The sequence below is a fragment of the Chelonia mydas genome, chromosome 2 (genome assembly GCF_015237465.2).
Source record: "Chelonia mydas isolate rCheMyd1 chromosome 2, rCheMyd1.pri.v2, whole genome shotgun sequence".
Lineage (NCBI taxonomy): Eukaryota > Metazoa > Chordata > Testudines > Cheloniidae > Chelonia > Chelonia mydas.
Window position 1 is genome coordinate 97,724,623 of NC_057850.1, and position 72,089 is coordinate 97,796,711.

At 41.3% G+C, this 72,089-nt stretch overlaps 2 protein-coding genes across 3 annotated transcripts; both read left to right on the top strand.

Annotated features, from left to right (window-relative positions):
* The first annotated feature begins 13,223 nt into the window (after positions 1-13,223).
* On the top strand, positions 13,224-49,297 carry CNDP1 (carnosine dipeptidase 1). Of its 2 annotated transcripts, none has more exons than XM_043539972.1 (12): positions 13,224-13,326; positions 26,771-26,893; positions 28,249-28,392; positions 34,589-34,751; positions 36,565-36,653; positions 38,268-38,468; positions 39,685-39,769; positions 40,442-40,602; positions 42,428-42,592; positions 42,834-42,975; positions 44,634-44,781; positions 46,448-49,297. In XM_043539972.1, exons 2-12 carry the CDS (start codon positions 26,792-26,794, stop codon positions 46,521-46,523), a joined length of 1,476 nt encoding a protein of 491 aa, XP_043395907.1. In that variant the 5' UTR covers positions 13,224-13,326; positions 26,771-26,791; the 3' UTR covers positions 46,524-49,297. The 2 variants fall into 2 exon arrangements, with proteins under 2 accessions (XP_043395907.1, XP_027690645.1); XM_027834844.3 differs by lacking the exon at positions 13,224-13,326 and adding an exon at positions 26,044-26,179.
* Positions 49,298-53,856: 4,559 nt separating this feature from the next.
* LOC102939415 (beta-Ala-His dipeptidase-like) lies at positions 53,857-69,797 on the top strand. The gene is given in 9 exon segments (XM_043538824.1): positions 53,857-53,895; positions 57,806-57,913; positions 61,023-61,166; positions 62,061-62,223; positions 63,670-63,752; positions 63,845-64,042; positions 65,377-65,401; positions 65,404-65,460; positions 69,670-69,797. Coding segments are annotated over 9 exon segments (945 nt in total).
* The last annotated feature ends 2,292 nt before the right edge of the window (positions 69,798-72,089 follow it).

Below are 72,089 nucleotides of genomic sequence, written 5' to 3' on the forward strand. Positions count from 1 at the left end.
TTCTGGCTCAATGAACTCTTGCTAAGACTTGAGTCTGATTTTGGAAGTTTTAACCACATACAGAGTGGTGTTTTTAGTACAGTAAGAGACCAACCCTCAAGTAAAATTCCTACTGAAGTTTTTTTTGGTAACTTCAGAAAAGGGTGTTGAATAAGCACTACACAAAGACAGAAGTGTTTCAAGTGCAGTCTGGAGGAAAGGGGGGAAGTAAATTGGCTATTTAATAAAAAATAAAAAATAAAAAATTAAAAAAAACAACCATAACTCAGGCCAATAATTTCCTTGACTGGAATCATGGGAAGTGGTAGCCCCAAGTCCTATAGAATGTGCTGTGTTTAGCTCTTTGAAAGCTCTGCCTAAATGGGAAGGTAAGTAGTAAAGTCATTAACATAAAGCATTAATATTGAAGATATATTCTACCTTTCTAACGCAGGCTATCATTCCACATCTTTCTATGCACAAATATGACATAGATTTAGTGGGACACAGTCACCCTGAAGCTGTACTCTGTAACAGTTGATTATTATCCATTCCAAATGTAAAACAGGTTCAGCCTCTCTGACTTCATTAGAGGGAGACAAGAGGCTCAGTAATACATCTGCTCCTCTAGCTCCTTCCAGTAATTGAATTCATAAGGGGAAAGTTTTATGGCCAGAATCCCTGCCACAAACAAAGCAAAATTATTTAAGGAAGTAAAAGCAGCATTCTGAAAATACAGCCCAAAAATTAAAGTCCCTAGCTGTCCATTATATGCACCCTCCACCCCGCAAAAGTCACTAGTCAAAACGCTGCCACAGCAAATCGCAGATCTTGATAATAACACGGTGTGTCAGCACAGGGCTAGTTATGAAACTGCCCTTCCATTAATTCCTTATAAGGCTTTATTAATAATGCTTGCTCGGTAAGGAAATGTATCATTTGGCTTGAATTTGTACCTATATAAGTCTGGTATTCTAGAGGCAGGGCAGAGAGAGACCAGGGTGGCACCTGTGAATGACCATCTCCGTCTCCTTCTCCCTGCATGCTTGTATTCAATAAAGGACCTCAGACTGTTTGAACCAAACAGATGGTGTGACTTGTTTTCCACAACAATTTATTTGAATATTTAGTCATATCAATAACTAAAGGTGTGAATATTTGGAGCATTGCATGGTCAAATGAATCCATATGTTTGTTTAAATAGGGATATACATATATCTCCCATTCATGGGAGTGAACTTCTACAGACAGGGCCCAGAGGTGGTTCCGAAGGCCGACTATAAGTACCCGACTGGCTTTTCCAGAAACTGGAGGAGCTGGACCCCGAGATGCCCCAGTACTGGAGGCTCTTGCGGAAGCACAATACCTGGCGCCGCAACAACCTGAGCAAGAAGTTTTAGGGTGGGACCTGTATGGCAAAACCCCTGCAGTTGCTGTGCCCCTGGGCCGGGGAAGGATGCTGCACAGGGCTCGAGGTGGGATTTGGACATGTCCTGTGAGACAGGAAACAGATGCAGCTGGGCGGGTCCCCTGAGCTGGGATCAGCTGGCACCTCCACCCGGCCAGGGTCTCTTTTATTTTTACTTTGAATAGTGACAATGACAAATCATGGCTGTAATTGGGGGGGGGGGGGGACATTGATGTACCACCTAATCCTGTAGTTAAGACAGATGTTGAAGACAAAATGTGATTTTACAGCATTTTTTATAATTTAAAATTAATCTTCCGGCTAGATTTTTGCAATATTATCACTTTATCTCTTTTCCTATAATCTTAGGGCATCAGGTTATTCCTCGGTCATTTGTGTCAGCATTTCTTGTCTCCAAGGCCTTGCGTTTCTTGCATTGTCTTACTTGTATCTAATACATGATTCCTCTACTGATCTATCTTCTATAATCTTACAAATTAACTCTATTTAACATACAATTAATATATACGATATAACGTATTGATTAATCATATCACACCATAAATGGATAATAAAGTAGAATCATTGGCTACACACTTAAGAAAAATCACAACAGTAAGTGATTTACAAGTGATCTAATACTTTTCATAATATTTAAATTTGGTATTTTATGGTTTGGAAAACAGCCGTTTATCTTTCTATTTAAAAAAAACCCTGTTAATTTTCACATCACTCTAAAATTGAGAATCTGACCTCACTAAATCGGTTGGCCAGTTTAAGGCTGAATTACCAACCACAAGGATGAATGAAATCTCTAGGTAGAATTATAACCTACTGAGATAAACTTTGCATACACTGAACTATGAAATCAAGGGGTATCACTCATGCATTATGGCTAATGTTACACCATTTACCAAAAGTGTGATTCTACTATAAAAAGTGACTATGTATATAAGAAAAAGTACTTTCTTTCTCAATAGACCTGCTCCCAGTTGGATCCAATCAAATCTGCTGATTTTAGTGATAAGATAAGTTTACTGCTTTTTATTCCAGTCAGCCTTGTCGAACCAACATACATAACCTAGAGCAGGGGTGGCTAACCTGTGGCTCTGGAGCTGCATGCGGCGCTTCAGAGGTTAATATGCGGCTCCTTAGCTAGGCCCTGATTCCAGGGCTGGAGATCTAGATGCCAACTTTCCAATGTACCGGGGGGTGCTCACTGCTCAACTGCCTGCTCTGCCCCAAGCCCTGTCCCCATTCCACCTCTTCCCCCAAGGCCCCTGCCCCTTCCCCTGAGCCTGCTATGCCCTCGCTCCTCCCCTCTTCCCCCCAATAGCCTCCTGCGCATGTGAAACAGCTGATTGCGGGGGGAGGGGGGAATAGGCCCTGATTGTTGGGGGCTGCCAGGAGGCAGGAGGCACTGGGGAGTGGCTGCGGGGCTCCTGACGTATTACTGTGGCTCTTTGGCAATGTGCACTGGTAAATTCTGTCTCCTTCTCAGGCTCAGGTTGGCCACCCCTGGCCTAGAGAGAGATGTATTCTGAGTTCAGTTATGTTATCTAATCTTTCTTGTGCACATAAGCTTTTGTTGACATGTTCTAAGTCCTTTTCTGTAACCCTGGATATTAACCTGTGGTATGAGAAATGTTAACACTGATGAGCAAAACATACATATTGTTATAAAAAGGGATAACAAAGAAAAAGACCAACCAGGTGTGGCTTTCCATGTAGGAGGAGAAGAAGTGGGAAAGAATTGCAAAATTTTTTAGCTTCAATATTATATCATGGTAAGTCCTTTTAATTAACGGTGTGCCTTGGATTTAGATAAAGAACTGCAACTGCAAAATTTGAATGTCCATTTTGAAATGTGAGAGAACCACAAAAAAGTCAGATCCATGTTGTGAAAGTTAAAAATGGCATCACCAAAGGGGTTGTGTTTAGTTACAATATTAAATAGCAATCCATGCACAGCCCTATTAAAGAGGGGGCTAATTCTCGTATCCTATCCATTTCCCTTAACTGGGGATATTTTTTTTCTAAAAAAAAAAAAAATTGCATAATAACTTTGACCACATTAGCAACTATGGTCTGTCTCCTCGAGCCGTGTTTTAGTTGAATTTACCTTTTATATAACCAAGATGTAACTGTTCCAGTTTTTACCACTAAAAAGGTATGTACATCATAAATTCCTTTATTCCTTGTTTGTTTTGCCAGTGGGAGTAGCCGTGGTTTTCCTTATCTCTCTTTTCTGCATGTCTCCTGTCTCCTCTTCTCTAATAAAAACACACACATGTACATATATTGATATATAATTTTTTTGTTCTGTTTCTCGCCATTTCTAAAATCTGGAGTGCATTTGTTGCTCTTGGAAGAAAGAGACTAAAGTCTGGGTGCAGCAAAGCAGCCCTTAACTTTAAGCACATGAACAGTTCCATTAACTACAATAAAACTACTCAGGTACTTAATTTAAGGGTGTTCTTAGGTAATTTAGTGGATTGGGACCTAATGCTACTGGTCAGAGCCAAACATGGTGTTCTAGTCATCATGCCTGCTTCTCAAAAACAGCCCTGCCACAGCGCTTTAGCCCTAACCCACACAACCTCTACTTCTCTAATGATGGGCTTTTCTTGCTAGAAGTTGCTATTTATATGATGGCACAGTGAGATGGATATCTAATAGAAATTAGGATTAGACCAGTAAACTCCTTCTAGGTTATGCTGGGGTTTCCTCTGGAATACTTTCCCCTCAGTGTGGTCTTGAGTCCATAACTCTAGATAAAAGTCTAGCATTTTAACTTACTCTGAAACCTAATCCCTTTTGAAATACAGTAAGTAAAGGGATAGGAACTTTTGCTCACCTCCCAGGATTCTCCTGAACAGTCTGGCTGAAATTTCAAACTTTTGTGCCTAAAGTTAGACCCTTAAATCCGTATTTAAGGGCCTGGTCCAGAACCATTGAAGTCAATAGGACTTTTTGCCATTCACTTCAGTAGCAGCAGGATCCGAGCTTAAATACAGGCACTTTTTATAAGGTGTCTAAATATGGATTAAACCACGGGTCAGCAACCTATGGCACACGTGCCAAAGTTGGCACATGAGCTGATTTTCAGTGGCACTCACACTGCCCGGGTCCTGGCCACCAGTCTGGGGGACTCTGCATTTTAATTTAATTTTAAATGAAGCTCTTAAACATTTTAAAAACCTTATTTACTTTACATACAACCATAGTTTAGTTATAGATTATAGACTTATAGAAAGAGACCTTCTAAAAACGTTAAAATGCATTACCGGCACGCAAAATCTTAAATTAGAGTGGATAAAGGAAGACTCGGCCCACCACTTCTGAAAGGTTGCTGACCCCTGGATTAAACTTTAGGTGCCCAAATTCAAATGTTTGCCTCTTTGCTTTTGGTGTGGCAGTATCACATTTCATGCGCTGTCAATTGTCAATTTTGTTAGAGATTGCACAACACTTTAACTTTGAAGGTGCTCCACTTAGGGCTTGTCTAGACGAACACTCAGTTTGTGGCAGGCTGGAGTGTAAATCCACCTCGCACTTGTCTGCCAAGCACTAACTGTCCGTGTTTGACCCTGCTGCCATCCACTAAAAGTTCCTAGTGTACTTTAATCTACTCTGGTTTCAATGTAGGGCAGATCAAAGTGCACTGGGGAACTTCTTCTAGTATACGGCAGCAGGGTCCACATGGAGAGCTACTGCACGGCAAGCTAGCGGGAGGTAGATTTACACCTTAGCCTGCTGAAAGCTAAGTGTTCATATAGACAAAGCCATAAGTATGAGTCTGGTCAGGCTTCTGGCAAGACTTAGATGCGGGAGCGGTCTAAGGTATGAGCTTTGTCTGTTTTTAAGTTGTAGAAGTGATAACTGTATGTATTTACTACAGCCTGGTCTACACTACAGAGTTAGGTCGAAGTCGACCTGTTATTGTATGTGTCTACACTACCAGGTCCATTACGTTGATCTAAGTCGCCTCTGATGTCAACTTCTGTAATCTACCTCTGCGAGAGGCGTAGTGCTTAGTTCGATTTTCGTGGGCCGACTGCGAGGTAGTGCAGATGCACTGTTGTGTAATTTGACTTAATTGGCCTCCAGGTGTCCCACAATGCTCATCTGTGACTGCTCTGGAGATCATTCTCAACTCTGCTGCACTGCAGCCAGGTACACAGGAAAAAGTCCCTCCCCTGCTAAAGCCCCAGGAACTTCTGAATTCCCATTTCCTGTTTGATCAGCATTGGCAGTGTGCTAGCTTGAGCACAGCTGATAATGGAGACTACATGCCCCAAATGCACTCCAGCCTGGTCTGCACAGGAAATGGTGGATCTCATCGCTGTATGGGGAGAAGAGTCTGTGCTGGCAGAGCTCTGATCCAGCAGAAGAAATGCTGACATCTATGCAAAGATCGCTTGTGGAATGGGGGAGAAGGGCTCACAAGGGACACACAGCAGTGCCGTGTGAAAATAAAGAACTTTGCCAGGCATACCAGAAGGCAAGAGAGGCAAACAGTCGTTCAGGTTCTGAACCCCACACATGCTGGTTCTACAAGAAGCTGCATGTGACTCTCAGGGGTGACCCTACCAGCACCCCCACAAGCAACATGGACACCTCACAGGTGTGTAAGTCTAGGGACAACAAGGAGGATTATATGGTGGATGAGGAAGAGGAGGATAATGGGAAACAGGCAAGCAGTGGATCCATTCTCCCCGAGAGCCAGGAAATATTTTTAACCCTGGAGCCCTGTGGGTTGCAGAACAGCACGGTATCCAACTGTGATGCCAGGGAAGGCACTTCTGGTGAGTTTACATTTAAAATGAAAGTCCAGTTAAACTTCAGTGGGCACACACATTCAGTGGTATTGCATGTTTACTGTGAAGAAAAGCGAGGTGCTGTGCCTCTCTGCTTACAAGAGGCCACTCCAGCTACGCATGGGGTGGCCTTCGGAAAAGACTGTTTATGAGGATTGGGATAGCCAGGGAATCCTCCATGGATATCTCTAGGAAACTTTCATGGAGGTACTCTGCAATCCTTTGCAGGAGGTTTCTGGGCAGGGCAATCTTATTTCTTCTACCACAGTAGGACACTTTCCCACTCAGCTCCTGAATTAATTCTGCAGGCATCATTGCGATACACAGCATAGCAGCATAAGGACTGGCTCTATTCCCAGATGCTTGCAGCATCTCCTTCCTTTCCGTCTCCGTTACCCTCAGGAGACTGATATCACATAGGGTTGCCGAGGGGAAACAGGGGAAGTTCTCATTAAAAGTGCTCTTACATGGGGGGGAAAAAAGGGCATGTAGACACCCCCCCACACACACATACTCATTCCAGATTGCCAAACCATGTGGCCGATAATGTGCTTTTACTGTGCTTGTCATAGGTCAGCAAGTAGTTTCAAGTGGCTGATACGGACTGGGGCCCCATATGAGAGATTCTGCAATTTGGGAGTGAAAACGTTCCCTCCCCGCCCCCCCGCCTTGTTTGTAAACAGCTTCCCGTGCTGCTATGGGAAAGGGCCATTGTTCAACTAGCTACCTCTGCTCCTGACAGGAGCCTGCCATAAACTTTATTAAAAGTGCGGTCAGCCGGGACCCAGGGGGGCCTAGTTACCGTGGCTGGAGCGGCAAAATGGCACAGTGAACGGTTACAGATTCTGATTACACAAGGTGCAAGCCATAACACAATAAGGTTTTTGTTTCGTTTTTTATGAAAATGGCCTTGCTATGGAAACATTTTTCTCATGTGCAATGGCTCCTTTATTTTTTCCCCTGACTGACAGCTGGAAATGTGTCCTTCAGAGTGTCATCAAAACCTGAAAGCAGACTTTCACTGAGTGGGAGGAGAAAGAGAACGCAGGAGGACATGCTCACCGAGATAATGAAAGCCTCCAGGACAACTGACACAGAGCTGAGAGTGTAGAGGATTTCACTGTTCAAGAAGTTAGACATGGTGTCAAGGTTCCTTCCCCACTCTGAACTCTAGGGTACAGATGTGGGAACCTGCATAAAAGACCCCCTAAGCTTATTCTTACCAGCTTAGGTTAAAAACTTCCCCAAGGTACAAACTTTGCCTTGTCCTTGAACAGTATGCTGCCACCACCAAGCGATTTAAACAAAGAACAGGGAAAGAGACCACCTGTGGAGACATCTTCCCCCAAAATATCCCCCTAAGCCCTATACCCCCTTTCCTGGGGAAGGCTTGATAATAATCCTCACCAATTGGTACAGGTGAACACAGACCCAAACCCTTGGATCTTAAGAACAATGAAAAATCAATCAGGTTCTTAAAAGAAGAATTTTATTTAAAGAAAAGGTAAAAGAATCACCTCTGTAAAATCAGGATGATAAATACTTTACAGTGTAATCAGATTCAAAACATAGGGACTCCCTCTAGGCAAAACCTTAAGTTACAAAAAGACACACAAACAGGAATACACATTCCCTCCAACACAGCGAATTTTACAAGCCATTAAACAAAAGAAAATCTAACGCATTTTCTAGCTAGATTACTTACTAACTTTCCAGGAGTTGGAAGGCTTGCATCCTTAATGTGTTCCTGGCAAAGGTCTCACACAGACAGACAAAACCCTTTGTCCCCCCCCCCCTCCAGATTTGAAAGTATCTTGTCCCCTCATTGGTCATTTTGGGTCAGGTGCCAGCGAGGTTACCTTAGCTTCTTAACCCTTTACAGGTGAAAGGGTTTTGCCTCTGGCCAAGAGGGATTCTGTATACTGTACACAGAAAGGTGGTTACCCTTCCCTTTATATTTATGACACATGGACCTGGAGAGCAGGAAAGCTTCCAATGACCGAAAGCATGCAGTGAAGGATGAGATGCTTCGGATTATGAGGGACCAAGCAGACATGTTGAGGCATCTGGTTGAACTGCAGGAACAGAAGCAGGAGGGTAAAGTCCCTCTGCAGACCCTGGTGGACAGCCAGCCAGAATCGCCTGGTGCAGAATTACCCTCCCACAAGCGATCCCTGAGGCGTGGGTGAAAAGTGAAAGCTCTGTACAAAGTTCATGGAAGGTGGCTTTCCGCATCTGAAAGTTCTGCAGCCACTGCTCGTCATCCCATACCTGCAAAACAACGCAGTCCCACCAGTCAGTGCTTGTTTCACAGGACCAGAAATGGTGCTCAACAGAGTGCAGCTGCTCTGTGACTGTCATCAGTAACTGTCAATTGTTTTTTTCCACGGCTTGGAGGATGGCGGCTTGCAGGACATCACTATGTTCCGCATGGCAGACCCTACTTCAGCTCTGGAAATACTTCAAGAGAATGCATGAGGTGTTTGAGATGCTCACAGCAAGAGTGCACAGCTGAGCAGGCTCCATGCTTCTGGGGTTATGGTGTATGCACAGCGGTTTTAAGGTGCAAAAACCACTGGGCTGTTTGCGTTGGCATCCCATGATGCACTGTGCTCCCTCCCTCCCATCAACAGCAATGTTCCCATTCTCCCCTGCTGCAATGTTTTGGTCCCATGAGGCATTGCACAAACTTCCAAAAGCACACTGCGGCAGGCTGCACTTTGGGATAGCTACCCACCATGCACTGTTTTATGCATCGATGCAGGTGCTGCTAGTGAGGACGCACTCCATCAAGACAATGAACATGGTGTGGCAACGCACAATCAACTTCATTGATTTGGGAGCTTGAGGTTGAATTAGGTAAAGTCGACTTAATTTTGTAGTGTAGACAAGCCCTAAGAATAGCCTCTCTCCTGGCTTTTACTGCCTGCCTCCCCTTCAATCCATAACAGCACATCTCCAATGGAGATGTGCTTCCAGACCTTTCCCCAGGGACGGCTGCTGTTGGAACCTCCCCTCTAAAGGGAGGTTTCCAGCAGAGAGACGGCATTATGCAGCAGTTGGTCAGGGCAGCGGCAAGTTGTATCAACTTCTCAGCCAGTTAACCATGGATCTGAAGGAGAAAAAGGTGGTGGTGGTGGGAATAAAACACACTTCCACTGCCTCATCTGTACTCTCCCAGACAGTGGAGGAGTGCTGCATAAGCATTAAAACTGCTACCTCAAGCATACGGAGCTAATAAACATAATCCCAGATCCTAGCCATTCACTTGCTGCTGAATGAGGGTTCATTTCAATTGCACGTACAGCATTAATCACCCTGAGTCTAACATGGATGTTGCTTTGCTCAGCAAAGCAGTCTGGAGGGTCTTAAGATTAGAACAACTTCTCACCATCACTTACATGAGACTAATATCTGAAAATACTTTTTGAATTTAAAAACAATGAATTTCCAAGCTTGCTGTTAGGATGCCCTTCTTTTGTTTTTCTATCCCGGGACACAGCAGAGCCCAGAGGAGAAGGACATTAGAAAAATAAGTGTCTTTTCTGTTCTCTGGGGCCTGATCGTTTAAGCTCTGTGTGTGGCAGTCCTATTGGCTTCAGAGGGAGTTCTGTGTATGGAGGACTTTCAAGGTAAGCCACGAGGTAGGAAGCAGAGGTTTGGTAATAAGGGTGTACTCCTTGTGACAGCTGATGTGGAGCCTTGTAGGTGTTTGTGGGCCTGATCCTAAAAGGTTCTGAGCGCTCCCTCCCACCCCCAGTTCCCATTGAAGAGCTTGGCAGCTATAGATTATCATTTTGAGTGACTTTCTTTTGACAGTGTGACCAAGCCTTTTCTGACTTGGCCTTTGCCCCATAATGATACACTAATATTAATTAATGAATCAGCACTTATATAACACCTGTCAACTCAGACCCACAAAGGGCTTTTCCCTACCGGTGTAGATATAATTGTATTGTCTGTCAAGTTTTTGCAGCATAATAATGTTAGCTCACTGAACAAAATATTTTTCCTAGAATCCAGCACAGGTAATGGGGCTAGTTCTGAGGGAACTCCAGAGGGGACTGGAGGAGAAATTCTCTCTGGAATGCAGAGCAATAAGGATCCAGTCAGCTGCTGCAACTCTCTCAGCAAGAGAATAGGGCTGTGAGCCCTAGCAGGTGAGAGGTGACTGCTAATTTTGGGAAGGGGCCTTCCAGTCAGCATTTGTGGCTCTGAGAGAGAATTTTTTAAACTACTTTTTTCTAAAAGCGGCATTTAGATTTAGTGGAATAAAGACCAGCATGGCTGGTAACTTGGGATCACTTGTGGCTACATAGGTACTGTGTAAACACATTGCCCTCTCAGCTGAAATATAGTGCAAGGTATTGACAAGTGGTTGTTATGAGGTGAAGGGTAACTCATCACAAAATGATAGGTAGAGATGAAAATCGTTATTCCATTATCCAGACTGTTTCCTTGCCAGTGAGGGATTGCTCCCTGCAGTGTATTTTCCAGTCTTTTATTCAGTCAAATGTTAATTCGCTCAAGAAATGGGGCTTCCCCCAACACCCTCCATAGTCTCACTATAGTAAGATTTTTTTTTTCTTATTTATGTCTTTTTACTGCATTAGCATCTAGTGACCTCAACTGAGATTAAGGCCCTAATGTACTAGGCACTGTACAAACACATAATTGGAGACAATCTCTGCCTGGAAAAGCTCAAATTCAAAACAAAGATATTAAGACAGCTTCCTTTTCTTTATCTTACCCCTTTGTTACTAATTCCACTCTCTTCTACTCCTGTAAATAATTTTTCTCCCTTCTGAGTGTTTAAACACTTAAAGTCAGCTGTTCTCCAGAACACTGTCAGCATTTAACCAAACTATTCATATTGAGTTCCTTAGGCTTTCCTCATAAGCCAACCTTTCCAGTAGTTAATAAGCTACCACCAGAGAGACTTTTTTATTTAAGGAGATAAAGCTGCTTGCATTTAAACAGACCTTGAGACAATGTTTGTAATGTTTATGATGACCAATAAATGGAATAATGACTGCAAAATCATAAATCTGATACATCATGAACTCTAAACTATGTTCCAAGTTATACATTATTAGATGAGGACTTATTTACAGTGAAATATTAAGCAATAAAAGAATCCCTTTTTTCTTAGCACAATATTGCATTTTCCAGTAGTATACTACGACTCATTAGCAAGCTGTTGAGCTACAATAATCTAATAGACCTGCTTCTGATCTCACTGACACCATTGTACTTCAGGATTACCTCAGTTGAAGATAGTGGAGTTTGACTGATTTTAAAATCAGGGCAGCTGAGATCCGAATTAGGTAGTTTTAGAACTGTGCCTAGGGGTCAGGATAGGCACATTTAAATATAAATAAACAAATTTCACCTTCCTTCCATTTGCATTTCATCTGTATAAATCCCAGTTAGTTTTTATGTGAATTTAACCCAATGTGAATGCTTAGGAGAGGGGGATGTCTTTATAAGGCTACTACAAAGGATCTTGGCCTTTCTGCTAAAACTGGGGGGGCAGGGTCATTATTACCGTGGCGGGGGGGAGTGGATTTGGTCATGTGGATGGCCATTCTCTGTGAACTGAACTAAGACCATCTTATTTCACATAAGTCACCTAAGAGCCATCAGATGGGGCTATCTCTTGGTGACTACCAACTTGTCTGCATCTAGAAGATGTGACAGGTGACCTAGGCAATGGTAGTTTTGCCTGAGAAAGGACTGCAGCGTTGGGCTCATAAATACAAAATGCTATTTCCAATTTCATAACCCTTGCGCCACTCAGTCCTCTATAAGGAGGGAAACTCATATTAAACCCAAATATCTGAAACAATAGCAAGTTCCTCTTTCAAACTTGTACCAATATGAAAGTCCCTTGGTAAGGGGGAAAAAAAGAGCAACAAAATGAGACCGAGGGCCTGATTCTCCATTGCCTTGCACCTTGTGCACTCACTTACACCAGACTTAAGTGAGGGCAAAGTGGATGTAAAATACTGCTGTAGTTGTGGTGTATTGAGGGCTGTGTTGGAATTGCAAGCTATCACTTGAACAGTGGTGCGGGTTCCTGTTCCTGGTTATAAGCCAGGAGGCTTTGTAGCAAAGTGTATGATCAGTGTCCGTCTGGAAAGAGCCATCTTAAATCAAGGTGGGGTGAGTTTTGCCTCGCTGCTTTAGGGGGCAGCCTGTTTTCTCTCTCTCTGTTTTTTGGTTTTTGTGTGTTATCACTCTGAATGATAAGTAATAAAGTAGTTTTATATTGCAACTTGCCAGCAAGAGTATTTATATTGTTATCTAATTTCTCTGTGCATATGCTGTGAACATAACAGTAATGTTCTAGGAATAGGGTAGTAGCCCTTTAAATAGCTTGAGTCCTCTATTGGCACTCAGTGTTTTTAAGTCTCCAGAAACCAGCCAGAACAGCAGTATGTGGATAGATAGACCTTGAATTTTCAAGTATATTTAGTAAATATGGTTATTTGGGCCACCGCTGTGACCATGTGGTTTCTTTGTGTTGTGTAAAGAGCAAAAGACACCATAACTACCATTGTAGTCTGGTATCATTTTTACACTCACTGGTATACGTGCCTGCACACAGTGCAGAACAATGGAGTATCAGGCCTGGAATATTTATTCAGATAAAGCAATTAAATGAACCATTTTTAATCCTGGGCAAAAAATGCTTTCTGGTGTGACTTTAATAATATTTTAAAAAACCAAACTTCCCTACATGCTCTAAAACAACATTGTAGTCCTGAACACCTGGTACTTATCAGCCAAGGTCAAGTATATTCTGATGCTTAGCTCACTGTCAGAGTCCACTCTCCAGAAAGAAACAGTGGGAGACATTTCACATGTATTGGTGTGTATATGACTTGGCTTTTTTAGACTACATTATTAATTGACAGTTTAACTAAAAAGCTGTCATAAAACTCTGAACTAAAAGTTAATTTTTAGCCACTCAGTAACCTTTGTTAGTTAGTTACAAATCTTTTAATCAACCTAGATAAATTGTCTTTGTCCAAAATAAAAAGCATGGCTTGTAGTTCAGTGTCTCTAGTTCCTCACCCGCTATCAAGAAAGCGGCAAAAAGAAGAACATAAATAGGTAAGGGTTTTCTTTTAATATGCAATATAGAAAATAGTGTTAATAAATATCCTGACTTTTCCTGAATAGAAGACTTGCATGAGTTAGGAATGTAGGCCCAAGCCTTCAGTAGTAGAGCTGGTTGGGGAATTTTAACCTGGCTCTTCTGCATCCCAGAGGAGTGCTCTAACCAGCAAGCACTTTTCTCTTCTTGTGTGGATGTCTCTCCATCTCTCCTGTTGGAGCTGTTCCGTTTTGTATAAATTAAATATTCATTGGGCCAGAGAGAATCAGGCAGAGCAGAGACATGAATCTGGGTTTCCCACACCCTAACTGGGCTATAGAATCAGTCTCTCTGTATAAGTAATTACATATTTACTAGGTCAAAACAGCTCCAACAGGTGAGATTGAGAGAGTAGTCAAGTGAGTGCCCTCACCACTGGGCTATTGGCTGTTCTGGGCTGGATGTCTCTCACTTTTTAATTTTTTTTTCAAAAAATTTTTGAAAGGTTTTCACTTCATTCTATGGAACCAAAAAAAATATCACAACCTCACATTTTTTTTCACAAAACAGAATTCTTGGTTTCCCACCTGCTCTAGTCGTAGCACTATTATCTGTCTTGGAAACGGCTTTACAAAGAATTGCAAAAACAGCATTTCAAACAGTAGCGATCAGTGTGTGGATGTGCTTTCTATCTACTAACCAAATGTCAGATCCTGCCAGCACTTCACCTGGAGAACTTCCATTGTAGTTATAAGGCTGCAGGATGAAACTCTGTTTCTTTGCCCAACTTAAATTACTGCCAGATTTGGTGAGAGGCTGAGATCTTCCTGCAACTTGCTGAATGCCTTCTGCTCCTATGGAGTACAATGGAAGCTGCTTTGCATGGCTGAGCCTTTTCTGGAGAATTTGCTGAACGAGAAATGTGTGAATACTAGCACCAGCCATGTGGCCACAAGGGGTCCTATTGCTTCAGTCAGAATTGTATTCAAACAAATGGTTGCCCTTTTGTGCACTAGGTAGGTAGCTCTTTGGACAACAGCGCAACACTAAGTTTTTGTCTTTATTTTTAAACTACCTTCATTGATAGTACTTCCATTAGGAAGATCTTACCTTCAAGAAAAAACCCACCATTTATTTGCCAGACTAACCCTTGCTGTAACTGAAAACTCTTCCCATTTCAAATGTTCAGTTTACTGTGAACAGGATGCAAACCCAGGTATTCTCCAGCTTTTTCATTTTATAAAGAAATTCTTTCATAGGATCCACCTCCCATCAACAAACCTCACCTCCACCCCCGACTCTGCTTGGTCCTCAGAATATTTCATTCTATGGACGACTGGCTTGTTGACTTCAAAGCATCATACCCAGATCCACAGCACCCGATTGCGATGGCATAAACCAGAGAGTCACTTCAAGCAACAACTAAGGCCTATCTTGGTTAGGGGTGTGACTTTTCTATCAGAATAATTCAATCACTACAATGCCTCGTGTGGATGCAGTTATCCTCATAAAGGTAATGAGGGCTTGTCGACATTACAGAGCATTGGCCGATATAGCTATGCTGACAGAGACTCCAAGCTGAAAGACAGCATAAGCAGGCAGAAGCAGTTCTGCTGCAATAGTTACGCCAACTCCCCAAACAACATTAGCTAAGCTGACAGAAGCACTCCTCCATTGGCATAATTGCGCCTACACCTGTGATTTTCTCTGCATGGCTTTTTTTCACACTCCTAGCTCATAAAACTTCATTGTGTAGATCAAGGATTGCATCTCTATAGTTTATTCCTGTTACTGACAATAATAGCTATGTGATAAAAGGTGCCTTTATCCTGATGTAACCCACTAGACTGGGTTGTACTGATACAGTTAAAGCATTACAACTTGTGTGTAGACAAGGCTGAAGCTGCAAAACAGAACACTTAAAAAGCAAAGATCCTCTTTTCTTATTAATGACTGTTGAATAAAAAGAGGAAAGTGAAACACAGAAAATAATAAGGAGTGAAGGAAGGGAAGTGCTAAAAATATATCATATATATTTCTAAAAACAATTGTTTTAAACTTTCCCAGGGGCTGTTAGCTGCTCTTTAAGGTCAGACCAATTCAAATGCATTAGGATTTTAACATGATAGTGTTTGTTTTTTCCTTTGCTATTGTATGTCTGTACCATCCTATGAAACTAGTGCCTGATGGTTTTTGTTGCAACAATGAGTTGCTTTAGTGTCACCAGAAGGCTCACTTCTGTTTATTAAACCAACTCCCCTTACACAGCTCTTTCTGGTTACTACACAAATGCTAAGTAGACGTTGCTGTTTTGTGTAGTGCAAGTACCATGTAGTTTCTTCTCTTAATTTCCCCGCCCCGATGAACAGCACAACATGGTTGCTATCTAATTCCTTTTTGGATTTACAGTATTTAGTTACCTTGTTACCTCTGAGGGCTCTGTGAGTATTTTCTCATCTCTCTCTTTTCAAGTTTTTCATGTACATGTTTACTCTTTGCTTAAAAAAGCAGAATTTCACCAAAATCTGTTTAACAAGTGATTAGATCCCCTCCAATTGGACACTTGCAGAATTAATCATTTTACTCTTCTTTTTCCCACAGCACTTTAATTTCTTTGCTTTTTTTCAACCCCGTTTAAAGCTAATTGTGAATAAAAATTAAATCCTGGGCTTCATTTGTGAATTGTAGCATTGCCAGGCATCTGGTTTTTGACCAGAACACCCAGTCAAAAAGGGACCCTGGTGGCTCTGGTCAGCACCGCAGCCAATGGGAGCTGCAGGGGCAGCGCCTGGGGGTGCGGGTAGCACACACCACGCAGAGCCGCCTGGCCACCCCTGCACCTAGGAAGCAGACATGCTGACTGCTTCTGGGAGCCACGCGGAGCCAGGGCAGGCAGGGAGCCTGCCTTAGCCCTGCTGCACCTCCAACCGGGAGCCACCTGAGGTAAGCACTGCCTGGCTGGAGCCCGAACCCACATCCAAACCCTGGCCCCAGGCCAGAACCCCCTCCCGCATCCAAATTCTGACCCGGAGCCTACAACCCCTCCCGCACTCCAAACTGCTTGGCCCTAGCCCAGAGGCCCCGCCTGTACCCCAAACCCCTCATTTATGGCCCCACCCCAGAGCCCACACTCCCAGTCCAGAGCCCATACCCCCTCCCGACCTGAACCCCCTGTTCCAACCCAGAGCCCTCTCCTGCACCCTGAACCTCTCATTTCTGGCCCCACCCCAGAACCTGAACCCCCAGCCAGAGCCCTCATCCCCTCCCACACCCCAACCCCCTGCCCCAGCCCAATGAAAGTGAGTGAGGGTGGGGGAGAGCAAGCGACTTAGGAAGGAGGGATGGAGTGAGTGGGGGCAGGGCCTCAGAGAAGGGGCAGGGCAGAGGCGGGGCCTTGGGGGAGGGGTGGGGCAGAGGTGGGACAAGGGTGTTCGGTTTTATGCCATGAGAAAGTTGGCTACCCTAGTGTATTGGGCAGACTGTTGGGCTGCCTTCTGAGACCTTATCCACTTGTTTTCCAAAAACTCAGCTCAACTCCAAACTTGTCACTGAGATGTCTTTATTGGCATACAATTAAACTACACTTTAATTGTATGCCGATGTGATCAGGCTTAAGCATAGTGCAGTGGCTCTCAACCTTTCCAGGCTATTGTACCTCTTTCAGGAGTCTGATTTGTCTTGTGTACCCCCAAGTTACACCTCACTTAAAAGCTACTTGCTTACAAAATCAGACATAAAAATACAAAAGTGTCACAACACACTATTAGTGAAAAATTGCTTACTTTCTCCTTTTTACCATATAATTATTAAATAAATCAATTGGAATATAAAGACTGTACTTACATTTCCGTATATAGAGCAGTATGAACAAGTCATTGTCTCTATGAAATTTTAGTTTGTACTGACTTCATTAGTGCTTTTTTATGTAGTCAGTTGTAGAACTAGACAAATACCTAGATGAGTTGATGTACACATAACCCTGGTTGAGAACCACTGGCACAGGGCATAGATTCAGGGCATACCACACGTCTAAAGATAAACAGCAAATCTCTACCTTATTGCATTTATTATACATTGCATCAGATGTTCTGAGGCTGGCTTTATCAGTTTGTGGGAACCAGTCCCTGTACAGCAGGCTATGTCTACACTACTCAGCTTTTAGTGACCCAGCTATGCCGCTACATCCACGCTGCTAAAAAGCGCACAGTGTAGCCACTGTTTGGCGGCTCTCCTGCCAACAAAAAACTAGGGGCTGTCAATTAATCTCAGTTAACTCACGCGATTAACTCAAAACAATGAATCGTGATTAAAAATATTAATCGTGATTAATTGCACTTACAACAATAGAATACCAATTGAAATTTATTAAATATTTTTGGATGTTTTTCTACATTATCAATATTGATTTCAATTATAACACAGAATACAAAGTGTACAGTGCTCACTTTATATTATTTTTATTACAAATATATGCACTGTAAAAATGATAAACAAAAGAAATAGTATTTTTCAATTCACTTCATACAAGTACTGTAGTGCAATCTCTTTATCGTGAAAGTGTAACTTACAAATGCAGATTTTTTTTTTTTGGTTCCATAACTGCACTCAAAAACAAAACAGTGTAAAACTTTAGTGCAGTGGTTCTCAAACTAGGGCCGCCATTTGTTCAGGGAAAGCCCCTGGTGGGCCAGGCCACTTTGTTTACCTGCTGCGTCCGCATATTCGGCCGATCGCGGCTCCCACTGGCCACAGTTCGCCGCTCCATGTCAATGGGGGCTGCAGGAAGGGTGGCCAGCACATCCCTCGGCCTGCGCCACTTCCTGCAGCCCCCATTGGCCTGGAGCAGCAAACCGCGGCCAGTGGAAGCCGCGAACAGCCAAACCTGAAGATGCGGCAGGTAAACAAACCGGCCCAGCCCTGAACAAGCAGCTGCCCTAGTTTGAGAACCACTGTTTTAGTGCCTACAAGTCCACTCAGTCCTACTTCTTATTCTGCCAATTGCTAAGACAAACAAGTTTGTTTACATTGACGGGAGATACTGCTGCCCGCTTCTTATTTACAATGTCACCTGAAAGTGAGAACAGGCATTCTCAAGGCACTTTTGTAGCTGGCGTTGCAAGGTATTTACATGCTAGATATGCTAAACATTTGTATGCCCCTTCATGCTTTGGCCACCATTCCAGAGGACATGCTTCCATTCTGATGATGCTCGTTAAAAAAATGTGTCAATTAAATTTGTGACTGTACTCCTTGGGGGGAGAATTGTATGTCTCCTGCTCTCTTTTACCCACATTCTGCATATATTTCATATTATAGCAGTCTCGGATGATGATCCACCACATGTTCGTTTTAAGAACACTTTCACATCAGATTTGACAAAACACAAAGAAGGTACCAATGTGAGATTTCTAAAAATAGCTACAGCACTCGACCCAAGGTTTAAGAATCTGAAGTGTCGTCCAAAATCTGAGAGGGATGAGGTGTGGAGCATGCTTTTAGAAGTCTTAAAAGAGCAACACCCAAACCACCAAAAAAGAAAATCAACCTTCTTCTGGTGGCATCTGACTCAGATGATGAAAATGAACATGCACCCGTCCACACTGCTTTGGATCGTTATCAGGCAGAACCCATCATCAGCACGGAAACATGTCCTTTGGAATGGTGGTTGAAGCATGAAGGGACATATGGATCTTGCAATGCCAGCTACAACAGTTCCATGTGAATGACTGTTCTCACTTTCAGGTGACATTGTAAACAAGAAGCACGCAGCATTATCTCCTGCGAATTGTAACCAATGTTGTTTGTCTGAATGATTGGCTGGCTAAGAAGTAGGACTGAGTGGACTTGTAGGCTGTAAAGTTTTCCATTGTTTTATTTTTGAAAACAGTTTTTTTGGACATAATTCTACATTTGTAAGTTCACCTTTCATGATAAAAAGATTGCACTATAGTACTTGTATGAGGTGAATTGAAAAATATCTATTTTGTTTTTACAGTGCAAATATTTGTAATAAAAAATAAATGTAAAGTGAGCACTGTACACTTTGTATTCTGTGTTGTAATTGAAATTAATATATTTGAAAATGTAGAAAACATCCAAAAATATTTAAAATAAACTATATTCTATTGTTTAACAGCGCAATTAATTTTTTTGATTGTGATTAATTTTTTTAATTGCTTGACAGCCCTACAAAAAACTGCCACCGTGCATGAGCGGCATTTGCGTTGTCGGCAGGAGAGCACTCCTGCCAACAAAGCACTGTTCACACTTGTTGCACTTGTCGTTGGCAAAACTTTTGTCTTTCAGGGGGATGTTTTAACACTTCTCTCCCAGCGCTCTAAAAAAACCACCTCCATGAGGGGAATAGCTACCAGCGCTGAGAGTGTGGCTCCCAGCATTGGCGCACTGTTTACACTGGCACTTTACAGCACTGAAACTTGTAGCGCTCAGAGGGGTGTTTTTTCACACTCCTGAGCGAGAAAGTTGTAGCGCTGTCAAGTGTCAGTGTAGACAAGCCCTTACTCTTTATCTCATCTTACATTCCAGGCTTATTTTATCCATTGTTATCTTGTCCATTGTAAATGGTTCCTTGGTGTTTCCCCCTTATCTTGGCTAGTGCAGACATTCTTTTCCAGCCTGCTGATCCATTTACCTCCCTAATCCTGTCTCCCAAGAAATAAGGCCTCACCAATTACTCATGTCAAGTCAGGCCTACACAGACATAAAAAGAGAGGTCACGATGGCCATATCAGAAACAACAAAACAAAAATAAGCATTTTCTGTAGTTGCATTCTTCATATTAAAAGTGCTGTATTTCTTTGGGCAAACACCAAAACCTGAAAGTATTTTCATCTTCAGATTTCATCGAAAACAAAATAAAAAAATTGTGAAACATTTTCACTTTCAAAAAAAGACCATTTTCAACCCTTCCCCCCTCCAAATCATTTGTCAGTCCCTGGTCAAAGAAGAGACAAAGCATGGGATTTGGTCCTAACTACAGAGAACAATATTCCTGCAATAAACTGATGGATGACTACTTTCCTCCAGGGTCTTAAGCTCTTTGTAAAGACACAGAAGATAAATTTGCAAATTAATTAGAATAAATATTTTTTGTTCAGCAGTGTAAATCTTTAATCTTTGTATTACAAATTTAGAAATACTTCTCACTCTAACTAGTACTTAGCACTCTCAGAGTTACTTGATTAAAATAGTTAAAGGTAAATGTTCCAAGTGGGGCGGAGGCAAAGGGATGGAAATAACTGATTAGTTTTCTGAATGCCAGAGCATGTCTGAATTAAAGCTGAGTTTTGCTATGAATAACAATGGCATCATAATGGTTTTTATTTAATAACTGGTATTTCTCAGTACTGTGGTAATTAGCTGATTTGTTATTACAATGTGAAATATAATGAGTGCAGATGTACACCTAAGTGGCCAAATTGCTGGCACTTGCTATTAAAGTGGAAAAAAGAACATAAGGTTAGAAGAAATTAAAGAACTAAATAGAGAGAGAGTGAGTGAGCATCTTAGAACTCTGGAGTGCTGGATGGACGCTCAGGAGAAAATTCCTTATGGTTCTTAGAAGAGAGATCACCCAGTGCTCTGGCCAGAAGTGCGCTAGAAGCTTTTGCTGGTATAATAATGTTTGCTAGCAGTGTGATTTTTTTTTTTTAACAACATTTTTATACTGGCGAACTCTCCTGGTGTAGATGCAGTTATACCAACATAAGTGTCTTTGTCAGTATTCCTTATTTTGCGAGGGGCATTAGTATAAGCTATACCGGCAAAAAAACTTTTTTGCCAGTATAAGTTGCATCTACACTGGGAGGGTTTGCTGGTATAGTCTGGGACATACAACTGGGACCAATGTAATAAGATTGAGGGCGAAAACTGGAAAAAGGATTGTGGTAGACAATTTAAACTGGACACACTGAAATTAAACAAATGGAAAATGAAAGTAATAGTACCTCGGCTGGCCAATGGCAGGAGAGCTCAATTTAAACTCGTATAGAACCAATGGCAGAAGATTTAACAAAGGTAGTGTTGGGTAATCGCACAGGATTAGGTGTCAGGAGAACTTGGTTCTAATCCCAACTCTGACAGACTCTCAGAATGACTTTATACAAGTAACACAACTGCTGTATCTCTCTTTCCCCATCTGTAAAAGCATACCGCTCACTATACCTCCCAGTTGTGGGTGTTAATCAGTCAACCTCTAGAGAAGCACCTGGATATTGTTGGATGGAAGATGCTATGTAAAAAATTATTTATTTGTATTGTAGAAGTGCCTAGGAACCCTGGTTATGGACCGCAGTGCGCTAGGCACTGTATAAATACAAAATAAAAGGATTAAAGGATTAGAAAACATGCCTTAAAGTAACATACTCCCAGTAGCTCAGTCTATTTAGCTTAACAAGAGAAGAGAAGGCTAAGGGGTTATTTGGTTACAATCTGTATGTACTTACATCTTTGGGGAACAAATATTTAACAATGGGCTCTTTAGTCTAACAGAGAAAGGTATAACGCCATCCAGGGGCTGGAAGTTGAAATTAGACACATTCAGACCGGAAAGAAGGCATACATTTTTAAAGGTGAGAGTAATTAATCAATAAGGCGATGTTTCTGTCACAGGTATTTCTAGTAATAGTCACGGACAGGTCATGGGCAGTAAAGAAAAATTCATGGCCCGTGACCTGTCCATAACTTTTAGTATATACCCCTGACTAAAACTTGGGAGCGGGGCAGCTGTGGGGGGGGGGGGGCGGGGTGTGTGCGGTGGGTGCTGCAAGGGAGGGGGGTGGTGCCTGCTGGCAGAGGCTGGGGCAAGCTCCTTACCTAGCTCCTAAGCTCCATGGGCTGCCTCCACTCCGCCCCAAGCCCCAGTTCTCCCATTGGCTGGGAACTGCTGGCCAATGGGAGCTGCGGGGGCGGGGGGGGGGTGGTGGCGCCTGCTGGCAGAGGCAGCACATGGAGTTAGGAGCTGAGGGAGGAGCGTCCCTGTTGCCCTTCTGGGGATCCACCCCCCTCCCCCCCGGTAAGCACCACCCCGCACCCCAATCCCCAGCCATGAGCCCCCAGCCCCCAAACTCCTGCTGCTGGGGTGGGGGGGTGAAACTGCCCCAGCAGTAGTCCATGCGAAGTCAAGGAAGTCACGGAATCCCTGACTTCTGTGACCTCTGTGACAAACATGGAGCCTTATTAATCAATAGCACAACTTACCAAGGGGTTGTGATGGATTCTACATCGCTGACCATTTTTAAATTGAGATTGGATTTTTTTTTAAAAGACCTCGTCTAGGGGTTATTTGGGGAAGTTCTATGGCCTGTGTTATAGAGGAGGTCAGACTGGATGATCACAGTGGTCCCTTCTGGCCTTAGAATCTCTAAATCTATGAGAAAGATGATCCCCGTCCCAAAAGTAATATGTCTGAGGCGGAGCAGCTGCTCAAAAACCACACTCAAGAACCATAAACAAGAAATTGCTCAGCTAAACTTTATTGAAAATGGGCTGAAATAAACGTTCTGTGACACAGGACTGAAAAAGGTGGCATACACATACACAATACAAACAGGTGTTCAAAAATTGCTTTAACTTAGAAATACTGGAACTGTCAAGACTGCCCTTCCCTGGCTTTGCTGGGGAGCCTTCTGGGTGTCTTGGAGGTTGTGCATTGTGAGCTCTCAAACGATAATGGAATGGCCAGGGTGCTGAATTTTAACAAAGGTATCTTTTCTCTGAATTATTAATTCATCATAGAAGGTAGAGGTCTGAACAAAACTAGAGTTTTATATGGTCACATTACAAATCCTTTCCTCTTGGTTTTCACACTTCTGTGGTGTTATTTCACTAGTTCGCCTGTGATTATAGACTTTCCACCACAGACAAGACTTAATTTCCAACATTAAAAAAATAAATAAATAAAAAAGCAGAAAAATGAATCTTTAAAAAGCAAAGTTTCAGATTCCCTTTATACATAATAAAAAATGAGACAAGCTCCATTTTTGTTTTTCCTTTATGTAATGGCAAGCATTGGCTTTTGACCTCTTGCTACACTGATCATATTGGTTTTGTGATCTCACAGAAAGCCTCATTAATATTTTTCTACAGTTAAAGGCATTTTCTAGCACCTTCTGAATTAATGATGAGCATTTCCTTGTGCAGCCAGAGCCTTTCAACAAGGAGCCATCCTTCTTCTTAGAGTTTTCTCTGGGTCTGATTTAATTCCTCCCGTCTTAAGAAACGTGTATCCCCCAACTCTTGCATGGTATTTCCAGTCTCACAAGCCCTTTTGTCTCAGTGCTAAGGGCTCTCACTCTAAAATGGGTCCCAAGCCACAAATGTTTGTAGCAGTTTTCACGCTGAAACATTATGGGAGAGGTTCAGATCTGGGATTTTGGACTCTATTGTAAGCCTCCTATTGTTAAATCCTCTCTGCTGCTGCTCTGTCCTAAACTTTAAGATACTTTGAACAATTAAAAACAAAAGCACCAACAAGCATCACCTATTTCTTATTAACCCCTCTAAGATATTTTTTCCCCACTCAAAATTTCCTGGCTTTTTTTCATGCTTGCTTCAAAAGTCCCTTCACTATTTCCATTTGGTTTTACCCCACATTTCTATTGCTATAACTGATTAATGGAATCTATAAATCATAGAATGTTTATTAGCTTAAACTATGAATGGTTTATTAGCTCCATCTGCTGGATGAAATTTTTGCCTTTTCTTTATCTGGAGAAAAAACCCTCATTAATGGAAGGAAATTATTATTCTGATCATTCTTGAGGTTTTTTTCCTCTCTAACCACTCTTAGTATTTCTACAGTATCCCCATATTTAATCTCGACACTTCAAAATATCTAAACATCTTTTTCTTATGCTGTCATTTATATTTGCCTCTCTTTTAAATAATGAGCAAACGATTTCTCCTAACCCACCTTCACACTTTCCATTACTCTACTTTCCAGTAACATTCAAATATCTGGTACATACAATATGACCCACACTAATTCTAAACAAAATACATTCGAATTGGGCTATTCTGCCTAAATCTATTTTTGGAATGCTCTTGTTTTTTGGACTCCACCTGCTTATATCACTCAGATCTCTCAAATGCCAATGTTTCAAGTGCTGATATGCTGCAGAACTGTATATGTCAGGAATATCTTCCATTTAAATATTAAATTTGATGACACAAGGCCTTATCCTGCAAATTCTACTTCTTCACAAGTCTCTGCTTGTGTACAGTAAACATGTTGACTTCACCCATGAATAAGGGTCACTGGATTGGGCCCATGCTTGGTCCCAGAATTCCCAAGCTGAAGTGGGCAGCATTCTAGATCACCATAATAAATCCATTAACTTGCTCATATGCGTGACCTCTAACTTTTTGTCTAAGAAAGGGGTTCTTGAATTGGGGGTCATGATCCCTCAGGGGGTCGCGAGTTGTCAGCTTCCACCCCCAAATCACGCTTTGCCTCCAGCATTTATAATGGTGTTAAACATTAAAAAAAAGTGTTTTTAATTATAAGGGGGGTCACACTCAGAGGTTTGCTGTGTGAAAGGGGTCACCAATGCAAAAGTTTAAGAACCACTGGTCTAAGATCTGCTCTTCACTAAACTTGTGCGGACAAAGAATCTAGCCACGAATTTCAGATAGTTGATGAGGAGGTTGCTGTCTACCTGGACCATTACAGCCCATTTGTCACCACCGTCCAACAGACTAGCATTCCATTTCCACGTCAAACTGGAGTTTGAGAGACATGAAAAATGGTAGCAACTATTTCCAGGGAGGACTCAATTACAAGCCCTCCAACCTTCCATGTGATGGAACCAGGAGAGCAGTTTGCCCAGGATGGCTTCTAGCTCGGGGAGACTTGCAGGCCATAGTTTGACTTTAAGGCTCAAGCCTCCAATCTCTGCAGCTTAATTAAACGCTAGAAATATTGCCCATATGAAAACTGAGAGCAGGCCTTAGGGTCTTACAATATTAGAAAAAAGTGAGTTTTTGTTACTTTGCCTGCCTGTTCTAATGATAAAATAGTAGAGATGGCTGTCTTTCAAGTTTTAAGCTTCTTTTGGTAACCTACAAGGCCCTTCACCGCTTTGCCCCTCTTTGCTTTTCCTTTTCTGTCTCATAGCCCCCTGCCTCCTCCACTATGCCAATGCCTTGGCTGCCAGTTTGTCAGCTTATCACAGCTGTTACCATACTTCCCTCTCTTTCAAATCCCTCCTCAAGAACCACCTCTGCTGTGGTGCCTACAAGAAATTATCCAACTGGTAAAAGTTGGTTTTGTGTCAGGTGGGTTTAGGTGATTGTAGGTACATTTAATAAAAGAGAGAGCTCTGGTACCTTCAGGAACCATCAAGCTGTGCAATTCCTATGTCACCACATGATCTTATTTTCATTATCATTCCTTTTTCTCCTCTTGTTTGTCAGTCTCACTTTTTATATCTTGTTCTCTCACAAACATCACTGAAACTGCAATTAAAACTAGAGGCTAACATTTCAGGAAAGCATTTTTGCATTTCACATGCCGGAATCAAAGTATGAACATTACAGTTTGTGCATGCAGCAGCTTGTTTTGTGGACTCAATTTAAAGTACAACTTTTTGGACAGGCAGCTCATTGTTTTAAATCCCAGAATTCCTTTTTCTGAAGAGATCACTCCCTACAAAACTATTTCATTTTTAGCCCCACCCTTCAAATGTCAAGTATCTAGCTCCCAGCTCAGAGAACCATTAGCAGAAACTCCAGGAACACAGCAGGAGAAGAATTTTCAAACGCTTGTGAAGCAAGAACAATATTTTAACTAAAGTGGCTTGTTAAATCTTGTTTTGTCTAACGTTCGTAGCAGTGGGACTACGCAAGGTAGTAAGTGACTTCTGCATTATCTAATGTTTCAGCTTTTCCCTCGTGTCTAATCATCCACAAAAGCCATTTATTGACTCATATACTTCTCCATCAGGATTGTTATCCCTTTAAACAAATTGCACGTACCATGTGGAATGTACATTATTGAATTAGTTCTTCTTTTTCCTTTTGGAAATGTCAGAATAGAAAGCTGAGCGACTTGGGCCATTGGTATTTGTGTTTGCATTCCCCGCCCATGATGGTTTGTTGTGTTTGGCAGAACCTACAGTTTGAGATTGTTTCACAGTTTCTCATGAAGAAATAAATGTCTCTTTAGAAAATGTTTGTGTATCAAATAATTCCCAGAAGTTGCTTTTAGTCCAGATAGTGCAAAACCCATTTCCCATTTCCCACCCCCTACAGATTGACCAATAAATTCTGCATGCTGTATGTGCGATATGCCTTTGCCTAGTGCAGTTGGACTTTAAAGCAGACTGACCTGTCCATTGTTCAGCAGTTATTTGTGGCTGCCTGCCCAACCGTGAAATATACTTGACAAATGCTTGTGGATGTCTTCTCTTCCATATAGCAAATTTTGTCTTGAACTTGCAGATATTGGCTCTTTCTGTTATCATGCTGCTCTTTGAGGCAGGAGTGTCCTCATCCTCCTCTTCCTCAGGCTTGGAGAATCAGATCTTCCAATATATTGATCTTCATCAAAATGAATTTATTCAGGTAAGAGCTATACATATTGTCAAATAGCTACAATGCAGAAGTGAAGTAATAAAGACCAACAATGTGTGTTTATGAGACTACATCTTTTTTCTTCTAAGGGGAAAAATACTGAGCAGGCTTCCACAAGGCCTCAGATGTACTGGAAATGCCACATTTCACTACATAGCAGGGCTAGGCAAGGAAAAGTCTATGGTGGGGACACTGTACTCTTCTTGTGTTCCATGTAGCAGAGATTGGTGGTGGCTTTGCGCACAGTGTACCATGCAACACGGGAATGTGGGTGGACTGTGGCCATCACCACTAGATCCATGCAGAGTATGCAAATCCATACTGAGCCAAAACCTTGAATGAAGGGGAGAAGCAGGCTACTTATGCTGCTGCTTCACTCACTTTGCCATGCAGACATGCCAGCTCTGCACCGATTACTAGGTTGGGGGCAGGGCTCAGGATTCTTTTCCTCAGTGCTGTGATGTTTTTGTGCATTTCTGTGAGTGCACAGCTTGTTCATTTGGCCTGTGACCTCTTCTCCAGGGTTTAGCCTTTCAAGAGATGCTTTTTTTTAGAAAAAAAAGTGGGATCAATTTGCATTGGGGGAAAAGGAAGAACTGAGGAATGGTTCAGACATGATTAGTTCATGTCAAATTATGAACACTTCATTTTGCTGGAATTACTCAATAGCAGTACTCATTGTAACAGTGGGCATGTCTGAAACTAGATGAGGATTGTCTAGACTCTAGACAATTCATGCAAAATACAATTACCCAGTTGAAGGGAATTTAGATGGACAGCCTTAATACTACTCTGGTCCCTCTCTACGTTCTCCAAGACTGGAGTTTAGATCCTATAATGACAGTTAGCTTAGAATTACCTCAGCTGGATAGAAGACAGAAAGATAGACCATCCCTGCCCTGCAAAATCTCTCTAGAGCACCCTATCTTTAAGGAATCCATTGGGGTGCATTTTATTTGCTCTGAAACTATACCCCACCCCCAAGGTGTATTATACGTGTGAAAATGGTGCTTCCCGAGGGACAAGTAGAAAGGTAATCAGAACTGTTGGGGTCCGCTGATGGAATCAAGAGGGTTGTTTCAAAGAAGCACTGTAAAGATGGATGAGGGAATCAGATTCTGATCACTCTGACTTTAGCAGCAGAGCTGACACTTTAACAAGAGAGAAAGTGATCCAGTGTCCTAACAATTCTTTGCCAGATAGAACAGGCAAAGAGGCTAGACAGAGCTGGAATTAAAACAGCTTCAAATCTGATGTGTTTTGAGTTCAAAACGCAAACAACAGTGCAGATCTGGTTTTCAGTACCCCAGTGGTTCATTTAATTATATTCCTGGCTTCCTTTGCAGACCCTTAAGGAATGGGTAGCCGTGGAGAGTGATTCTATTCAACCACGGCTAAGACAAGAAGTAACACGAATGGTGGAATTAGCAGCAGACAGGCTTCGAGCTTTGGGAGCCACTGTTGGGTTAGTGAAGTTGGGCTCCCACAAGGTACCTATTTATCATTGCCATGTTTCAAAATACTCTGATCTGTACTTTAACGGTGTGTTCTAAAGTAACGTATGAATAATTCTCATTGGTAGGAAGGAGTGAGACACCCATTGTCACATGGATAGTCACTTCTAAGCATAGGATCAAAACATTAACCCAGGAAGTAAGGTGGTTTCTTATATTTGGACCCAGCAGAGAAGGAGATACAGACAGAGAGAAGCTCATTTAAGCACATCTCTAGCTACCTTGGAAACCTTTATTGTTCTTGCAACAAAACTGAAACCAACCCGAAAGTGAGGCTTTACTCTGGGGAGAGGAGAGTTCTCAAACATTTAAAGGGACGGACAACACATTTTTACACCCTACATTAAAAAAAAACTTCCCAAATATATATGTACCTTATCATTTACATAGACCCATAATCTTTATGGCCAGAAGGGACCATCAGGGATCATCTAGTCTGACTTTCTGCACATTGCAGGCCACAAAATATCAGCCACCTACTCCTGTAATAGACCCTTAACCTCTGGCTGAGTTACTGAAGTCCTCAAATCATGATTTAAAGACTTCAAGTTACAGAGACTCCACCATTTACACTAGTTTAAACCTGCAAGTGGCCCATGCCCCATGCAGCGGAGGAATGTGAACCTCCACACACACACACACATCCGCCTCAGGGTGTTTGCCAATCTGACCCAGGGGAAAATTCTTTCCCTACCCCAAATATGGTGATCAGTTAGACCCTGAGCATGTGGGCAAGACCCACCAGCCAGACACCTGGGAAAGAATTATCTGTAGTAACTCAGAGTCCTCCCCATCTAGTATCCCATCTCCAGCCATTGGAGATATTTACTACAAGCAGTCGCAGATTGGCTACGTGCCATTGTAGGCAGTCCCATCATACCATCCCTTCCATAACTTATCAAGCCCAGTCTTGAAGCCATTTAGGTTTTTTGCCCCTACTGCTCCTCTTGGAAGGCTGTTCCAGAACTTCATTTCTCTGTTGGCTAGGAACCTTCGCCTAATTTCAAGCCTAAACTTGTTGATGGCGAGTTTATATCCATTTGTTCTTGTGTCAGCATTGATGCTTAACTTAAATAACTCCTTCCCCTCCCTGATATTTATCCCTCTGATACAATTGCGCTCTAAAAATATATCTCCCCTCAACCTTTGTTTGGTTAGGCTAAACAAGCCAAGCTCTTTGAGTCTCCTCTCATAAGATAGGCTTTCCATTCCTCTGATCATCCTAGTGGCTCTTCTCTGCACCTGTTCCAGTTTGAATTCATCTTTCTTAAACTTGGGAGACCAAAACTGCACACAGTATTCCAGATGAGGTTTCACCAGTCCTTTGTATAATGCTATTAACACTTCCCTCTCTCTTCTGGAAGTAAGTTGCCTGATGCATTCTAGGACTGCATTAGCCTTTTTCACAGCCGCATCATGTTGGCGGCTCATAGTAATTCTGTCATCACCCAATATACCCAGGTCTTTCTTCTCCTCTGTCACTTCCAATTGATAAGTCCCCAGCTTATAGCAAAAATTCTTGTTAGTCCCTAAGTGTATGGCCTTGCACTTCGCACTACTAAATTTCACCTATTTTTATTACTCCAATTTTCAAGGTCATCCAGATTTTCTTGTATGATATTCCAGTCTCCTCCATATTGGCAATACCTCCTAAGTTTGTGAGATCTGCAAATTTTAATAACACATTTCCACTTTTTGTGCCAAGGTCATTAATAAAAATGTTAAATAAGATAGGTACCAAGACTGATCCCTCAGGAACTCCACTAGTAACCCCCCTCCAGCCTGACTGAAAGGTTCACCGTTCAGTATGATCTATTGTAGTCTCCCCTTTAACAAGTTCCTTATCCAACTTTTATTTCTCATATTAATTCCCATCTTCTCCAATTTAATTAATAATTTCCCATGTGAAACTGTATCAAATGCCTGACTTACATCCAGGTAGATTAGATCTACTGCATTTCCTTTGTCTAAAAAATCAGTTATCTTCTCAAAGAAGAAGATTAGGTTGGTCTGGCATCATCTACCTTTTGTAAAACTATGTTGTATTTTATTCCAATTATCATTTACCTCTGTGTCCTTAACTACTTTCTCTTTCAAAATTTGTTCAGAGATCTTGCATACAATTGAGGCCTATAGTTTGCCAGATCACTTTTCCACCCCTTTTTTAAAAAGAGGTACTATGTTAGCAATTCTACAGCCATAGGGCACAACCCCTGAGTTTACAGATTCATTAAAAATCCTTTCTATTGGGCTATCAATTTCATATGCCAATTCCTGTAATGTTCTTGGACGGAGATTATCCAGGCCCCCACAATTTAGTGCCATCAAAGACTAAATAACCTAACTAAAATTTGTGAGTGGACAAGCCAGGATCTGCCAAATAGCGGTGGATATTTTCCTTCAATCGCATAAAAGGGATTGTCCATCTAGTTGAAATTTCACTTGGAGTATCCCTTTTGGGACTAACTTTTCTCCAGTATAAATCTTCAAAACCATACAGGTTTCTTCCAGAGGAACTTGTAACAAAGTCTGGTGATATCAGTGAAATGCCAGCTCCAGGATCAAGCTCCATTCTTGTAGACATTCCTTCAATCAAGGGTGAGACCCAGATGCCATTTCTGACTCCAGCTTGTGATAAGGTAGTGCTAAGTCTTGGCCAGTGTCACTAGAGCTCTTGTTTTTTTCCACATTATGAATTCCTAATTCCCATCTTCTCTTAGGTTCAGTCTTCACAGGTGTCTTCTGGTATAGACGATTAACCTGTGCTGGAGGTCATTGAACTGTGACAGATCACAGCAATGTGTCCTCTCTTCTGGCACTTCCTGCAAATGACCTGGTGTGTCCAGCAAGTCTTCTCAGCATGCATAGTTTGTGCACAGTGGCCACACAGAAATTCCTTATGTAAGGGGGCTGTTGCCCCCTTACTAACATTCAGTGGGGGTGTTTTGGTTGGCTAGCGCCCAGTACAAAAGGGGGAAGGGTCTATGGGAAACCATGACCCTAAGACTGATAGTCCCCAGGAACAATGGGGAGAGGCCAATGCTCCAGGCCAGCCTGAATGACAGGGTGGGCAGGCTAATCAGAGAGTCAGGAGGCCAGGGAGGTCCCGTCTTCCATGTGAGCTGGATTTGCCTGGGTCAGACAGAGTGGGACCGAGCTAAGGAGAAAGCAGGGGCCCAAGCTAAGCTGGGAGCAGAGCTGTGCTAGATCCAGAGGGACCAGAAAAGCAGCCCAGAGAGAGCAGACTCTGTCCTGGGAGCAGAGCTGCAGCCCCAAAGCCAGAGGCACAGCCCAGAGAGAACAGACTTGCCCTGGGAGGAGAGCTGCAGCAACCAGAGCCAGAGGGGCCAGAAAAGCGGCCCACAAAGCAGGTCAGTGCTGGGAGCAGAGTCACAGAAGCAGCCTGCAGAACAGACCTGTCCTGGGAGAAGAGCTGCAGCAATCAGAGCCAGAGGGGCCAAAGAAGCAGCCCAGGGAGCTGGAGGCAGAGCAGCAGCAGCAGTGCAGAAACGGAGTGGTGGAGCTGGGGCTGGAGCAGTCCGGAGCTGGGTGCGGTGAGCAGCTGGGTAGACCGAGGGGGACCCTGGGCAGCAGGCCCAGCACAGGGAGACGCCTCAGCCAAGGGGCTCTGCAGGCCAGGCTTGGATCGTAACCCCGACAGGACGGCGGCAATACTGGGAAGAAGGGTCCTACCACTTAGAGCCTGAGAGCGTGTGGCCACCACTAGAGCAAGTGTCCAACTCACAGCATCCCTGCAGCACAGCCAGGGCCTGAGAAGAAGGCCTGGGACTTACAAGGAACAGACTGTGAACTGCCCGGACATTCCAGAGACGCCGTTTGTGATGTTCCCTGCCACAGAGCGGGGTGATGTGTTTCCTTTAACCTTTCCCATTATTCCTTATTCTTTTTAAAATTAATTGTTGATTAAATAACTTGCATTTGCTTTAACTTGTATGTAATGGTCAGTGGGTCAGAGAAGTTCCCAGTGCAGAGAGAGCACCCCGGAGTGGGGACACCCTAGCCCCTGTCCTAGGTGACCACAGCAGGGTTAGGGGTCAAGCCCCCCAGGAATCCTGGGCCCAGCCTTGTTGGGGTTACGAGGACTCTGCCAGACAGGAGAGTGGAAGGGGAGTCCTCAAGGGCAGGGAGGCCACTGGGTAAAGGAAGTGGGAGCGAGGACTCAGGTCCTTTCACTAGCCCACTTCACCGGGGTAGTGCATAGTGACTATTCCCCCGCTTACACTTACATTCCCGTGGTTTTCTGTCTCATCAGTTCACAAGATGAACTTGTCAGTTCATGCTAAAGTCCAGAGAATCCTCTGCACTTTCTGTTGCAACAGCCACTTCAATAGCCTTCTTGAATGTAAGCACTGATACAGTAAATAATTTTTTCAGGACCTGCTCATTGCATAATCCAGAGACTAACTGGTCATGGAGGGGAATCACTTAATATTTGTCTGAACTGACAACTTCCTTAGAGCAGCAGTGAACTGTGCTACCAACTCTCCACTTCCCTGACGTCTCTGATGTGACTGATATCATTCTGCTACCATCGATGGGTCGGAGAAAAATGTTCCTGTATTTCTGCATGAATTGCAGCGTACGTGGCGGTTCCGGGCACAGTTGGAGACAATAGATCATGCAGCAGTCCCTATGCCTTCAGTATGTCCATCACTGTTAACAAGGGTCTAACTCGTCTGACTGGAATAGAACAGCAAGTTACAAATTACTCAAAATTTTGGAGATACACCACCCATGATTTGCAGTTGTTGTTGAATTCACCAACATTGCCCACACAAATTTCCATTCCTCTGTTCTCCTGTTGAACTTCAAACCTCCTGAACACCTTCTCTGCCACAAGGAAATTCTTTGTTACTCTGCATCTGCACTCAATCTGCCTCTTTTGGCTGCATGCCAACACTAGACTGTAGTCTTCTCCCTTTGGCTGTATTTGGGCTCCCTCTACTGTCCGTAGACCCTCTGGGCAGGCTAAGCAGCTGCTCCGTCGCCTGCTTGTACATGGTCTGTCAACATGGTTGCTTACTTCCCGCTCACTGCTTTGTTTTCAGTAGCTCTGAGTAGTAGCCTATTCTTTGTTCAGTTTGTAATTGCCAATTCCCCCTCTCTAGCTGAGTGGATCACCCACTCCCAGTAGCAAAAGCAGCAGACTTTCACCTTGTGCCTCTGGGTAAACTTTCCCCCCTTTTTACAGTATTATTTCCTTCCTTTGTCTTCTTTTCATTCAGGCAGTAGGAGCACTGGACATGCAAGGGATAGAAATCCTTCATTGCCAAATGTTGTATCTGGACCCAGCGGAGAACGAGATACAGACACAGAGAAGCTCATTTAAACTCATCTAGCTGCCATGGAAACCTTTATTGTTCTTGAAGCAAAAAAACAACCCAAAAGTGAGGCTTTGCACTGGGGAGGGGGAGAGACCTCAAACATTTAAAGAGACAGGGCATCCATTTTCCTTCATTCTGTAGAGAGGAGAAAGCACTACACTTCTTACAAATTTCCTCTCCTACCAGTGTAATGCAGCAGCTACCTTCCTTTCATGCAGACCAAAAGCACGTGTTAATGCAATGCAGTCTGCAAATTCTTCTCCTCTGAAACAGCTGCTCCTTTTGTGAGCCGTCCAGTTTTCTCTGACCTGTGCAGAAATCTGTCTTGTGTGCCATATTAGTTTGAGACCTTAGCCTGTCTTCAGAATGGTGTGCCTACCAACACGGCTTTATATTCATTTTTTAGTCGATTCCAAGAGCCTGGAACTTCAATCTGTTGCAAAACCAAAGTCAAAAGTGGCTTCTGTGCAGCCTTTGATTCATTTTCCTGTCACATGTGGACAGCTTTCTATCGTCTCCATTGCAGGCTGAGTTTGGGAGGGAATGGAAGGGCCTAGCAAAGAGCGTGTGCTATCGTATTACAGTTAAACATTAGATGGGCTCTTCAGTTTCAAGAAGAAGCTCAATGGCTGGGGAGAGGAACTTAGTTTCTGTATAAGCTTTAGCGATAGGGTGGAAATCAATTTTGACAACCTGCTCTGATAAGAGTCCAGTGCACCAGTAAAGGGTCATTTGAATACTGACAATTCCAATTCCCCTTGTAACTACTAGCATGTTCTCACAAAGCTTTGGCGTTTCTTTGTTACTGTGTTAATGTTCCTCCACAGCTACCTGATGGCCAGAGCCTTCTGTTGCCTCCTCTAATTCTAGCAGAACTTGGGAAAGATCCACAAAAACCCACTGTATGTTTCTATGGACATGTGGATGTACAACCTGCCAAAAAAGAAGATGGATGGAAAACTGACCCCTACACACTGACTGAAACTGATGGTCTGTACATAGTCATTATTCTGGCACAAGTATTTGTATGCAAGACGGTAAATTATGGAGTGGGAGGAGGTTCCCTCTAAACTCAAGCCTGGTGTAAGAAGGTGCTACTCTTGTGGAAATCTCTGGGACAAATTCAAGGGAAATGGGCTTTCAGGAGCCATGCTGTCATTGGTTGAGTCCTGCTTGTGACTGCACAGAATCAGCTGGGAAAGAGCCAGCAGGAGTTAATCAGGGTTGGTTGTAGGAGCAGGCAAGCAAGGCAGTTGCCCTGGTTGTTAGTCTCTATGGTGCCACAAGTACTCCTTTTCTTTTTCCAGCGGGCACTGTACTGTTGTGCTGCTTGTGGGTTTTTGGTTTTGGGGGGTGTTTTTTGTTTTGTTTTTGCTCTGCTTTAATTGGCTGGTTTTGTTTTTGTTTTGGCTCTGCTGATTTGTTGGCTGTGGGCTGCACGTGGTGGGATTTTGTTAGTTTTTTGTTTGTTTGTTTGGTTGGTTGGTTGGTTTGCTTAGACGCTGGTGGGCTGAAAACATTTTCTGCCTTGGCCAACAAAACAGAATGTTTTTGCTCTGAAATCTTCTGGGTCAGAAGAGGATAATGCAGAATGTACAGCGCCTCCTCCCATTCTGCTGTCTACCCAGTGCTGTGATACCGCAGCTCCACAGAGCTCTGCCCAAGGACCTGCCACAGGGGCCAACAGTCATGGGCGGCTGTGAGCCCCCAATGTGGGGAGGCTAGCCGTGCACCTGCGGTCCCACCCCTTCTGTCCAAAGCCCTGCCTCCCCCCATCCCAATCTGCTGGAGCCCCGAGCCTCCCCCCATCCCTTCTGTTGGCCGGAGGAGCCCCAGCTGAACCCCCTTGGGCCTCCGGCCGGCCCCAGCACTGGGCCACCAACTGGTCCCTGCTGGCCTCTAGCTGGAGCTGAGCTCCCTCTGGCTTGGCAGAGCTCATGCAGGGCCAAGGCTTGGCTTATGGGAGGCTTAGCCCCCTCCCCCCCCCCCCCGACCTATTATACCCGCCACCCATGCCGACAGTGATGCATGAAACTCAGTCGTATTCCCTCCCTTAATTTCATGCTCCCTCGAGAAATCAGATGGATCTAAGACAATGTAGAAAAGAAAACTATGGAGCCAAGGTCAAAGTGAGTCAGTAGAAGAGTAAGGTAGAGAACTCAGAAATCCCAACTCCCACTCCTCTGCTCTAACCACTAGTCCACTCCTTCCCACTCTTTGGGACCAATTCCTATCAAACTTACCAGTGTAGCTCCATTGACTTCAATGGCAGTTACTCTGGATTTACACCAATGTAAATGAGAGCAGAATCTGGACCCTTATAAATGTATACAGATTTATCAATCTGAAAAGTTTTGTAGTAATACCATGGCCTGTAACCCTGGATGCATATATAGGACTTCAAGGTAGTGTGTAATTCCTACACACATCACTGCTGAGTGATACCATCCCTACAGTTCTTTTTGTGGGCTTCATCTGCATAGCAACTGCATGTTGTGCCAAACTGTATCAAAATGTTGTGGTCTGGACAAACTTCTGTTAAGAACTAGAATAAAACCAGCAAGCAGACTTGTGCCACAAATCAACATTTGAACTTGGAGTCCTCAGAGGTCTAGTGCACTAACTCTGCTGGGAAACATCTAATACCTTTACTTAAAACTATTCTGTGAAACGCTGGTTCCATTGACCTCAATGGGAGTTTTGCCATTGACTTCAGTAGAGCCAGGATTTCACCCATTTATATCTGAAGCAGCATCAGAGGCTCCAAAGTTTGATATAAGCTTTTTGTTTTTATTTTTTTAAGGAAATCTTTATGGGCGTGGAGCAACAGATAACAAAGGACCTGTCTTGGCCTGGATAAATGCAGTGGATGTATTCAGAGCACTAAAAGTAGTAGGTAGCAAAGAGAAAACATTTGTATTCCAGTGGCACTGTGCAGGAGTGAATTTCAGATGTAACCTCATCCCCACAAATTGGTTTAATATATTTTTAAACATAAGTATAGTTTTAATACTGTTTCCAAGCCTTCCCCAAGAGCATTTTGTGCTTGGTATTTTATATATTGACCAGGCTCAATGTAATGCAGAGGGTGCAACCTCCTTGTCCTGCTTTATAGAAGGCACTGAGGAAAAAGGCAAGCATTAAACTGAATGGATACCCAGGAAGACCATTTGCTTGAAAGCTTTTTAAAATTGTAAAATAACTGACTTTAAAGCAAGCTTTGGTCATGCTTAGTTTTGCACCTTTTAGTTCTGCTCTTGGCTGCAAGTTATCATCAGTATATGTGTATCCATGGACAGAATAAGGATATGAAAGCACCTGGAAAATGCTCATTTAGAACAGTATATTCTTGCAACAGCATATGAGATTCAGCAAAGAAAACAGCTAGCCTGCAAATATATAAATTATATCTTAGGTTATTTGCTGTCCAAGTCAGCTGTTGTAAACTGATTTGATTTATGGCTGTTTTCTACAATGTGCTAATCTTTCAAATCAGTAATGTCCAGGTTGGCATTTTAACAAGTGAATCAGATAAGGCTTAAGCTCCTGAATCCTCTCTCTAGCAAACAGCAAAGTTCATTATACAATATACGTGCACAGTTTATTCCTAATTTCTTTGTGGTTGTTTGGCGAACCACTCTGGTTTATCCGATCACTCAGGTTAAATTCGTCCCGGACATAAGTCCGTTAAAGTCCAGGGATTGTACTGGTGTTAAATCTGAAACCTGAAGAAAAGCAACGTGATGCTTTCTGTTTAACTTAAAAGACAATCTCCATAGCCTGAAAATGAGCCACAATGGAATGCTGAGCTTAGTTTTTCTTTCTTGTATGGGACATATGAGCATTTCTACCGACTGCTGGCCCTTGATGAAAGTTGTCGGATGACTTTGCCTGCACTGAAGATTTTCTCAGATTCTCTCTATGCTGGAGTAGCTGGGCAATTTCACTGGTGCTCAGGGCACTGGCAGTACCGCTGGAGACTGCCCATCTGCATTTTTACCACCACATCTAACCCTGCAGGTTTAGAGAACACAATGATAAAAATGCCAGCAAAGGGCCTACACTGACAGCCCCTCCATTGCTAGCATTGCTAGAGCTGCAACAGTGGGAGATATAGAGGAAAACTTCAGTGAGGATGCAGCCTGTATGTTAGGGAGCAAGGGGGGAAAAAAAGGGAAAATAAGGAAGAGAGAGAGGAAAAAGTTTATCAGGGAAAGGAAATGTTGTCCCTGAGGCTGTATGTTCCAGGAGTGCCCTTTCTGGTGGGATGTGTTGTTATTATTTTTTATGACTTGTATTACTGTAGTGCCCAAGAACCCTAATTGTGGACCAGGACCCCATTGTGCTCGGCAAACATTGCACAGAAAGGGGCTCCCTGCCCCAAAGAGATGACAATTTAATTAGATAGCCCACTTGGGCTGCCCCCACTTTAGCCCAGTTTATTGGCCCTCTTAATGATTGAAAATGCCAGTTTCTTACCTAGGCTTTGTTGATTTTTTTACTTAGGACATGCCAGTAAACCTCAAGTTCATTATTGAAGGTATGGAAGAAGCAGGATCTCTTGGACTAGAGGAATTAATTAAGAAAGAAAATCAGCTTTTTTTCTCTGATGTTGACTATATTGTGATTTCGGATAACCTTTGGCTTAGCAACAGGAAACCAGCCCTCACCTATGGGACTCGGGGGAATCTCTGCTTCTCCGTGGAGGTACAAGAGAAAATGGCATTGATTTATTTGGGGTTGGGTCCTGGGGTGGAGGATGACAATGTGCTCTGTAAATACATGTTTGTGAGCAGAGGGACAGACTGACTGAATGCGAGTGCAGACCCTTCATCCCCATTCTCTCCAACTTCCACACCCTCCCCACCCTAATTTCATCAGCTCCATTCACTCGCTCTCTCTTCTCCCAATCCCTCTCCTACTCCCCCTCACCTTCTCCCCACTCACAATTTCACATTCACTTTCATTGCCTCCTTCTCTCCCTCTCTCTCTCCCTCCTCCAACCTCCCACCTCCCCTCCACCCCCAAGGGTACATCTATGCTGCAGCTGGAGGTGCAGTTTCCAGCTCGGGTAGACATACATGCACTAGGTTTGATCAAGTTGGCACACTAAAAATAGAAGTTGTTGCCTTAGTGACGCAGGCAGTGGCACTGGCTAGCTGCCCAAGTACAACCCTGGCCCCACTGCTGCCCCACCCCTGTGTGGCAGGCACTGCTCAATGCATGGTGTCTGCCGGCAGAGTGCACAACTTAGTGATATTGGGGACTGTTGGTTGAGAAGCCACACTAAGGTTCTGAAGCCACTGACCAGAGTAAGTAGTACATTGTAAGTGATTTACCAGCTTGCATGAGCCACTGGGAAATAAAGGGAGGACAGGAAAATAAATTCCTTATCTGGAAGTTTTTGCATCAGTAAGTAAGATGGGAGATCCTTCCTTGGCACCATCCTTCAATCTAATCCCTAGAGAACCAAATCAAAATCTACATCAGCCCCAGTACTGGAAAAAGAATAAAATTAGTCGATGAATATTTTGACTAAAAGCAAATCTCTCAAGCTCCTGAATACAACTCTTTCAAGCCATGCTGAAAATGAATGACTCCATCAAAACAGCAAAAATGATCCATATCTGCTACTAGGTGGCTGCACAGAATGATACTTGGAGCTCAACCTGTCTGTCTCATACTATGCCGCAAAGCCACTAGGCCATCTTTCACTTGCCAGAAGCAGACCTGAGACCATTTCTGACCCAGAGTTTTCCACATTGCAGCAGAGAGAATTTCCTAAAAGTACCTAGGATATGTCTTTTTTTAAATAGAGGCCATAAATAAACATAAATACCTGAGTCCCTATGGAAAGCCAGTGATTTGAAAGCATTAAAATAATGTGCTTTGCATGTCAACATGTTGCCTTTATTTCATACAGGTACAGTGTGGGGAGAGAGATCTTCATTCAGGAAGTTTTGGAGGCATCATTCATGAACCAATGACCGATCTAATAGCTCTGCTTGGTAATACTGCATTTCATATGACTAGGCAATAACTAGTTGGTAATGGGTGAGGGTGAACCTCAGAAAGTTCAGTGTGGTTTGTGTAAGCATCCTGACTTTTGGATGATCGTGTGTGGGGTTTTTTTTTGTGTGTGAAGCTGGCCCACTGACTTCAGTGGAGTAGCTCAGGTGCTTAAAGTTACACATGTTAAAGTGCCTTGCTGACTCCAGGCCTATTAAATGTGGCCCCTCGGTGCATGTCTAAAATACAAATACTTCGCACTATTTCCACCAGTGCTACCAGTGTTAGGAGCCCTAGAGTAGATGGCCCACCAGTTGCTGACATCATTGTCAGCACCATGTTTATTCGACTGCTCCAGGCAAGTCTTATTGACATGTGCTATTAGTGAAGCCTTCTGACATTGGATATATTTTATGCTAATTCTTATATAAACTGAATGATGTTTCCATGTCAGCTTCATGAAAGACTGAACAGCAAACAGCAACTCAATGGGTTTTTTTAGTAAATTAGCAAATACCCCAAGCCAGAGTACTGTATTGTTAAATGGGAATGAGTGACTTGACTAGATGTGACTGGGTCTTGGTATGAAAAAGAGGGGTCCCAGTATGGAAATGGTTGAGAACCACTGCCAATTAAAGGGATGATTATGTCTGTTGGTATGTGTTCTGTAGATAGCCTTGTGGATACATCAGGTCGTATTTTGATCCCTGGAGTCTATGATGATGTTGCTTCCCTTATGGAGGAGGAGAAGAAGTTGTATGAAGCAATTGAATTTGATCTAGAGGAACATAAAAATAATAGTGGTGTGAAAAAATTCCTATATGACACTAAGGTACAGTAACATCTTTATTAATGGTCTGCAGAAAGAGTTTAAATGACCCATTAATTACTTTCACCGATTACTCCAAACTTAAAGGTTTTTCAAGCAACAGTGAACACAGGCAAAAAAACCCCAGGAATCTAAAGAGTTAAAAGCTCAGGTAGGAAGTTTAAAAAAAAAAAAAAAAAGATTTGGCCTGGTCAAATGCAAACATCTAGGGGAAAATAATCAAAAATGCAGATAGTCAATAAAAAGTAATAATATAAAAAAACCCTCCAAAACCCAACAACCCCCCAAAAGAAACAAAAAACACTTATTAGAGAGCCAAGGTGGATGACATAATATCTTTTATTAGTATTCATATCATTACCTCACCCATCTTGTGTCTCTAATATCCTGGGACCAACACAGTTACAACAACACTGTATACAAAAAGCCACTTATGTAAGACCGTAGACTAGAGAGTAAAATTGTATTCAGTTTGGAAAGTGAATGGCAGCAGAAAAGTTGGTATAATTTGGGGCTGGTTTTATTTATTTAATTTAGATTTGGATGTCTGAAGCTTTTGACAGAATTTTAAGATGACGATCCCAAAAATGAACAATACCAATAAAACCCAGCAGCTAAGAACTGGTCTACCCAAGTTGTACCAGTATTCCTATGTCAGTTTGGGATGTGATTTTTTAAAAATTACCTCTATATTTATGTTGGTGTAAAACCCTAGCACATATGCAGTTATTCCAATATATAAGTGCCTTATACTGGTATAGCTTATTCCACTTCCTGAACCGGAATAAAAGCTATACCGTTTTAAGCACTTCTATATTGATATAACTGAGTCCACACTAGGGAGGGTTTGCCACTTTAACTATATTAGTACAGTTAAAGCCGTACAAATTGTCTTTTGCATCCGCTCCAGAGAACGGATAGGACTGTTCGCTGATCACTGTCCAGTTACCATTTCCATTATTTAAATATGAGTTGCCCATTATTAAAAGCTTTTATTCCCTTCTTCACCGTCGGAGCTTGTCCATTCTGCTTAGTATCATTTGAACCAATGCACGAATAGGGTACGGCAAGATGGTGTAAAACCTTGTAAGCTGAGTAGGCCAGCAGTTCTAAGGTGAGTGGCCATGGAGATCTGAGGGGTTTTAGTAGCTGATTGGAGACTGCATAATAATGATCCCTGTTAACTTGCATCCGATGAAGTGAGCTGTAGCTCACGGAAGCTTATGCTCAAATAAATTGGTTAGTCTCTAAGGTGCCACAAGTACTCCTTTTCTTTTTGCGAATACAGACTAACACGGCTGTTACTCTGAAACCTGTTAACTTGGTAACGATCATATTCCAGGCTAATACACGCCTTTGCCATTGGCATCAGAATTTATTAGCCCAGGATACAGCTACTACTTTGCAAACAAGAAGAACGCTCAAGTAATTTATAAACAAATAGAATACAGTTTATTAAGAGATTATCACAATTCATGATCCTTCTGTAAAATTAGAAGTAATGACAATCGAAAATAGCGAAATAATCACTTCATAAGTCAGTTGGTATTTTCCTTTTTAGTTTATTATTTTTTATTATACACTTTTACCTCCAAGACACTCTTCCCATGCTGTTTTTTCACCTGTCTGCTCCTACTGTCACCAGAGTTGTACATGAATAACTTTCCCCTTCCATATATTTTAATCACAAATCAATCAGCTCTAAATTGCAGAAATGATCAAGCACAAATTTTACATGCAAGATACTTAGCTTTTCAGTAGATTGTGTGAATTTTGAATGGCTGTGGCATTGTCATTTTTATTTTGTTTTGTTTGTTACATTATAAAGGAGGAAGTACTTATGCACCTGTGGCGTTACCCCTCTCTCTCTATTCATGGGATTGAAGGAGCTTTTCACGAACCAGGAATAAAAACAGTTATACCCGCAAGAGTAATAGGAAAATTTTCAATCCGGCAAGTCCCTCACATGGACATTTCAATCGGAGAACGTCAGGTAATACTGGCAAACTTGAACTTTTGGTCAGTCCTCTGCATGTTAAATTCCTGTTAATTTCAGAGATCCTCTCAACACTTAAAATTTACAGCCAGAATAATGAACTGCATCTTTCCACTGTGTGGCCGTGTATGGGCTTGGGAGTGAACGTGTGTGTCTGTGAGTGCACAATTTCTGGATACATTATTGTTGAAGGATGTAATTTATAAACACTGTTAATGAAATGATGCTTTCCTTTTAGGTGATACAATATTTAGAGGATGTATTCTCTAAGAGAAACAGCCCAAACAAACTGAAGGTGTCTGTGCCAATAAGTGCAATGCCATGGGTTGCTGACATAAATTCTCCTCTTTATACAGCAGCAAGAAGGGCAATCAAAACAGGTTTGTTCTTTCTTTTATTATTTTTAACATCCACCAAACAATGTCACACTAACAGTGACTTGCACAAAGGAAAAGGAGCTTTTCTAAAATTAATGACAGGTTTCAGAGTAACAGCCGTGTTAGTCTGTATTCGCAAAAAGAAAAGGAGTGCTTGTGGCACCTTAGAGACTAACCAATTTATTTGAGCATAAGTATCCACAGTATGCATCCGATGAAGTGAGCTGTAGCGCACGAAAGCTTATGCTCAAATAAATTGGTTAGTCTCTAAGGTGCCACAAGTACTCCTTTTCTTTCTAAAATTAATGAATTTCTTGTTTGGAAGATTATTTAGATCCAGATAATTTGGGAAGGTGGGGTGAGGTACTTATTAAGTGAATGAACTGTCCCTGTTTGGTGACACTCTTGCAATTTGGTTTTATGGTTCTAGTCTCCCAACAGTTCATGGAAGAATTTAGATGCAGGTAACCACTTACTGCTGCTGCCTTATGTATCAGGCACACTAAGGAAAACTCACCTCATTGCTGCCCTTTGACATATCATGATGTACCTGATTTCAGTGGAGTGTAATATTTAAATAAATAAATGCAGCACAGCAGGTAAATGGGGCAGCTATGCAGATAAGCATTACCCTTGTAAATGCTCCCATTTGTTGATAAAAGATCTTTTTAATGTTCCCCCTCAGAAATATCAAATATGGTTGTCTCTCTACCTCAGGAAAGGTAATGTAAGCAGGTCTTTCACTGCTAGATCTGAGTTAAAGTTTCTCTTCCCCTGGGACACTGTAAGCTTCTCCTGGAACCCCCAGGAATTGCCCTCCTCCCTTGCCTGTCCTCTTTTCTTCTCTCCATTCCCAAGTAACAGGGTACAAATATTAAGAACCTGATTCTGCCTCTCTGCAACACTTTTGCTTAGGTTATTCAAAGGGGGCTTGGGGCAATAGAGAGGGTATTTCCTCTTCCCCTAGGAAGGAGTGTGCAATGCTGTCTCTTTCTCACTTCATGTATCTTTGCTTTCAACACAACATTAAATATATGTGACACAGCAGGACTCCAAATAATTTTGTTTACTAACTATATATAAACACACAAGGTCTAGCTACATATATACACTGCTGCACTGTTAGATTCTGGTGGCTTCTATGATAGAAAAAATGGAAACCCATAAGAGGGTTACATTACTTTTCAAAAGCAGGAAACTCGCTTACAGCACTTTAAAAAGAGGAGAAAACCTAAACCCAGTGCAAATAGCTGGTTTTTGAGGCTTTGATTTAGCAAGGTATTTAACCATGTGCTGAATATTAATCATGTGAATTGAATCACTGATTTCAATAGGACTACTTGGTCTTAAAGTTAGGTATATGCTTAAGCACCTTCTTGGATTGGGGCCTATATTACAAGGTAAGAGGCAGGTGGAAGATACTGTCTCACTTTTCTGTGTACTGCGATGCAAAATCAGAATAGTATCAAAAGGCTAGTATAGTTTTCTAGGATGTGCATAATGGTATTATTACATCAGCTGGCTATACAGTCTCCCACAAAAGAAATACTACCAAGAAAAGTTTGTGCTGGGCAGAATGCCAAAGCTCACTAGTTCCGGTGAAGAGACCAATGTGTCTTCATTTTACTTCTGCAGAATTTCATTCTTTCCATGTGTTTCAGTTTTTGGACAAGATCCAGAAATGATCCGGGATGGCTCAACAATTCCTATTGCCCAAACGTTCCAGAATATAACAAGGAAGAGTGTGATGATGCTTCCAATTGGAGCAGCTGATGATGGGGAACATTCCCAAAACGAGAAAATAAGCAGGTTAAAATTTAAAAAAAGGCACCGTAAGAGACTAGAGGAGGAACTGAAGTACTAATACTCACCCACAGCAATCCCAGCATACTAGGCTGTGCCCAACTGATTCCAATTGACAAATGATTCCAATTGTCTCTATCTGTTTTATCCAATAGAATCTATTTGGGGGTATTCAGAGTTGTATATGCTTATCTTAATGACAAAAAATAAGGTTTTGTGGCTTTTTAATTGTGTTGCTCCTGCAGTACCAAACAAGGCTAAAAAGGAATAAGATGGAGTCTGTTCCTTCTTCCCTATTAACAGAAGTGCATTGTTGCCAACTTGCATGAGTTTATTGCAAGTCTCATAATAATTGGGTTTTTTTTCTTAAAGTCCCAGCGAGATGCTGGAATCAAGGGATTGCATGATAATCTCAGCTGTCATTTAAAAAAAACAACCCTATATGTTTCTGGTCCTTGTGATTGCGGAGAATTAAGAATGTGAAGGAAGTGTGCCCTAAAGTCTCCGACACATGAAGGCAAATAAAAATAACCCAACATTTATTTTTTTAAAAAATCACATGAATTTTAAGCTTATTTTATGATTGTTTGGAGCCTGATGCATGACTTTGGAATGCATGGGGTCGCCAATACTGGAATTGTCTACCAAGTTCCAATGAGTTACACTTTCAGACAGCTAGGTTTTCACTGAGGGCATAATTTGAAGCAAATAGTGTGACTGAGGAAGGCTGCAGACCCTTTATAACAGGTGGTGATTTGTGAGATGGAAGAACTCAGCTTGATTTTTAGAACTCAGGTTTATAGTTGCAGGGTTGGCAGTTAGAAGAAAATATCTTTTTCTTGTAAACTGACCACATATGATCTGGAAATCATTGAGAGACAGTAAACATGAAATCCCACTATCACATTCAACAGCTGTTTTTTCAGAGTAGACCCACACATTAAGGTTATGGACAGAAGTACTGAGGGGAAACTACACAAAATTTTAAATCCTCTGATCATCTTTCTGGAATACACACTTTGCTGCATGTCAGGAAAACCAGATGTTAAACGGCATCCTTAATTCATGCAGTTGTTCCATCCTCCCTCCCTGCTTTCCCCTTACCATGTGAATAAAGGAAGGCCTGACAACACTGTCTTTTTAGGATGGAAGAGAAAATTTATTGTCTTTTGCCTGACCCTTTAGTTTGTCTGTGTTAATATGCTGTTAATTCACAGAGAAAGACTTGCCATCATAGCTGGCACCAATGACAAACTTATGAGACGCTTAGCAAAGAAATATGGATTCAGTTGGCACAGAACACTGCAGTTCCTGTCTCATCCTTAGAGATGGTTTTCCCACCCTCCCCATCCCTGAACTAGGATAAGGCATTTTGGTGGGATGGGATGGAGAAGCTAGCATGGCCATGTCCCATGTTGTGTTTGTCCTGTGGATAATTTGGAGATTTACAATTTAAGGGTTCTTAATCTGGCACTTTGAAACCCAAGCACTTAATTCTTCCTTTCTCTCTCCCTCCCCACTAAATGTAGGGCCCGATCTTGCAAAGTGTTGAGTGCCATCAAGTCTAATTGAAACCCATAAGAGTTGAGGGTGTCAAGCACCTCACAGGGTCAGGCCCTTGTTTTGCATAATCTGTTTAGCAACATTGGTCTTTCTTTCTTTTTTTGCATAGGCACAATTACATTCAAGGAACAAAACTGTTTGCAACCTTTTTCTTGGAGATTGCAAAGCTGCATGGACAGTTATAGGAAGCGTCCAACACGACGACTACAAACTGATGGATCCTGGCAAGACAATAAGCTATACACCTGTGTATTGGCTTAAGTATTCTAACCTCCTTCTTTACTACTCTGGAGAAACATGTACAAACAATAAAATATTTAGAAGTTGTCATAAATATAAAGGGAAGGGTAACCACCTTTAAAATCCCTCCTGGCAAGAGGAAAAATCCTTTCACCTATAAAGGGTTAAGAAGCTAGGATAACCTCGCTGGCACCTGACCAAAATGACCAATGAGGAGACAAGATACTGTCAAAAGCTGGGAGGAGGGAGAAAAACGAAGGGTCTGTGTCTGTCTGTGTGATGCTTTTGGTGGGGACAGAACAGGAATGGAGTCTTAGAATTTAGTAAGTAATCTAGCTAGATATGCGTTAGATTATGATTTCTTTAAATGACTGAGAAATTAAGCTGTGCTGAATAGAATGGATATTCCTGACTGTGTGTCTTTTTGTAACTTAAGGTTTTGCCTAGAGGGATTCTCTATGTTTTGAATCTAGTTACCCTGTAAGGTATTTACAATCCTGATTTTACAGAGGTGATTCTTTTTTACTTTTTACTTCTATTAAAATCCTTCTTTTCAGAAACTGAATGCTTTTTCATTGTTCTAAGATCCAAGGATTTGGGTCTGTGGTCACCTATGCAAATTAGTGAGGATTTTTACCAAACCTTCCCCAGGAAGTGGGGTGCAAGGGTTGGGAGGATTTTGGGGGGAAAGATGTTTCCAAACAACGCTTTCCTAATAAAAATAAACCCAGATAAACATTTGGTGGTGGCAGTGGAAGTCCAAGGGCAAAGGGTAAAATAGTTTGTACCTTGGGGAAGTTTTAACCTAAGCTGGTAAAAGTAACCTTAGGAGGTTTTCATGCAGGTCCCCACATCTGTACCCTAGAGTTCAGAGTGGGGAAGGAACCTTGACAGAAGTGCACCGCATGTCTGAAACTGTTGAAAAATTAAATGCCTGCTACGGCTTGCAACATGCACTAACTAGCATATAGACAGTGTTTAACCAAATCAAGTGATTCCTTGCGCAATACAATTGGATCAAAGGTGCCTCATGCTCATTGAATGGAATGTTTCAGTTTGTAACTTTAGCCTAGGGGGCGTGTTTGGAGCAGGAAACACAGTTTATGTTATTAAAGTTTACTTATTTCCAGACATGAGCCAGGTCAGCCGATAGTTGGGGGGTACAGTGAGGGCAGCTGGCTTCAGCAGTGTTACTGAGCATGCTCAGTGCATTTGAGCATGCTCAGTACAAGCCAAGCAGCAAATCTGGGGTGGGGGAGCATGTGACCCTGCATGCCCTCCCGCCCCGTATTACTGCTGCTTATTTGCAGTTTGGCAAAGATCGTATTGCTTTGTTCACATTCCAGTTCCTGAACATAAGCTCCTTCGCAGTACCCCTTCTTTCCTTTTGGCTATGTATGAACTTCTGTCAGATGATTTGCTGAAAAATATTTCACCATATTAACCTCTTGCCTGGTTACTTTTCCTATGCAAAAAACTGGAAATAAGATGAATATGCCATCAGGATCGGTTTGTCAAACTCAGTGCAAAGAATAGCCCAGTCCCGAAATCTCTCATTCTCATGAGCAGTCCCTCTGAAGTCAATGGAGCTTCTCAGGTGAAAAGAGATTTGCCGGTTTGGATCCTGCCTAGTTCTTTGTTTAATCCTATTCTCTTCCCATTTTGCTGTTTGTCATTAAAGATTGCTGTGTATTATTCTCCTCCTTAATGTGACTTTATTTTTATACACCAAGCATGAAGTCACTCATAAATATCTTTTCAGACGGATAGTGTATCACCTGAATAGGTGTTTTACTCCCAAATCAGCTGGTTCTAAATTGTCATCACTTTTAAAGTATCAATTTTAGGTTAAGAACAAATTAAAAACTAAGACAAGTGATGTGTGTTGAAACTACATTTACATATATGAGAGAGTTACTTTTGTTAGATTTTTTTTGTTGTTGTTAAACCTCTGGAAAAACTTACATGAGAAAGACAGACAAGATTGTGTGTCTAGTTCAAATCTGTATCTGTGTCAAATCAAAATGGGAATGATTTTGGCCACATAGTTAGTTTACACAGAAACAGAATGATCAATCCGGTTTGAAACAACTGAAATAGAGAAAAGAACTTTATTTTGTGCAACGATGTTATTCTTGGCGATATTGTCCCTATTGTCAAAAAGATTAAATAATTAATAAATAATGGCAACTGACCTCTCTTCTTTTTTTACCCTACATAATAATGAGAACAAGGAAAGGGCAGAAAGTTTGGAATCAATAAATGGAAATGCTTTGTAATAGTTAACCTGTGGAATCAGCTGCTGCAAGAGGACATCAGGATAAATGCTACAGCAGAATTTTTAAAAAGTTGAACTAATTTCTCGTTTGTAGTTATGCAAGAGACTCCTCTCTGCTTCTGGGAACACTTTGTGCAAGTTCTCCATCTGCAATGCAGAACTGTTACCACCTCCAAAAATATTCTGATGGAAAATGCCCAATAAGATCTAGTAAATAGTGTTACTGGGGCACTATAGAGCACTGTTACACATAGAGGTGCACGTTTTGGGTTTTTTTAAGCCTGTCAGCAGTGTATCTGCCAGGTCAATACTGGTAAAAGAAGGCCTCTCTGGGGTTACATGAGCTGTATAAATATTTTCCACTTTTACGACTAGCAAGAAGGGCAGTGCAGTGACTTTCTCCAGACTTGGCCCCCTATTGCTTCCTGCTCTTCCTGTCTATCTGTGTAAACTTTCCCCCAAATCACCACCTGTTGCAAGGGAGCCCTTAAAGAGGCCAGCATCCCTTTTCTTCCAGCTAACCAGACAAAGACCCCTCTGCATGAAGGTTACAGTGGGCACAATCTTTGAAGAAATGTTGTGTTGTTAGTTTTGTGATTGTGATAGCTTCCCCAAAACAAAACTAACAGCAAGAAGGTTTTGTGGGGAAGAGACTTCAATATTGATGTAAAAATGGTAACAATAAATGTATCACACATTAGTCTTATAATGTTAGGTCATTAAAAACTTGCCTGTGCCTTTAAGGAGTTTTTAGACATACATTTAATTACTTTATCCTGTGACCTTTAGAAAAAAAATAACTCACATGCTTATGTTTTTCATTGCTTAGGTTTATTAAATAAGATTTTCAGGCTAATAAAAGAAATTGTAGGAAGCTTTCCGTCACCTAGAGATAAGCCAAGTGTCAGCAAGATAACACCTTAGCCATAACACCATGTATGTTACCCCAAAAAGTGCTAAAAGAAACTCTAAAATGTAGCTTTTGTAATTGCTATTTTTCTAAGCCTATATTTTAAAAATATGTTAATTGAGATTTGTGTTTTGCACAAAATATTTAATAGAAGTTTTAATTGCCAACTACAAATGCTATAAAGACAGGTCATAACTCTAAGAAGACAAACAAACCAAGAAGAGCATCTTTCAAAGAACTAATTTGTCCCTTTGTTTAAGATACCAGTTTTGGTATAACTGCAAACCTTATCTCAAGAAAATAACCTTGTAAAAAACATTCCTGTTTTAGGAAAAACCATTCATTGTGTAAAGGAATGCAAAGATGATCCTTATTTAGAATACCTCAAATTTAGGGATGTGTTATCAGAGCCAAAAACAGCACTAAAAATGGGCTTTGTCAACCCTTCTTTTGCAAGAAAAAACGCACAAAATTCTTATGGAACGTAATTCCTTTATTAACACTCTAAAATCTTTATTCTGAAACTTTAATAATGGGGAAGGGTTTTGAAGAAAATGTTTGTTTATTTCATAAATGTTGAAATGGCAAGTGTTTTGCGGATGTACCTTCAGAAATATTTTGTCAAAATGCAAAGCTTATAATGTAATTTCCTAATGTCCTTGCTATGTGAAGGGTAAAATCTTTTATGTACCAGTCTGAAATCTTGTTGAATGGATCACTAATGTGAGAAGCTATTTAGATAGAGAATATTTATTAATTAGCTATCTGCTAGCAACTCCTCACCCAACTCAGAAGAACAAGGATCACCTCTTCAAAATTTGTTGAGACGAGAAAGCAATCCTTTAATAATTATTCCAGTTTGAAGATTCTCTTTAAGAATTATTATTTTTAAAAGACTTTGAGAGCTAAAAAGCTTTTCTATAAAGAACAGGAGTGTTTGGACTCTTTCAAATCAGAATTTCAATTCCTGTTGAACCCTAATGAAACTGACGAAATAGCTCAGAAAATGGGCTGAGTGAAAAGAGTTAAAGCTCTAAACTTAAAGATGGTAGGAGAATCTCCCTGCGCAAAGAAAAAGGCAATATAACTGTCAAGAAAGAATTACAACTCTAACATATAGGAATTAACATATTACATATTAATAAGATAAAGAGGCTCCTAAGAACAACCCAGGAAGATACTGAGCCAATGAAAAGATGACTGCGGCTAATTTGGCATTTGCACTCTCTGTGCCTCCATCCACAACTTCACAGCACTCATCAATTAATCCTGTCCAGCTATACAAGCAAGCTGCCACAGCCAGCTAAGACGAAATAGAAGAGAACAGCCATGCAGCAGCAGTGAAAAGGCAACCTTCAATCCCCAATGGACATCACCAAGACTTCAACATGGAGCAGTGAGATGAAATAACTAAACCGTTACCAAGAGAGTAGATTTGAATACTCTTGTAATGATTTTACTGGAATATTGACATGCAATTGTAACTGAACAATTTATCCTGTTAATTACCAAATGGTTACAATGTATCCCTAGAGAGGAGTCAGGGGCTAAACAACAGAAAACAGAAAAACAGTGGGATTTAACTGGATTTAAGATTTTTGGCTTAAGACAGATCTGTAGATGGCTTTTTCTAAGTAACTGGTTTAAAAAGTTTATTTAATTTCCTTGGATTTTAGTTGCTTACTTTTCCCATTTTAAAAAGCTTTTAGCTTATTAATGGTAACCAAGCAGGACTCACCTGACCTTAAACGAAATTATTTTGCCCATCTATAAACAGTTTTCAGTTATCTAATGATTTATTAAGACTGAACCCCCAATCATTTTGGGAAATAAGACCTTAGCCTCAATTTACGAAGAGAAAAGGGCCCCACCCAAGCCAGGTCTCCTCTCAAAAGTGTAATCTCTCTAGAAAAACTCTCCACAGAAAGACATCCAGAAGAGACTATAATAGAAGCAAGCTTTGTTTATCATTTGTGTTTTGATTAATGTTTTCTTTTACTTTCTTTAACAATCAAATAGCCAAGGTTAATAATTGTGATCATTTGCTCGGCACTAATCGTGGTGTCCTCTGTGGTATGTCAAAGAACCCCTTTGCCTAAAATAGTGAGAGGCTCATGCCTGTCTCGGCAGTAAGAGATAATTAGTAAGAGCTGGCCTGCCATTTCTTGTTTATCCAGACTAAACATTTTTAGTAACTGTTGGGATACAATTACTTGGCACTCAACAATTCCCTCCCACCCCCCAACAGTTTGCTCTCTGTCTTAAACTCTCAATCTAGAATACATTTTTAGGCCAGAGTTGCTTCCTGGGAACCAGGCACTGGTGTCCGGGCTGAGATTCCTGAAAGAGGGGTTTGCTTGCATGCCGTTTGTGACCCCTCTGATCAAGGAGTGGAGCGTACATTGTGAATAAACAGAATTATACTAAGAAAATATGTAGACACTATGTCACTGTTTTCTTTTCCAACAGGAAACTTACCTGCAAGGCCCCAACATCTGCTACTGCTCAACAGAGGGGCAACAGTATTATACCCATTTCATAGCTGAGCAAATAAAAGGACAGAATTGTTTGTGAAGTGAAGTGCCCAAGCTACCAGTGTAAGTTGGTAGCACAGCTAAGAATAGAACTCTAACTAGTACTCAGCTCTAACTATCCCATCACACTCCCTCATTCAGCTTTTCCTTAGGACTTGCTGAAGTGGGGTTATTTAGTCTGCAGAAGAGAAGAGTGAGGGGGGATTTGATAGCAGCCTTCAATTACCTGAAGTGGGGTTCCAAAGAAGATGGAGCTGGGCGGTTCTCAGTGGTGGCAGATGATGGAACAACAAGCAATGGTTTCAAGTTGCAGTGGGGAAGGTCTAGGTTTGATATTAGGAAACTATTTCACTAGGAGGGTGGTGAAGCACTGGAATATGTTACCTAGGGAGGTGGTGGAATCTCCATCCTTAGATGTTTTTAAGGCCCAGCTTGACAAAGCCTTGGCTGGGATGATTTAGTTGGTGTTGGTCCTTCTTTGAGCAGGGTATTGGACTAGATGACCTTCTGAGGTCTCTTCCAACTCTAATATAATATTTGAAGTTTGGAACTCTGTATATTTTCTCTCCAGTCCATTTAGCAGATCACTGAGTTCTCTAACCCAGTGGATTTTGGGCTGGAGAAGACAGTAAAAATCATTTAGTTCTGCTGATATTTTCCTCTCCCTGTGCATGCCTAAAATGCAACTAAGGTTCCTCAAACGCTGTCGATTTCATTATAACTTCTACATATCTTTACAAGTCTTTAATCTCCCTGAGTAGCAGTTTTTTCTGCTCTTCTCTTTACTGGCATTTTCAGGTTTTTCTATGTGTTTCTGTCATATCTGTAATTTAAAGCAGTTAAAGATCCTTTAATTTCACATATCTATACTGGCAGAGCCCTTTGAGATGCATTAACTGTTTGCAGCATTTCTCCAAAGTCAACTTTTCCTGTGCTGTTTTTTTTTTTCATCCTCTGCAATCTGTGGAGCTCTGTGCTGGATTGCTGTTAGTTTAGGCTAATTGCATTGGCAGCCACCTAAGGCCAGAACCTAAACAATCATTTCACACGCAAGAATTTGCTCATGATTATTTTTAACCAGCTTAGTGGGGAGAAAGAACCTCCTGCCACAAGACTCACATAAAATAATTGTGTAAGAATATTATAGCAGGGTTACATATCTTAATAAAAATGTTCTCTTTATAGTAAGTCCAGACAGTTGAGGAAAGGAAACACCTCTTCATAATCTGTCTCAAATGAACCAAAGAATTGTGGTTTAGTGGAGAGATTTATTCCCTAGGTAAGATGGTATTAGTCAAGGCAAAAAATGAACGCCATTATCTCCAAGTTGATCATGGCAGCCTAAGTATTCTGAATCTAAGTAAATGTGACAGATGTTTGCTCTACAGATATTGTTAACAAAATATTTGGAGAGACTAAATAACTAATGTTAATCAAGAGAGAAAGGGGGTGGGAATGCGTTATTGGACAAGAGTCTGCTGGAACCTGAGATAAAAGGAAGTCAACACAGGTCAGACTGTTACCCAGTTACGACCATCTCTACCACCAATGTACTAATGAGACAATTTTGGAAGCTTCTCCATTTCACAGTCATGGTAAAACATTTCCTGGTTCATTTTTATGCTTTCTTGTTGTTGTTCTGTTGCACAAGACAATTATGCTACAGCCCAAAGAGAGTTTGAGCGTTTTTGAAAAATCAAGATATTTAGATGCCAGGAGGGTATTCTGTTTGGGGAGCCCCAGGGCACAGAAAAAGGATGTATGTGAGAGTCAGGCATTTTGCTTTTAGTTACAAATGTCCTGTGTGGGTATGTGTGCTTATACAAATCTTTGCAAAGAGTGTGAGAACATTGCAGTTTTGGCAAATATAGAAGCGCTATCATTAAAAGCAGAGCAAAATAAAGGAAAGAACTGAGTATGCAAAGAGCAAAATGACTTCAAAGGAGTTTAGGGAGGAATTAAAGCAAATTTTAAAAGGCTCAATTGACTTAAATAATTTGATAGAGAATTAAAAGAATTCCAGACTTCCTAGGTTAAAAGCAATGTATCATGAACTTAGAGAAACTTCAGCTCTTCAAGGACCCAGTTTTGTTCCCACTAAAGAATCAATGGAAAATTTTGTCATTTTCTGGCATCAGGATTTGGCACCAGTTATAAAAATTTCAACAAGAAAAGCCCTTTATTTCTGCTAAGAAAAAAAAAAGAGTGAGTGCAGCCACTGAAGCAAAATTAATAAGTAATAGTAATTTATATAATCCTAGTGCTTACATCACACTTTTCATCCATTGATTTCAAAGTGCTTTACAAAGGAAAGTAAATGAGAGGTCTAAGCCATACCATGCTGAGCACATATTAACCTTAAAGAATATCTTCTGATTCCCCCTTTTGACAATTTTCAGAGGTCTTGATTGTTTACTATTTTAAAAGCCAAATCCTGATCCCAGCCAAGTCACTGTCAAAACTCTTATTGAATCATAGTGTCAAGTATCAGGGGGTAGCCGTGTAAGTCTGTATCCACAAAAACAACAAGGAGTCCAGTGGCACCTTAAAGACAAACAGATTTATTTGAGCATAAGCTTTCGTGGGTAAAAATCCACGTTTTTACCCACGAAAGCTTATGCTCAAATAAATCTGTTTGTCTTTAAGGTGCCACCGGACTCCTTGTTGTTTTTATTGAGTCATAGAATCATAGGACTGGAAGGGACTTCGAGAGGTCATCTAGTCCAGTCCCCTGCACTCAAGGCAGCACGAAGTGTTACCTAGACCATCCCTTACTGGTGTTTATCTAACCTGCTCTTAAAAATGATGGAGATTCAACAACCTCCCTGTGCAATTTATTCCAGTGCTTCACCATCATGACAGTGAGGAAGTTTTTCCGAATGTCCAACCTAAACCTCCCTTGCTGCAATTTAAGCCCATTGTTTCTTCTCCTGTCCTCAGAGGTTAAGAAGAACAATTCTTCTCCCTCCTCCTTGTAACAACCTTTTATGTATTTGAAAACAGTTATCGTGTCCCCTCTCGTTTTTCTCTTTTCCAGACTAAACAAACCAAATTTTTTCAATCTTCCCTCATAGGTCATGTTTTTCTAGACCTTTAATCATTTTTGTTGCTCTTCTCTGGACTTTTTCCAATTTGTCCACATCTTTCCTGAAATGTGGTGCCCAGAACTGGACACAATACTCCATTTGAGGCCTAATCAGTGTGTAGTAGAGCAGAAGAATTACTTCTCATGTCTTGCTTACCACACTCCTCCTAAAACATCCAGTATGATGTTTGCTTTTTTGCAACAGTGTTACATGTTGATTCATATTTAGCTTATGGTCCACTATGACCCCCAGATCCCTTTCTGCAACACTCCTTCCTAGGCAGTCATTTCCCATTTTGTATGTGTGCAACTGATTGTTCCTTCTTAAATGGAGTACTTTGCATTTGTCCTTATTGAATTTCATCCTATTTACTTCAGACCATTTCTCCAGTTTGTCCAGATCATTTTGAAGTTTAATCCTATCTTCCAAAGCATTTGCAACCCCTCCCAGCTTGGTATCGTCCGCAAACTTTATAAGTGTCATTATCTAAATCATTAACAATATTGAACAGAACCGGACCCAGAACTGAACCTACTCATTACGCCCTTCCAGCATGAGAAATGGTAAAATAATTTAGTACCAATGATGGTCAACCTCTTATTTATCTTGTAAATAGCACCAAGTGTGCAGACAGCATTTGAAAAGAAGAGCCAAACTAATAGTCCCTTCCACTTACTACAAGGTGCTGATGGTAGCTCAATAGCTTGTGTCCAATACTTCTCTATGCTTTTCATTTTGCATTAAATAAAAGTTGACTCTTGGGATGAATGATTTGGCACAAATTACACATTTTGTAAAGTTAAAAACAGCAACAAAATGCTTAGCGCTGAGCTGAAATGCTTCTTAATGAGATAAATAAAACGGGGTGAGAGCCTAAGTCAGTAACTGAGCTCACGTGGCGTGGAGAGGAAGGGGCAACAGGGAGCTATTGGTACCTTCCTGCATCACAGCCACCCAGCACCAGGGCAAGGTAGGGCTGCACAAGAGTGGCCCTAATTCATGCAACTGGCATATGGTCCCTCAGGGTTGTTCCTATGCTCCCTCAGGGACCTCACCTCACTGGGGCATAGGGCATAGCTAGAGTTGGCTTCTTCCATCCCCCAGCCCTTCCCCTTCCTTTTAAAAATCAAGATTGGATATTTTTCTAAAACATATGCTCCAGGAATTATTTAAGGGAAGTTCTATGGCCTCTGTTGTGCACCCCCAACATGCTCCCTGCCTCCCTCTTTTCCTTTATAAAGGGAGCAGGTGGGGAGAGGGGGGTGGGAGATGGGAGGCACAGAAGAAAGTGGAGTTTTCCCTGGCGCAGGGAGAATTCTCAGATGGCCACTGCTGGTGCATTAAGGTTCTTTTGTGCCACTTGCTGAAGAATCTGGCTCTAATGTATGTAGAGTTTATGGGGCAGATTCTCGCTTGTACTCTGGCTCCATTATACCAGTCTGCCAGTGCAAGGGGGCTGTAAAAATGGCAGGTGTGGTTGAATAGGGATTCCCTGAGCATGGGGGAAATCCCTGAATGAGGTAGGGTTACCTTAGTAGTTCTTATACCACTCCCCATTCATAGCTCCCTGGCTTTGTAAAGCACCCAGCTGCACCTTTATTCACCAGCTTTCAGAATGTTCTCAGCATCTAAAGCAGCTGCACCTTTATTCACCAGCTTTCAGAATGTTCTCAGCATCTAAAGCATCCCCAGAACAGCAGCCCTGCAAAGGTGCACTAAATACATTTTATCCTCTGAGGCTGAATACAGACTTATAAATACAGTATGTACTTTTTTTTAAAAAGCATATGGCATCTGAGGTTGTGGAGTGGGAATCTGAGATACTAACTGTTGTCATGCTGGCCATTCCCTCCCTCTACTAACCCAACATCTTTCCTTCTTTCTGTAGAACATGTCAGCTGCTACCATCAGGTGAATGGAGCTGTGATGTTACAGTGGTCACTTTAAAAGTTTCCCCATTTTGTTCCACCAGTCTAAGAAATACACCCAATACCTAAAATGGGTGATACCACTGTGTCATGGATCCACAGGCTTGGTGCTGTACTCCTAGCTTTTGAACAGTATCCAGGAGAAACAGCTTCAGTGTAGCCAGACCTCCAAGGGATCCCACTTTGCCTTCAGGGTAGACCACACAGCCTCACTGCCTCCTGAGACTGAACCTCCAGGTCTTCAGCACTCCTGTTTCACACTGTGAGCTCTGATTATTAGGGACCAAGAACGGAGCTAGAACTGGAATAACATGAAATAAATGTCTTCCTACGTGTTTAAGCACTACCTGACACTGGTATTAACTAAACTACCCAGGTCATTCTTTGCAATGGCAATACATCTTCCTGGAAACACACAGACTGAGCATTGTATAAAGTCTGAGAATCAAAGGATTAACTTCTTTTACAACATTTCACATTTTCTTTTACAGACTGTCTTGGTGTTTGTCATATCGTTCATGTCACTTACTACAGCAGTATCTGTGCCTTCAGATCAAATATTTCAGTATATCGAAGAACATCAACATGAATATGTACAGGTAAGGCCCATTGCTGCACAGTAAGAATGTTTGCGATGTAAGTTTCTAATCATATGAATTCTCAAAGTAGGTTAGACATTAAAAAAAAAATCCTAAAATGGTTCAATTAGTCATCATAGCACACTTGGTATTTTACTTCTGGTCATAGTATTTTTTGCTCTTTTTGGATGAAAAGTGATATATACATGCAATGAATTATTTTTGGGTAATATTTAATAAGATTTTCATAAGAGAGTAGTAGCAATAATAATAAACACCTAGCTCTTGTATAAAGTTTTTCATCCGTAGGTCTCAAAGTGTTTTACAAAGGAGTAAGCAGACTTATATCAGTTTTCTGTTTCTTTCCGCTAATAAACTTTAGCTTCTAAAAGTACTATGTACAAGGCAATTATTTTTTAACAATAAATAGGAATAAGGAATCAAAGAAGGCCAAAACCTCACCATTGCAGTTTTTTTACCTAAGTAAGATATGCAAGATTTTTCCTAGGAGTATTCCGTGCATCTATAATCACAGAATTTATCACAGAATGTACCCTTTGCCAAACCGTTACTATAAGTTTGTGTTCTGGAATATAAGCTTTATATATTTATATACTGTAGTTCTCAGGATAGTGAAGATAACCTTGAAAACCTGAGCTTTGTGTAAAATGACTTAATGTTGTCTTCCTCACTCTGCAGCCAGCCTGAAACAATACCTTTGAACTGACCTGTTCATTTCCAGTAGTTTTTTTGACCCAGAAGCCTAAAAATGACATTTTAAATGTTGAAATTAACAATCCTGCTACTCATTATTTTAACAGAAACATCCAACTAAAGAGCCTCATCTATTCCCTACCCAGTTACCAAAACTTCCAACGTCTCCCCTGACAACTTCTACTATGCAGCTATGCACTGTGAATACAAAAAAAGCATACCATATTGGTAACTGGAAATGTGGGGACAGTTTAAAGGAATTAAACATCAAAATAAATAACACAAGGGGCACCGTAATGATTTAATAAATCATTTTCATATTTAATTTATTAGAAAGCTAAATTTCAATGAACCTTCCATAAATTTTCAGGCTAAATGTTAAAATGTGACATTATAGGATTCCACGGTTGTAGCTTCTTAGAGCCCACTTTTAAAACCCTAATTCACACTGAGTTAGTACCTTTCTACACAGGCATTTGCATTTATTTCAACAGGACAACTGGTGGAGGAAGTTACAACCCAACATGAATACATTTGGCAGAATTAGGCCCTCCTTGATTTCCATATGAAATGTGTTCAGTTTACAAATAAAAATATTTTAAATAAATTTTAATAAATGTTAGCCCTGCAAATTTGACCTGGAATCTACGACTTAAGCTGAGTTCTTTCCTTCAACATAGCATCTTCCGTGATAAAGGTTCTGATGACAAAATTAGGCCATCACTGACCCCTATACAACCTCACTGTTTAGGAAATATGTCCCCAAGGACACCTGTGCAAAACCATTTTCTTCAATGGATTTGTAGAGGTGCAACTGTCTGGAATTTAACAAACAATTCTACTGATGATGCACAAGAAGCACTAGAATTCAGCTCTCTCTCAATTGCATTGGCTCTGCAGAGCTATCATTAGTGAAGAACAACAGAAACTCATTATTGCCGCGAACAACAAAAAAGAAGACCCTAAGGACACACAAGGAGTAGTTTTCTGAAGTAAGAAGGTGCTATTCATCCATAATCAATTTGCAGAGTAGAACCACATTTCAATTTCTTAGCTTTCTTAATTTGTTTAACCTGCTTAGGTCCCAATACAGGAATGTTCTGCATAGGAGAGAGGACCCTGTATCTATGAAGAGCTCTGCAGGATTCAGGCCATAGTTGATATTTAAAAGCTATGTGACTGAGGATAGAACAATCAATGTGACTGTCAAGCTGTCTGGAGTGGCTCACGACCATGAGTGCCAACCTCAGGGCAGACTGAAAGCAGAAAGCAGGGCAGAAACCCCGAATTAGTTGTATGTTCTCCAATTAGATTTCAACCAATCCAGTGAAAAATGTGAACTCCTAAAGCATTGTAACAGTCTTATCGTGGAGTCACAGACAGTGCCCTGGGCATTCCAGTCTATGTTGACACCCAGGTAAGCTGGATTATGTGATAGATAGCTGTTTAACACCAAAGATTGCAAAATATTCAGGTTACTCCCAGTCCCAAAGGACCAGTCACTTACCCCAGGTAAATTGTACTCAGCTCTCAAACCAATGACAATGCCTGTAGCCAGTCCTGTAATAAACTAACTAAAGATTTATTAAGTAAGAAAAGAAATGAGTTATTTATGGGGTTAAAACAGGAAACATACACATACACAAATGTGTGTGTATGTTTCCTGTTTTAACCTCATAAATAACTCTCATTTCTTTTCTCAGATTTTAAAAGGTAATATATGCTTCTATAATAAGCAGCTCTATATGTCCCTTAGGGCTGACCCATGCCAAGCAGCATGGGGATCTCTTGCTTACGTTTAGGAATCTTTGCCCCTCAGACGCTAACCAGCATAAAGATCCAGTTCCCCATGTCAGGGATTTTTATCCCCTTCACCCCAGAATCCAAACTGATAGAACAAGTGCCGGTGCCTAGCTCCTCTTCATGTAGGTTGGGAGGGCAATCAACCAGGTCTTTGTCCTTTTGATGCCTTACAATGGCTCATCTGGTTTCAAAGGCCCTCTTGTCTGCTGGACCAGTGCTTTACACTAATTAACGCTTCTCTTCTTGTTTGGTGAGTTACATAATTACAGAGGTTTACAATGAAAACACTCAATATAAATGTATACCATGGGAGACAGGCATTATAAGTAGGATTAATACATGCAGCATCCTACAAGCATTGTCTAAACACTAAACACATTCTTTTAACACTAATATCTACTTTAACCATACTACCACCTAGGTAAGCCAGACTGGTTTCCAGGTATGCATTTGTCAGTGTTCAGCAAAGCCCTGGGCCTTGGCATCGGCTGGCACCTCGTCTGCCAGGGTCACAGTGATGTTTTCAGGTAACTTTCATTTCAGAGGGCCGTGACATCAGTTTAGAGCGATACACTGCATATAGATCATCACCTTCAATTTTCTTATCCCGCAGAGACTCAAAGATTGGGTGGCCATAGAAAGTAACTCCAATGACCCTGCAGAGAGACACCTGGTTACAAACATGATGCTTTTGGCAGAAGAGAGGATAAGAAAGTTAGGTGGAACAGTTGAGATGGTAGATCTGGGCATGCACGAGGTAATACATTTTCACTGTGTTTTCAGGATGCAAATCTAAGTATCTATTACCAGCTTTTGTCTAGTGCTATAAAAAATTATCTAAGCGCTGTACAAATTAAGAAGCACACCTATAAAATGGGTTACCACTGTAACTGTAAGCATGGTTTTTCTTTGGCTTTTGCATCAATAAGTAAAATGCAGACTACAAAGAAAGCCTCATTTTATATACACAGGAACCAATAGTGTAATCCTGGTGGATTAAGTGACCAGAATGTAAAGGGCCATCATCAACTTTAAAATCATGTTTACGAGGCAGGGGAACCCAGTGAGCTAGGAAGATCCTTTCCTCTCCTTTTTTGGAGGCCCAGAAGAGGAGATGACAGGAGACAGCAGGAAACATAATTTCTGTTCCTCATTCCCAAGGCTTAGAAGAAGTAGAACTGGGTGTTGGTGGAAGCATCTGCCTCCTAGCACTAGAGCTTCCAGAACTTTTCCTTATCCCCTTAAATCCGAGGCAGTGCACATACCAGTGATGTTTTTAATGTTATGTGACTGGAACCAGGACCAACCTCCTGCAACAAAATGGTTTGCATGTCCCTAAGACCATTTCTTATTTTGTGCTACAGCTAGCATTGTTACTCTTTTGCTGCATATATAACCATTCACTGCTCCAGAAAATTATATATCCTTGCATAGTAGCCTTAGGATGTAGTTTCTAGTCTGCTTCTATATAGCAGTCATTCTCAAATTATTTTTACAATGACAGAACTAAACAGAAAACATTAAAAAATCAAGACAAGTAGGATCAAAATCATTCCTGGTGCAAACTCCAGTGACTTCATCATCTATGAATGCTTGTTTTGGAAGCCTCTATCAATGTATATATATAATGAAGCTCTTTGATTTATTTTAGCTACCCAATGGAAACAAAATCTCTTTGCCACCAGTTATTTTGGCAAACATTGTAAAAGATCAAAAAAAGCCTATGGTATGTTTTTATGGGCATATGGATGTGCAGCCAGCAAAAATTGAGGATGAATGGTCAACAGAGCCTTACATAATGACAGAGAAAGACAGTAAGTGCTTGAGCTGCTTGAAAGCTTTCAGCAACTGGCTTATCATTTATACAGTGAGACCCTTTATACTAAAGCAGCTTCCCTACCATGAAAGAAAAAGAGGAAGATCATTCAAATAACATAGAAAATAATAATTTTCTTCAGGTAAAACAGAAAACCTTCTGGGAAATGCCTTCCTTGTCTGTGAATAGATTTTCCACTAAAATCCTTTGAACTTTTCTTTCCTTATATGCAAAAATAAGTACTTGTCCTAAAAATACAGATGCACGGAAGATCTTGTGTCAAATTCAGATTGTATCTTGCACATATGCCTACATCAGACATTAGAGGTGAAATTCTCGCTCCACTGAAGCCACACCAGTTTTGCTATAGACTTCAGTACAGCCAGGATTTCACCTGAGGTGTCCAAATAGGGTACAACTTTTGTGTCTCACTACCAGTTCCTGTCAAACCCACAGAATCCATGCTCTGCTGTTCCTCCATGGCTAGAAAAGCAGGAGAATTCTGGGGCAGGAGGCACGGTTCAGACATTTAGCTCCCTTGATCAGCTATTATTTTCCCCCATTCAGACTGCTTATGTTCCTGCTGAGTACTCTGTATGGATGGCTGTGCTGAATTTGTGGGCATTCCCGGTCTGATCAGAATAAGGTTGCAAAATCATATTGCTTTTGTACTATTATTTTCTGCCAGTTTTGGAAGGCAATGCTAAAGAGAACCTTGCTTTAGCCCCTTCCATTCAGCTTGTTATAATATTTCTCCTACTCAACTATCACCCACCAAAGCACTTTAATTAGAATTGAGCATACAAAAGGAAGAGTGCCCAATATAAACATTTACTACAAGTAAATATGGACTTTACAATTATTACAGTACAATCCAATACTGGAATTTGGAATAGCAAAGGTTGAGTACTCCAGCTACATTCTGAACATCACAGGGATAGCTCATCCTGGCTACAGGAGACCTTGTTATTCAAATACTAATTGTTTTTCTACAGACCACGTAGAGCTCTGTGTTACATATACAACCTGTCAAAAAACTATTTTAGTTGTATGCAAGATCATAAATAGAAGGAGGAAATACTATGGAGTTTGTAAAGATTTCATATTTATTAATAGTTTAAAGGGTAAATTCTATTCTAAAAATTGATTCAGTAAAATATTGCATCCTGGGACTATATATTTATTGTGTCCCAGTAATTTCCACATAAAATATGGTCAGTTTACAAGTAAAAAGATAATTTTCTAAAGGCCATCCTGGCAAATTCATCCTGAGCTTTGAAAGTCTAGCTGGTTTCTTTCCTATTTGTTCAGTGCACAATGATGAGTAATAAGATGTCTACCGATAAACTATGCCTCTATTACACCTATGCAACAACCCTGTCTGCATTTGCCTAATGAACTAACTTTATCAGTTATCATGATCTCATTCTATTTTGTTTTCAAGGCAATCTCTATGGACGAGGTGCATCTGATGACAAAGGACAAGTTCTCGCTGTGCTGAATGCAATTGAAGCACTTCAAAAACATGTATGTGACTTTTTATTCCTTTAACAATAAGTTTGCTATTTTCAACTATGTAACTAATTGCTTATAAATCTTTTTGAAACATTTCCTTATAGGAACTTCCTGTTAATGTAAAGATTCTGCTTGAAGGTATGGAAGAAATAGGGTCCATTGGGCTAAATATGCTGGTTGAACAGAGAAATAGTACATTTTTTTCTGACGTCGATTACATTGTGGTCACTGACACTGCATGGCTCAGCAACAAACCTGGTATTACATATGGGACAAGAAGAAACTGCCACTTCTTTGTTGAGGTATAGTGCAAAAAGGAGCATGATCTTATACTCTCATTAACTGAATGTTAGCTGAGTACTTATCAAGTGGCTTTATATTTATCCAGGTCCAAACACTAACAGCCCTACTGAATATATAAACTCACAGGGTTAAAGATAGATACAGGATTATACAATGATTCCATTTCTGTTATATATGGTAGTAATTTTAAGGCTGCACTAAAGGAATCACCACTTTGTAGTACTGGTATATAGAAATAACAATAGTAAATTCACCTATAAGCACATTATGGGTCAAATTATCTTTTCAGTTGTACCAGTGCAACCTCACTGAAATTAACTGACAGGAGAATTTGTCCCTCTATATATTCAAAGGGCTTTACAAAGTATTAGCTAATGAATTAAGGATTTCCTGTACATGCCAGTCTCCAAGGAATTTATCTAGGATCATGAAACACATGGGATTTAAGGTTGCAAGCAGAGATTTATCACTGGTAGGGTTAGTGGTCTATCTTCATAAATTACAACAAAAAGTCACAGTCTGATAGTAGGGAAAGGGAAAAAGGCAGAAGTCGTGAATTTATAATGACGAATGACAAAAAAGAGGCCACATTATTTTAATCAAAATATCTTTTATTTTCCATAAAAACTACTTCATTCTCTATAATCTATTATCTTAAAATGATTTAAAACTCTTATTCTGGTGCCTGTTGGTTCAACAGCAGTGCAGGAAGTTGGAAGTATAGCTCCTGCTTTATCTTCTTCTGCACTGCCTCCACCTCTGAAAAAGGCAGCTAGGACACCACTGTTGTGCAGGCATCTCTCATCATGTCCGCTTCCTAGCTATGTAAACGCCACCATGTTTTACTAATAAAACCAGAGATACTGGGCCATTTCATAGTAAGCCTGCCCCCAATGACAGGACAATAAAAATGGAAGCGGGCACTTCATTTTGTGCTGAAAGTTTCATCCTGATTGTCCAGAAAATATATTTATTCTACATTACATTTGGAATAGTAGAAAATATGAAAATGTCAGTTCTCATTTCTAATACCCAGCATGTTTTTCAAAAATATGGCGCTCAAGATTGTCACACTAGTCTGTCAGCATCAGAAGAAGTAAATGGATAATAGATTCTTTAATATTAAGTCAAATAAATATTATTTAAAGAAAGGTGCATTAGCACATTTGGTCTTTTTCCACAGTGAAGGAAAAGAGAACAAAATGGCAAGTATATAAATTGTGATGATGTACCTAGAAATCCTGAAATGAAAATGACCATAGACTTTTCCCGTTGCCTTCCCGATGGTTTTTAAAGGAAGTATCAAGTGTGTTCATCTATTCTATTTTTGCAGGTGCAATGTGCTAAATGAGACTTACACTCGGGGGCTTTGGAGGAATATTACATGAAGCAATGAATGACTTAATATTTCTGTTAAGTAAGTATTTAATTATCTATGAATAAATGTCATGTTCTAGGACTGTCATGGTCCATTTCAAAGTATATCAGGTATTGTTCTTACTCTCACCAACTGATAAAAAGCACAGGAATATAAAAACATGAATTACATGTACTGGGCCTGGTACTGACATTGTTACTCAGGCAAAACTCGTATTAATTCCCATGAGACTTTTTTTTAGTAAGGACTAAGTAAAGAAGGTTTCTGGTTTGGATCCATTGTATGCATAATTGCAAGTGCTGCAGCATTTGATCCAATGGTGTATTTTACTTTAATTATATAGGGCCAAGTACATTTGGGCAACTCACAAAAAAAGGAACAACTCCGTGTGAGTAGGGGTGGCAGAATTAGGCTCAGATTTATTTTAAAGCAACACCAGCAACCGTGTTTACTTTAATGTGTTTGTTAACATTGCAACCCCAATTCTGTTTGTTTCATGTACCATGTAGTGGATAATAACATGAAAGGACTCTGTGTCGTTAAACTGTACTGGATCTTAATTGAAACAACTATTTACGCAGGCACTGCAACGGCAACTAGCATTCAAACTGTGTGCAGACAAACAGACTTCTTGGTGACAGGTTTCAGGGGTAGCCGTATTAGTCTGTATCAGCAAAAAAAAAAAAAAAAAAAACCGAGGAGTCCTTGTGGCACCTTAGAGACTAACAAATTTATTTGGGCATGAGCTTTCGTGGGCTAGAACCCACTTCATCAGATGTATGAAGTAAAAGATACAGGAACAGGTATAAATACATGAAAGGATGTGGGTTGCTGTAGCATTCTGAGTTGCAGTTTACTTCATTAAAAAAAAATTTCAGAAATACTTTTACTGAAGGAACACTTCATGTTGAAAGGAACCTCTTGCAACCACTACTTGGGCCAGATCCAGAGACTCCTTTTTTAATTATTATATTCTTCAGAACATAAATGGCACAAACCCTGTTTTTCTTTTCTTTGGCTCCCATTCTCTTGGTATGACAATGGCTCTCCTAAATTGCCATATCATTTCTCTTTTTCCATCAGGTCCACAGGTATCTATTTGTGTTAATTAAGTGCCTATCATCAAAACACCTAAGCACTGTCATCATCATCATCATGTTCCTATTACACCTCTGGCGTTTAGGGCAGTGATGAAGCTCCTCCACTCCTGTCTGTTTCTGGCAAGTCTTTCAGTAGTTCTCCAGCTGTACCCCATGTTTTTCAGCTTGGCTTCCACAGCTCTTCACCATGTTGTTTTCGATTACCTTCAGGTGTCCATCTTATTGCCACTCTGGTGATGGAATCAGTTTCCATCCAAAGCACATGACCAATCCATCTCCAGTGCCTCCTGGCAATGATGGTGCTCATATCCTCTTGGCTGCACTGTGTCAACAGATCTTCGTTTGAGATAGTTCTGGGCCAAAAGATACAGAGGATTTTTCTGAGGCAGGTTGTATGAAATGAAGACAGTTTGGACATGTCATACTTTCTCATTCCCCAGCATTCTGAACTATAAAGTAATGTTGGTTTTGGTATTGTATGCTGATGATTTCCAGACTGTATTTAAGCTTCTGAAAGTGTTCCTGTCTTTACTGATTTTGCTCTGGATATCCTGGCTTGTTCCACCATCCTGGCTGATGGTGCTGCCTAAGTATGTGAATGCTTCTACATTGGTGAGAACATAATCCTCTATCCATACTGGTGATGGTGAGGCAATATTAAAGGTCATGATATCTGTCTTATTGTGGTTCATTTTCACTCCAATTTGCTGGCTGAATGCACTGAGTCAAGTTTTTTTTCTTGTCTATGGTGTTGGGTATGTGATAGAAGAGCAAGATCATCTGCGAAGTCCAGATCTTCAAGGGATGAGAAGGGTGTCCATTTAGTACCTCTTGGCATGTGTTCTGTTGTACGCTGCATTACCCAGTCGATGGCAATGTTGAAGAGGATTGCAAACATGAAACACCCCTGACGTACTCCTGTTTTGACTTCAAAACTGAGCTCACTGTGATCAACACTGCACGTAAAGTTGAAATAAAAGCTTTTGATGATGTTGATTATATGGAAAGGGATTCCATATACCTGCAGAATGTGCCATAGGCTGGTCCCGTGAATGCTATCAAAAGTCTTCTCAAAGTCTATGAAATTTATGTGGAGTTGCCACTGCCATTCTAAGCATTGTTCTATTATGTTTCATAGAGTGAAGATCTTGTCTGTACAGCCACGCCCTTTCTGAAAAACCAGCTTGCTCTTTTCTGAAAACGTTATCGACTGCCTCTGATATACGCAGGACTATGATCTTACACAATACTTTGCCTGGCACAGATAAAAGTGTGAAACCACTCCAGTTATTACAATCACTGAGAGTTCCTTTCTTTGGTATCTTCACTATAACCCCATTAGTCCACTTATCTGGCACTTTTTCCCTTTCCCAGACTGATGTAAATAGAGGGGCCAGGATAGATGCTGCTAACTTAGGATTTACCTTGAACAATTCTGCATTCAAGTTGCCAGGAGCTTTCCCATTTTTTAAGGATTTGATGGCTTGAATGATCTCTTCCATAGCTGGGGTGTCTGTGTTGATATCAAGATCTTCTGCCTCCTGGATGTTTGATTCCTCTTTAGGTGACTCCCTGTTCAGCAATTCTTTGAAATGCTCTGTCCAGCGCATTTCTTGTTCTTTTTCGGTTGTTAGTAGGTGTCCTTGTTTGGTTTCTGATGGGAGTGTTTGTTGGTGTCTGCTGTTTACCACTGATAAGCCATGTCATTTTGTAGATGGTTCCTTGTTCACCACAAGCAACTGCATCCTCTGCTTGTGTTGCCAGATTATCAATATAATGCCATTTGTCCGGTCTCACAAGGCATTTGACCTCCCGGTGTGCCTTGCTATACTGCCCGTGGTATTTGTCCTTCAGCTTCTGGGATTTTGTGTCTAAAACTTTTTTCTTCAGGTCTCATCTGATTTCTATGTCATTCCATGTGCTGGGTGTAATCCGCCACTTCCTTCTCTTCTGCCTGCACCCTGGACAGGGTTCACTGCTGTTTATAAATTGCTGTTACTTTGTCTCACTTCTTGTTGATCTCCTCATCTGCATTCCCCCCGTCCTCATTAAGGTATGCAAATGCTTGAAACCTGTTCTTTAACTGCAGAACGAAGGCTTTCTGTATTTCAGGAGACTTTAGCTTGTCAATTGCATAACGTCTATGTCCCTTGTTTGGTGGACCCACACATCTCAATTTTAACTAGATGGAGACTGTCACAAGGTGGTGATTGCTGGCAACGTCTGCACCCCTTCTCACTTTCACATCTGTCGGTGAGCGCTGCCATTTGCCATTGATCATGATATGGTCAATCTGGTTCTTATCTCTGCCATTTGGAGAACACCATATCAGCTTGTGAATTTCACGATGTTGGAATAGGGTTCTGGTGATGACTAGGTCATTCATATTACAGAAATCAACAAGCCTCTTTCCGTTTTCATTCATGGTGCCACACCCTTGTCTTCACATTGCTCTGTCGTTTGTTGTAGTTACCGACCTTGGCATTCAGGTCTCCCATGACGATAGTTAGGTCGTGGCGTGGTACTCTCTCTAACTCCGCCTGTAGTGTAAGGTAGAATTTGTCCTTTACTTCTTCATCACTGTTATTTGTCGGAGCATAGCACTGAATCAGTGATATTATTGTTTCCCTTTCAGTCTGGCTCTCATAAATCTGCTGCGGATGGACTTCCATTCAAGCAGGGAATGCTCCACTCCCTTCTTCAAAAGGATTGCAACACCCTCCTGGTGTTGTCCATCATCCCATCCAGAATACAGCAAAGTTTCTCCCAAGGCTGTTGTTAATCTTCCTGATCCCGTCCATCTGCTCTCACTTACACCCAGGATGGGTAAGCTGTAGCATCTCATCTCTGCTGTGACCTGAGCTAACTTCCCTGTTTTGTACATTGTCTGTATGTTCTAAAAACCAAGTTTAGTTTTTGTCTTGGTGTTGAGCACTTCAGTCTTCATGCCAGTGGCTTTTTTTTGCCTTTCACCACTGTCAGTTATACAGTTCATTGACCCCTGAAGGCCATCGCACACAGTAATGGTCGATTTCTCCATCGCTGTTTCCGTAACGTATTTTTTTTACGGGACACGGTTGTTAGCCCTGTACCTAACCCCCAACCTGGAGGACCAGGGTTTGTTTTGTCTGGCCCCTTCCCCCCACAGATCAATCCGGCATGGTTCAACCTACCAGGAGCAAAAAGCCCCTGCCGACACAGGCTTTGGGGATCATTAGAGCACGCAAGCTGTCTTGCCATGACAAGGCACGGATACCAGAGGACAGTACACTGTAAGCATTGTACAAGATTTGAAATACACAAGGAGCACTCTAATCCAGTGGTTCTCAAACTGTAGGTCACGACCCTAAAGTGGGTCACGACCCTCTTTTAATGGGGTCACCAGGGCTAGTGTCAGACTTGCTGGGGCCTGGGGCCGAAGCTGAAGGTTGAGCCCTAACGCCCAGGGCTAAAGCCCGAGCCCCACCATCCAGAGCCAAAGCCCAAGGGTTTGCCTCCCCCCATAGGGCGGCAGGGCTCGGGCTTCAATCCCCCGTCCTGGGGTTGTGTAGTAATTTTTGTTGTCAGAAGGGGGTCACGGTGCAATGAAGTTTGAGAACCCCTGCACAGTTTTCCATCCTATACTGGGTATAATTGGGGACAGTTCAGCAGTGAGTTACTAAGTGGACAAGTGACTGAATTTCTGATACCAGTATTTGCCAATATTTTGAGCAGACATGAAGTTTTCTTTTGTAAACCACCTGCCTGTGAGGCAATTCGGACAGGAATGACATAACATAATGGCCATACCGGGTCAGACAAAAGGTCTATCAAGCCCAGTCTCGTGTCTTCTGACAGTGGCCAATGCCAGGTGCCCCTGAAGGAATGAATAGAACAGGTAATCATCAAGTGAGTTATCTCCCATCACCCATTCCCAGCTGCTGGCAAACAGAGGCTAAGGACACCATCCCTACCCATTCTGGCTAATAGCCATTGATGGACCTTTCCTCCATGCACTTATATAGTTCTTTTTAGAATCCTGTTAGCCTTGGCCTTCACAACCACAACATCCTCTGGCAAGGAGTTCTACAGATTGACTTTGCGTTGTGAGAAAAAGACACTTCCTTTAGTTTATTTTAAACCTGCTGCCTATTAATTTCATTTGGTAATGTGAAAATTCTTGTGTTATGAGTAAATAACACTTATTTAATTTCTCCAAACCAATCATGATTTTATAGACCTCTAGTCTATCCCCCCTTAGTCATCTTTTCCAAACTGAAAAGTCCCAGTCTTATTAATCTCTCCACATGTGGAAGCAGTTCCATATCCATACTCATTTTTGTTATTTTTCTGAACCTTTTCCAATTCCAATATCTCTTTTGAGATGGGGCGACCACATCTGCATGTATGGATTTACACAGAGGCAATATGCTCTTTTCTGTCTTATCTATTCCTTTCTTAATGATTCCCAACATTCTGTTCCCTTTTCTGACTGCTGCTGCATACTGCGTTTTCAGAGAACTATCCACAATGACTCCAAGATCTCTTTCTTGAGTGGTAATAGCTAATTTTGACCCCATCATTTTATATGTATAGTTGGGATTATGTTTTCCAATGTGCATTACTTTGCTTTTATCAACATTGAATTACATCAGCCATTTTGTTCCCCAGTCACTTTTGTGAGACTTGGCTGATATGGGACCAAATTTTTCTTTATGCAGCTTTACTCATTTAAGTTAGAGCTACATGGGACATACTTTCTCATTAGCTGCCTAGACAATTAGCAGGCCTGTGAACTAGTCCTCAGAATTTTCTGTTGGGGAGATGGTAGGTCTCACTACAAACTGATTATGCCAGGAGTTAAATACACTACATCTCCACAGCACTCCCAGACCTTTTTGACAGAGAGAAGCAAGAGACTAGGATTTGAGTCATACCGCATTTTCTTGCATGGCAGTGCAGGACACTGAGCTTCCAAATTCACACAAACCATTTAATCACCCTTTCTAGATCAAGTATTCTGGGAATATTTTGGATTGTTTGCTGCAGTTCAGGCTCAGACTGTTACTTTTATGATGATAACCAATATAGACATCTGGAGAAATTACATTTATAGAATTTGTTTCAGAAACATATGAGCAAAAATTGCACAAATTAGTGTGCATTTTGTACATTAAAGGTGCTTGGTTTCCTTTTCTTTCATTTGCGTTGGCAGGCATCAGAGTAGTGAATGTAACTGCACAGCCAAGCTCTTGTCTATTATGTAGGAGTGGAGAAGAAATCTTTAGGGCAATGGACCCTATACTACTCCATTCTATTATCCAAATTCAGCATATAACTGAGCTGAACCAACCATCAGTGAGAATCATTGTAACTTTAAACTCTATTTTCTCTAAATGTCTTTTAATAATTACCTTTAGCATTTTAAAAGTTTGCTAATTTCTTTATTAGCCAATAAATTATCTTTCTACTTTCTGCCTGACAGTAATTTCTGATGTAATTTATTTATGTATTTTAAAATAATGTTAAATATTAGAAGTATATACAAAATTTGGGTTGGTTGTTTGAGCAGGAAAGCTTTGGCCATCT

Excerpts from the sequence above, each read along its gene's own strand:
- CNDP1 (XM_043539972.1), top strand. The coding sequence starts at position 26,792 with ATGCTGCTCTTTGAGGCAGGAGTGTCCTCATCCTCCTCTTCCTCAGGC. Across the intron at positions 36,654-38,267 it reads TATTCAGAGCACTAAAAGTA|GACATGCCAGTAAACCTCAA; the intron begins GTAGGTAGCAAA and ends TTTTTTACTTAG. Across the intron at positions 42,976-44,633 it reads AAGAAGGGCAATCAAAACAG|TTTTTGGACAAGATCCAGAA; the intron begins GTTTGTTCTTTC and ends CATGTGTTTCAG.